This window comes from Pyrgilauda ruficollis, unplaced genomic scaffold (assembly GCF_017590135.1).
Source record: "Pyrgilauda ruficollis isolate IOZ18807 unplaced genomic scaffold, ASM1759013v1 scaffold4, whole genome shotgun sequence".
NCBI classification, from domain to species: domain Eukaryota; kingdom Metazoa; phylum Chordata; class Aves; order Passeriformes; family Passeridae; genus Pyrgilauda; species Pyrgilauda ruficollis.
The window spans coordinates 14,595,855-14,664,962 of NW_024525489.1; the positions used below are offsets into that span (position 1 = coordinate 14,595,855).

Here is a 69,108-nt window from a genome sequence, read left to right on the forward strand (position 1 = left end):
GAGGAGCAATCAGTTTGCTCAAAGCTTTTTGGCAATTTGCCCCACTTCTAACAGGTTTTGGGGAGGAGCTGGAACCAATCGACCTTGGACAAGAGGTTGCAGCTGTGAGTGTAATGGCTATGACTTTTTTTGGTTCCACCTAGAATGGGAATTTGTCCCAGTTCCACCAATGAATGACTCATTTCCTGGACATGTAAGTCAACATAAATCTCTGGTGTCCGTAAGGAAAATGCAGTTGTTAGTAATTATAACTTCCAGTGGACTTAAGGTAAGTTCAGCTTTTGTTTTTTTTACTATGCTTTAGATTTGGATGCAGATCCAAGGTATTGCTGCTTGGCCAGGAGTTTGGTGGAATCTTGGACAAATTTCCAAAGTGCCTCCAGCAGGTTTTTTTTAAGGTGGCAGGATCCGCAGAGCAACATTCCTGGAGCTGCTCCATGATTAAAGCTGAAGTCTGTAGTAACATGTTCACTATTAATGTTTCTGCTGTTCTCCCTTCTAAGTATGGATGTAGAAACAGTCCATGGAGACTTTTGTGCCCTCCATACCAACCAAAGTCCTTTGGCCTTCTGTTCCCAGCTGCCACAGGGAATTATGTGGCTGAGGGAGAGATGCAGCTGCATGTAATAGTGACGCTAGCTCAGCCTGGGAGAAAGCAAAAGGGCCCTGGGGAATGGGAGGGAATAAAATGGAAAACATTAAAGCCACAGTTTTTAGATTTGGATGAGACAGAAACTCCTCATGGGCCTTATTTGTAAGGTTTGTTTCGGGGTATCCTCTATGCGGTCTAGAATCCTTACCTGATGCTAGGTGATTACACAATACGTTAGCTGAGATTTCAGACATTTTATGCAATCAGTTGTTTCTAGGAGACTGATCATCAGAGGCAAAGGCTTCCTCTGTGTGTTGTGTTTTCAGCTCTTTTTGTGTTGTATCCCAGGTCCAATAGTGTTTTTGTAGTCTCAGCTAATTAGTGTGTATTCTTACTAGAATCTGAATTTTTTCATTTAAAACTTTTGTCCCTTGTGGCTATATTTTATTTTAACAAATATATTAAGAAGATTGAAGCCTTAGAAACTATAATTTAAATATAAAAATCTTTAATTTCACTAGACTGTATTCAAATATTTCAGGGTCAATATTTATTGTCCATCATAGTGTACACAGATACAACTTGTTTACATCCATAGACCAGTGTTAAATCAATCTCTTATCCAGCAAACCAGACGGTGCAAAAATTAAGAGGTTATTAAGATGTTTTGCAAAATACTCTAACCCCAAAGTCCTTGAAAGATCCTCCACCTGGAGGATGTGAGGAAGAGAGATGCCATGCACAAAGAAGGACTTCTTAGTTGTTTACACACAAGAAACAGTTCTTCCAATTTTTGAAAGACATCTGTGCAGAATCAAAATGAGTTCTTGGTAGCATGTGGTCTCATCAAACTGAGGAGATGTCCTCTCCCTTCTTGGCTGTCAGTGAAATGCAGGTAAGTGTGAGGTCATGTGGTCTGCACATCCGGCACTTTCAGATGCACCAGAGATAACGCAAAGAGGACATAAATTGGAAGAGAACACAAGTGGAGGATGGAGACAGAAGGAGTGAGCTCTGGGCACCACCTTGATGGCTTCCAAAAACTGGAAGGACAGAGGGAAATCTAGAGACAATCTTGTTCAAGTAAGAGGCCAGATACAACAGTGCCCCTCGCTGTGTTTACTCTAGCTGTGTGTACATCCCCAGTCTTGCTTTTGGCAGAAATTACTATTTTCACATTCATCCCTTCACTCTTCTCCACAGTTCCTGCAAGAGAGAGAAAACAAGGAGTGTGTGGCCCGATGATCTGAGAGAAAAGATAATTGAGAATTCCCACAAAAAGAAAATTAGTCACGGCCTCTGGGACTGCTGATAAGCAGAAACCTCAAACCCAAACAAGCATCCAGAATTTTATTTCAAAACAAATGTTGACCTCTGTGCAGCAAGCCCTGTGCAGTCTGCTGCTTCAAAAATAGAACCTTTTACACACTTAGCCCTTCTTTGGGTTTTTCCCGTCCCTCCGTGCCCGCATCAGACGGAGCCTCCCCTCTCCGCGGTCCTGGCGCTGCGGACGGGAGCGGAGCGGGGCGGTGCCACCTGCTGGTCCCGCCGGGATCCTCTCGGCTCCTGCCTCGCACCGGCTCAGCGCGGAACCGTGGAATATCCCGAACTGGAAGGCACCCAAAAGGGTCATCGAGTCCAGCTCCTGGCCCTGCACAGGGCACCTCAAGAGTCACACCATGTGCCCAGAGCACTGTCCAAGCACTTCTGGAGCTCTGTCAGGCTGCTGCTGTGACCACTGCCCTGGGGAGCTGCTCCAGTGCCCAACCACCCTCTGGGTGAAGAAGCTTGTCCTTATATCCACCCTAAACCTCCCCTGTCACAACTCCAGGTCATTCCCTCAGGTCCTGTCACTGGGCACCAGAGAGCAGAGATCAGCGCCTGCCCCTCCTGTTCCCCTGACAAGGAAGCTGCAGTGGGAGCTCCCCTCAGTCTCCTGCAGGTGAACACACCAAGGGACCTCAGCCACTCCTTTCATGGCTTCCCCTCTGGGCCCATCATCATCTTCACAGCCCTCCTTTAGATGCTCTCTAATAACTTTGCATCTTATAGACCAGCACCCAGAACAAAGTAATTTAGTCTCCATAGCCTGTAGTTATTTTTAAGCTAAAATGTCCTAGTTTCAGCATCACCCGATGCATCTTGTTATTTATTCCTCTAAGGAAGATTAGTAATTAAAATAAATAAATAAATAAATAAAATTCCAGGGCGTTGTGTAAAAACAAAATACAGAGTAAGCAGGACAGCTGGAGCTCTTAGGATTTATCACTGGTATTGAATCATTATAGGACATGAGAAAATGTTCATTAGAAATTACCTTTCTCCTGCAGAGGCAGGTATGGCTGTTAAGCACACAATGAAATATAAGAGCACTCTGTCTCCAGGCCCATTAATGAGCCTTTGCTGGTGCTACATCAGCACTTGCTTTGTTTTAGTGATGTGCTGTTTTTTAACAAGGCCTTGGCATGCTGCCATTAACTCAGTTTTATGTCTCTTTGGTGTTTTCATAGCCACAGGCCAGATGGTTTCAGCATTATATTCTTCCTCTAATATGAAAGCTGATCATGGTGCTCCAAATTACCTTCACTCCACGTGCTATATATTTTGTTGTGTATCACTGTGCATTCAGTCATTTCAGCTTAAACTAAACCTAGGAAATTTTGCAGTTAGGCAGCAGGTACAGCTGGTGACCAAGCACAGCTATCAATGGGGCTCTTACTCTCTTGGGAAGTCTCAGCTGCCACTGGATTTGTAGGACAGGGGAGAGCAATTGCTTTGAAAAATTCCATTTCAATGTTGAGTGTGTGATTAAATGGTGGACTAGCCTGGGAGGTGTGTGAAAACCGTGCAGCGGTTTCTACTACCACAGCATTTAGGTGTTTCCTCTTCTTCTGACATCTTTTGCAAAAACAAGCAAACAAAATTCCTGTTGGTGAGCCTGTGATGAGCCTGATGTGGTGGGCAGCGAAATGCCTGGTAATGCCAAATGCAAAGCTCCAGTTCTTCATCCTCTTCCTCACTTGGGCAAATTAACTTTACAGCTTTCACTCATCCTGGTGGGATAACACTTCTCATTCTGCTCTGATTAACTTCATAGCTGCTCTCTTGCCCACTCCTAAATGTGTACCTGGATTTGAGAACCCTGGAAATGAGCTCTCGGTGAGGCAGGGCAGTGTGAAGACAGGAACTATGAGGGAACTACTCTGCTGCACCCAGAAGAAGTAGGACTGTAAAAAGTGGTTAGTGGCACATATCTAGGAGACAAGAATTTTTCTGGTGAAACAGGAACCTTGAAAAAGGAACAATATGTATAACAGAAGCTAATTTATAGTTGTGGCTGAATGATGCAGTAAAATGCAGTCTCATGAGCATAGCAAAAATGATAAGAAGACAGAGAATATCAGCAGCTGGGAACAGTATTGCTGGTGCCCACAGTTTGCTGTAGCAGCCAGTAGTGCCTAGACAAGAGAGTATAACCAAGACAAGGGGTTCCATATTCCTCTGTAGCTTAAGCTCATTGCATACAAAAAGGTCCCTTCCATTCCTCATTCCAGAAGGAAATAATTAAACTGGCAGGCAGGAAAATGACATTAGGAAAAAAACCCAGCAAAACAACATCTGAAGCCGCATGCTCCACTGGATTTTTTTTTCTTTTTTTTTTTAATTACTGTAAAATTTGAACAAATTCAAATATTTTCCAAACTTTGCAAATAGGATGTTATTGTGGGAGGATGTCAAATCCTGGCAGGGATTTAATGAATTGCAAAATCTCCTCTTTAGGCTTACAGTGGCCATGTCTTAGATTTCATGCATGCCATGAAGAAAATTGAACAGTCTGAATTTTAAAAAAGTTAGTGATGCATCCATTTGCTTATTCCATAAGCTATCAAGTGAACTGATTTGTATCCCAGCCTTATTTCTGACAGCTGTTTTGCCTTCATTGTGCCAAAACCTTCTACCACACTCCATTCCACGTTTTAGAAAATATTTCTCTTACCTGCAGTAGGAATTTATACAACCCTGCTGATTTTGTTTTGCAAGTGGTTTGGAAACAGTTTTATTTCAATCTGTCTTTATCACCATTAAAACTGCATTTGGTCTTTTGAGCTTTTCTAGAAACAGCTGAAAAGAAGAACTTAGCTTTGTGAAGCAGAAGTGGTGTGAACTGTTACTGTACAGGTACAAAGATCCTTTGCCTGTTTATTTGTTTTGAAAGCATTTGTGTCTGAATTTAGCCTTTCAATCAATAGGTATACGGCAGCTATCCCTGAGGGTAGAAAACCAACACATCTCACTAGAGGGAGCCCAGACACAAGTTCTGGGCTTAGCAAGGAGCTATTACACCTCACCCTGTTACTTGCCTGTGTTTTGTTGGTAAATCTCCCCAGCTGATTAATTCACAGTCCCTGTGTGGGCACCTACATAACCTGCATTATGAAAAGCATGCTGAGATTTCAAGTGCAGATAATCTGCAAATCAATACTGAAATGGGCAGGGAAATCTCAAATTTTGTTTGTTAGCACTGGTAATTATTACCAGAATACCTTAATCATAAAAATGGGACAGAAAAGCTTTGTTTCACTTCCTGCCTGCCTATTCCCTGCTAGTGCTTTCCTTCCCCTCCACTAGAACCTGAGATCTGAGTACTGACACCGCACACGCTCCTGCAAGCCAGTGTACGTGCCTCAGACACCCTCCTGGCAGAGCAACACACCTGAGCCAGAGCCCAACCTTTGGCCTCTGCCCCCGACCTAACCCACTCACCTACCCACAGCACGTTAGGTTTCACCAATGTGCTTTATCTCGTGCTTTGCCCTTATCTTTCCTTGCCCCAGCACTGTGAGCTGCAAGCGCAGGTTTGGGCTCCGCTTGTGCTGCTGCTGGATGTGTTCCGAGAGGAGCAGTCGACTGCGCTCTGTACAGCAGCAAGGCTCTGTCGTCTCACTGCAACTGCTGTTGGGAAAGTGTTTACCTGCTGTGCCAGAAGTGATTAAGGTGTAAGGACCTTTAGCAATGTGGTCAGGTATTATCTGCCATCAGGCAATCCTCCCCATGTCATGCAGTTGCTGCTCACGTGGAGGCTTCTTGCCCAGGCAAGAGTCGGCACATGGCAGACTTGGGATCTGCTGCTGTGCCACTGTATCTGGATTTTTATTTAAAAAACATCTGTAAAACAGTTTGTCTGGCACACCTTGGGAGCCTTTTTTGCTGGAGAAGACTAAAATACTGATATGAGTTGGAAAAATCATCCAAAACACTTAGGACGGTCTTAGGCACTCTGCTAGAGGGGAGGTGCAACAGGAGGAGGTCGGAGAAGATCAGACAGTGGACTTTTATCACCCCACACATAGTTGAGGTTGTAGTGAAAATGGTTAATAAGGTCAATTCCTTATTTCATATGAGTTGAGCCAGCTTCAGTAGATGACAAATAAGAAGTTATTATTCAAGTAAAGCGGTAAATAACTGGTTCTCACCTTGGTTAAGCACCTTGATGATAACCCAGAAATTCACATAAGTGGGAGGGAATTTTCTCTGTGTTGGTAAGCAAGACTCTGTCCTGGCACAAACCAGTGTAGGGCTCTACACAGGCCTTGCAGAGTTACCTGGTGTATTGCAGGTCTCTCAAGATCCTGGTAAAATTGCTGCACTGCAGATATTCCTCACATTGTAGGACCATTTAGTTCTTTGGGATTTCTCAAATTTCAGTTACAGGCCCTTCATGCTGCTGAGCAGCCAGTTTTACTAAACAAGGGGAATTTGCTGTCTCTGCATTACATTCTGTGGTTTTGTTCTTTCCATCCTCACAGTAAATGCCCCATGCACTGTCTGCTCGGTTTAGAACTAAACTCAGTAGTGAGGCAAGGCAGTGGTCTGAAAGTTAAACTTCTGCTTTCTACAGAATGAACAAAATTTAATAGTTGGTTAATCTTATGGCAATTCTCAGAGAACCTCCTTGATGAGATGTATTTGGGAGCAGAAAATTTTGAAAAATGTGCCCCATTCCAACATTACAGACAACAGGGATCTGTTAGGATCTTCGCTGAGCAGAGATGGAAGACACCTTGCCTTTGTCCATGCTACAGACATGGACTAAATCTAAATTCAATTGCATCTGTGCTGTGCCAAGGTCACTTAGGGGCTGTTGAATAGTGACTCCATGGGAGACACAGAAAGATCAGCTTGGAAGTGTTGCTCATCCCCCTTATTTATTTCAGCACAGGAATACCTCGTCAGGGTACAGTGGCTGAGAGCACCATTTGAAACTGCTCTCACCCCCAAAATTCTGCAGAAATTCTGCTGCACAAAATATCCACACAGAACAAAGACAGCTGCACAAAACTGAATGGTGTGCTCTTTTCTCCCACTTTCTTTCACAGGAACAGGAGGGAGGAAAAAAAAGCTCCACCACTGCACCATTTCCTCTCACCTTATCAGGAACTCTCTGCCCTTCAATCTCTGATAATTCCTGAGGATGTAGCATTGTTGTGATGCAAGATCTGGCCCCTTACCCCCCTCTGGCTTCTTCATGATCTCAGGGACACTCCTTAGGCCTCAGCCTTGATTATTGGCATGTGGGCAGTCAGCTCCCCCTGAGCTTATCAGAAAAACTGCCTGCTCCCAGGAACTTCTGCTGCTAATGAGCTAACGAGCTCCTGTTTTCTAACAAATAGCCTTGAAAACTTATTTTTGTCTCAGTAACAGCCTAAGTACAATAATATTATTATTAGACTTCTCAAGGAAAATTCCAGTAACTACTGGCCTGGGCTGTGGCCACAGTGGAAATTTACTGGTGACCAGAGTCAATCATCTTGCAACCCTGTAAAGAGCGGCACTGAGACCCACTGGAATCCCCTGGGCTGCAGCTCATCTCCCTCTGAGCGGGACGTCTCTGGAGCTCAGCAGCTCAGAGGACCATTGATGACAGAGCCGGGGCTGATACCTCCCCTCTCCTCAAGGCTCAGCTGTTGAGGGATGCAGAGGCATCTGATGTGAGTATTTCACTGGACTCCTGGGGAATTTTTCACAGGTATACCTTTGTACATGCTTCTTTGTGTCTGTGTGTGCGCATGTGTGAATCGATTGGCATGCGGTACACAAACATACTACGAGTGCTCCCGTCCCACATTCATAGTTAGATTAGATTTGTAATTAAGTTATTGCTGTGCTTAAAGCAAATCCTATTGGATCGTTTAGTAAATGTTAAATTAGTCAATGATTAGGTTGTGCTACATTCCTTGGATACAAACCATTGATCAAGTCTGACACTAAGTTTGGCAAGGGGGTCTGCTCTGAACCTCTTGCAACAACAAAAGGCACATTTGTCCTTTGGCAGCCTTGCCCTTCTCCAGCTTTACACTTTTGGATCCCCATCTACAAATAAATCATTCTAGATTGGTTCTAATATGATTTTCCTTTGTGTGCTTTATCTGAGTAAGGGTGGTAGAGTGAACCTTGCCATCAAACTTCATTGTGCTTTTGCAAATTTATGATACATACACAGTTATAAGAGATATTTATCTTGCTTTTGCTGATATCTTTGCCAGTAATTCCATAAGCAGCTCAGACCACTCATTTGCAACAAACTTGAGAGAGAGAAGGTGGCTTCCAGGGAAGTTATGATGGCATAAAGGTTGTAAAACTTTTATAGGAACAAAATAAATAACTATGTGCTCTGTTTACAAAAAGAGAGAGGGAGATTTGCACTGAGATTCTGCAGTTTCTGGGATGAAGATCAGAGTTTTATGAAGGACCATCCTTCCTAACCCTTAACCAAATGGAAACAGGTGCTGTAGATAGCTGACCTCCCACCAGAGCAGTTCAAGATTGTACTGAGAAAAAAGAAGTCTTTGGAGGTCAAAAGATGGAATATATTACCACTGCAAAGATAGCTACATGGCTTCTGCAAACAGTTATACGTGTGTAGTTCAGCTATGATTTGTAAATGTAACCAAAAATAAGCAGGTGTGTTTTTGCCAATGTGTAAACTGGATAATCTGATAGTCTTTGTCTGTGAACAGACAGTATTTAAGCTGAGAGAAGAAAAGTCCTTGCGGGTACCCTGCATGAGCACTGACAGATCACCAAATGCACTGAACAGAAGCGCATGGGTGTGGGATCAGGCATTGAACTGGCCCCCAAGGAGTTCTGTAGGCAGCTGAAGTCGGAGTACAGAGAATAACATCAAGGAACTGAAGGCTTTTGCCTGTGAGCAGTTTAAGCTAATTAGAGCATACTGATATTTTCCCTTTATAATGACCTTGCTTAAGTAAAATGCAAGGAGTATTTAAAGTATTAGACTCTGGTTTTACATTCACAACATACTTGAGGGAAAGGTGGCTAGAGAATTTTACAATTCAGTCTAACACTGAAAACTGCAGACAGAAAAGAACAGAGGATCTATCCAGCCATCCACTTCCTCTTGTTGCAGCACAAGGCTTCCTCACAGTTAACGTTCTGGTGCTTTGTCACAAAATTACACAGTCAGTTTCAGATGTCCTGTCCATTGGCACCTGTCAAATCACAGGACTTGTTCTGCTATTGACACCTCTGTGAGGAATGGGTCGTGCTGGTCACTCTGTCAGCTCTGGTCACATTTGCTCAGGTGGCACCTCTTCTTGTGCTCCAAGTCCTTCACCTTCCATCCCTGAAAGTTACATCCTCAGACACTTCCAAAGTGTTATCATGCCTCTGGAGCTATTTTTAGCTTGATAATATATACCTTGAACTTGGGATTTTTTTTTTCCTGGGAGATGTCTCCATTCCTGTTCCTGGATAATTCATTATTTCCTGGGTGATTTTCATGCAACTGTCTTCAATTTGTAACAAAGTGGCTGAACTGGAATGCAGTGTTTTAAATGACAGTTTCAAATGGAGACAGGTTTTTATTTCTTACTATGCAATCTGATGCTCAACATTGCTAATTTCTCCCACATTTATCATCCTCTGGGCAAAACATTTATCCTTGTTTCTTCTAGCATAGCTGCATTCCAGGTTTTAACTTCTCTAGTAGAGATTAGCTTGCATTTTCTGGATATTTTCACTTTTAATTTCTTACCAGCCTTTAAATTATTTTTCTGCAGCTATCGAAGAAAGTTTCAAATCTTTAATTGTTGTCATCAAAATGAATACTGAGCTGTGAGATACTGCAAATACCTCAACAAGAGAACTCTGACATTTAACTCCTAAAGTCTTAGTTTACTGGGTGCCCACTTTTATTGTAGAGCATTCTAATGCATCACTGGTTATTACTTAGTATCACCAGAGAAAATGTGCTCTTCCTCTATGTTGCCTTGTTTGGTCTCCCTGAATTGACAAAACTACACATTTATCAGTCTTTTCATACCTGTGTTTCAAGTTCAGTGTGAGAAGTGGTAACTGCAGTAAATACAGAAGGAAGAGCCTGAACTCCAGTGGAAATCAAAAGCTTTGACCTCAGCTGTACTTCTGTGTGTCAATGGTGCCCTCATTTCCTTTCCTCAAGAGATTGTTTAGAGCTGTGTATGAATGGAAATGTGCACAGGGCTTATTAAAAAATAAAAGGATGGGATCTATAGGCTGCCATCTGTTGCTTTGTAATCTCCAATTTAGAAACAAGCAAAATAGGTAGAAGTAACTTTGTTAATGTATTATTATTACTTGTCTAAATATATATTTGGTTGACTATATATATTATACAATATATATATCACATATATACAATATACAGATGTATACAATATACACTTTACATTAATCTGTATGTAGATGGTCCCATACCTGGGTCACAACAACCCCATCCAGCGTACCAGGCTGCGGGGGGAGTGTCTGGAAAGCTGCCCTGTGGAAAAGGACTTGAACATGAGCCAAGGTGTGCCCAGATGACCAAGGAGGCCAATGGCACCCTGGCCTGGGATCAGCAATGGTGCAGCCAGCAGGACCAGACCGTGATTTTCCCACTGTACTCAGCACTGGTGAGGCCACACCTCGAGAGCTGTGTCCAGTTCTGGGCCCCTCACAGCAAGAAGGACATGAGGGGCTGGAGCCTGGCCAGGGAAGGGGCTGGGGAAGGGTCTGGAGCCCAAATCTGATGAGTAGCTGAGGGAGCTGGGGGTGTTTAGCCTGGAGAAAAGAAGGCCCAGGCTCTTGTCCCCCTCTACACCTCCCTGAAAGGAGGCTGTAGCCTGGTGGGGATTGACTTTTTCTTCCAGGGAGCAAGCAAGAGGATGAAAGGAAATGGCTTCAAGTTGCACAAGGGAAGGTTTACGCTGGATATTAGGAAAAATTATTCATGGAAATAGTGGGCAAGCTTTGGAACAGGCTACAGGGGGAAGTGGTGGAGTCACCATACCTGGAGATATTTTTAAAAGTGTAGATGTGGTGCTTAGGGACATGGCTTAGTGATGGACTTGCCAATGTTAGACTTGCATTTGGACTCAGTGAACTTAAAAGTCTTCTCCAACCTAAATGATTTTATGATTCAAGACTGGGATTTCTTTTTTAAGGTTAGATGACATTTTAATTTTAAAATAAAATTAAAATAAAATAAATTAAGCACTACTGAACTGCCACATGTGACAAGCCTGCTGGCTTGTCAGCAGTTTTCTGAACGCCTTTTTTTGTCCCAGTCTAATGGTTCCATTTATTGCAAATTTTTTAAGTTTTGTATGGGTTCGTATTTTGGAGCCAATTGCCTCTTGATTATAAAGTAATAATCTGCACAAATTAAGGACAAGATGGCACTAAAAATTTTGGGCTTTGTTCCAGAAGCTCTTGTTCTCACATTCTTAAATAGTGAGTAACTGTAGCAACTGTAGCAGGTACAGAGATGCCTGCCTTTTTACTTTTGCTTTTTCTAAATCCCTTTTATACTCACCCACATTACTCTTCATTCCCTGCAGTGATTTATCCATGTATTGTTAATCAACCTTATTTCCCAACACCTCTGCCTACTCCTATGTTCCATAGTAACTTTTGCAATTATGCAAGTCAACTATCTTATTTCATCCTTGGAGGTACATGACAATTGTGTTTTAAAAAATTGCCTTCATACAGCATTGTGTAAATGACATAATATTGTGCTCTTTTTGCTACCTTGGTATTATTTTAATTAAAAACAGTAGTAATATGTAGCCATGATATTATGAAAAATCCTTTGCTGGGATTTTTCCTCTCCTGAGAAGCTGAGGAGCCTCAGGAGAGAAAGGTAAACAATTACTATCTGCTGCTGTGGAATGCAACAGGTGCATCCGTGATTGGTCCATGTGGATTGTTTTCCATTGATGACCAATCACGGCCACCTGTGCCAAGGCTGTGAGCAGTCACAGGATTTTGTTATTCTATTCTGTTCTATTCTTGTTGAGCTTTCTGATCTGTCTGTTCTTTAGTATAGTCTTAATGTAGTATTTTAATATAATATTTAACATAATAAATCAGCCTTCTGAAATGGAGTCAAGCCTCGTGTCTCCACACATGGAGAGTTAGCCTCAACAGTAATAGAACATCAGCATTTCCACTTCAGTAAACAAAATTGCCCTAAAGTTATAAATTAATATCAAAAACTTTATCACAAATATTGGTGTTCAAGAAGTAAATGATTATTGATATAAAGGAGTTTATTAGAACAACTGCTGCATGAAATGAAGGGGCATATGGGTGTTTTTAAAAATGCTTGCACAGATTCCTCAGATCCTGTCAGATGCTCCAGATGGAACAGGATAAGCTAGCAAAGGGAGACAAGCCCATTTAATTCCAGGAATTTGAAAAGATATAGCAAAGCACACGCAGGAGTGTTGTGTGTTTCACTTGCCTGCTTTTCTATCCCCAAGAAACTAGCAGGGACCTATAGTAGATCAAGTTGTTTTAGACTGAATCTGTCTAGCTAAAGGAGGCTTAAAAGCACTGAAATCCTGAAGTATCTGTATGCAGATACACGTGGGAAAAAACTCTACCTTCAAATCTGAGAAAAAAAAAATTAAAAGAAACAGCAGTATCTTTTTATTTGGTGAGTTTCTGAAGCTGATTCAGGTTGGAACCTCCTTTGCAGAATGACACTTGGCAGCACATCTGGCATTTCTTGTCTTCCTATTGGACAAGAAAAAACTGTAAATCATCCCACTGCTTTCCCACAGAGTATTTTTTGCAATCCTGCATTGTTGATACTAACTACGGAGATGGGTTAACCTTTGCCTTTAGTCAAGTCTGCTGTAAGTCTCCCATTTAAAATCAGACATCACCTTGATGTTTGCTATTTTGAAACCTACCCACCTACTTGTTAGTTCAAAGGCTGGAATGGAAACTGGCTTAGAGACTTTGAATTCTGTTCTCTTTTTATTGAAAGAGCTAGAGTGAAACTGCATACAGAATTCTTCAACTTGTCAAATAGAGCTCTCCCAAGAAAAAACTACTTGAAGCTACCATAGTCATATTTAATGCAAACAAAAAGAGGAAAAAAAAACCCCTAGGTTTGCCATGTTTTGATAGCCCTCTGCTCATTTCTTGTCCTTCTGTAATTCTTAAACCCTTATTTCTGTCTTGTGCAAGCCACAATTTACAGGCGTCATCTTACTCCAGCAGTGCGTTTTAAAGAAACACAGCTGACATTGAAAGAGCAGGTGAAATCTTGAGAGCTGTGGATTGATAAACAGGGTAGGTCTGCCCAATTTGGTGTAATGTTTCAGTCATCAAGAGGAGACAGGGCACTCAGCACTGCATGCAAGCTTGTGCTTGCCAAGCCTCTGCCTAACTATGCAGTGAAGGTCTTATCAAATACATATGGTCCAAGGAGGCTTGTGCAGTCCCAGTTCTTAACAAATGGTTGAGTTAGAATCATAGGTTTCTAAATTGCCTTGTTTTCTGGGAGATAACATGGAGATGGAGAGTGGGCAAGAGAGAGAAATATCTGAAGCAGAGGGATAAAGAAAGCAGGCTGAGGATCCCAGCCAGCCCTGCAAGCTATGTCAGGATCCCTCTGCAAATCTGCAGACTTATTACAGCCTCCTGTCACTGAATAATTTTAGAAGTCTGGAGAAAAAAAAATTGTTTACTTCAAATTAGGGGGAAAATATCTAATGTTTATTGTCGTAATGTTTTTTCAAAACTTTTGCAAGAGAGAAAAGAGAATGGAAGACCAAAACCAGTGGCCTCAAAGAAGACTTTGCTCTGACAATTGGTGGCAGAAGAGAAAAATTGAGCATAAGGGCAAAGTAGCTCAGAGGAGTTCCACAGTATTGTGAGCACAGATGGAAATTAACCTGATGTGTAGGAAGGAGAAGAAGGTAGTAGAGACAGCTTGACTGATGATGTTCAGTGACCTCATACACAAGAAACTGGTTTTGCAGGGTTGCTCTGTAAATCAGATCAACAAAATTATCTGAATTAAAAAGGAGCACAAAAAAGTCTTTGTCTTTCCCTCCCCCACTCTTTGTTTTTTGTTAGACTGAGTTGTTTCACTGACACAGCTGATGGTGTAGGCCTACAAACAACTGCTTCAGCACTACTCAAGGAGTTGATACTGATGCTTGGAGGAGAGGATCTGCTGCCTTGGAGATGAGATGTTTAGCATATATTCAGAAAGGTCATTACTCTTCAGTACAAATCATAGATGGGAAAAGACTGGCTAGGCAGCAGTAATTTGAAAAAGCCTCTGAGGTGGAACAGATCATGACCTGTAGGTGCAGCAACAATGTGACACTTGCAAAAGAAAAAAAGAAGGCAAGTGTTTGTGTCATGTAGAAACAGATGCAAATTCCAGCATATCACATAACCTTCTCAATCAGTTTCACACTGACAGGGTGAATGTGGGGTCTAGTACTGGACATTACGTTACAAAAAAAATGTAAACCAGCTGAAGTTCAGAAGAGAGCAGGAGAAATGTATGTTCAAAGTGGCCTGTAAGGAAAAAAAATCAAAGTAATCTTTTTAATAAAGACTAAGAAGATGCACAGCAGCTTCCAGCTCTGCAGCATCTTTTTATATACTCCTCAGGGATTAAATCTTTTGCCAATGTCCTCAAGAAACAGGAGAAATAGTATGGGGCTAAAACTACAAGATCGGAAGATCTAGCTTCTTGTCTCCATCCATATTTATAACCAATGCAGGAGGAGACTGCCTGAGGAACAGTATGAAAGCATCTATCACCGGAGGATTTTAAACAGGTTAGACAGGCTTCTGTTGGGAACAATTAAGTATGGTAGGTGCTCCCTGGGAAAATGGGCCAGTGAGCAGGATTCACGAGGCTGCTTCCCTTTGCGTGACTTGCTGCAAGCCTCTGGAATTCAGGTGAGCAGCCTGGCCACGAAAAACACAGAAAACGTGGCCTCATCACTCCATGCAGTCATGGATGCTCCATAATGAAGTTTGTCTGCAGGACCACTGGCTCTCCCTGCTGCAACAGGAACCTGACATGTTGTGTGGTTCTGCTTCTGTTGTTCAGCATAACAAAAATATTTGCTGCAATTGTGGGGGAACAGTGTTTCATTTTACTTCCAGGTCATTAAATTTCTCTTTTTTATTAGTAACAGTCTTCTGACGACCTGTATTACCTGTGCTGAAATGCCTACAGAGCCATGCTCATCATGAGAGAGGATGTCTGCTTTGGGACCAAACAAAGGTGAGCCAGAGGAGGACCAACAAGTTGATCAGAGGGATGGAGCACCTTTCCTGTGAGGAAAGGCTGAGAGGATGGGGATTGTTCAACCTGGAAGAGTGAAAACTTCAGCATGACCTAATTGCAGCCTGGGGCAAGGCTATTTACAAGGCCATGTAGTGACAGGAAAAGAGAGAATGGGTGCAAATGGAAAGAGAGCAGGTTGGCATTAGATATTAGGGGAAAACCCTTTACTGTAAGAGAGATGAGGCCCTGGAACAGGTTGTTCAGAGGGGTTGTGGATGTCACGTCCCTGAAGGCGTTCAAGGCCAAGTTGAATGAGGCTTTGAGCAACCTGGTCGAGTAAAAAGTGTCCTTGCCCATGGCAGGGAGGTTGAAACGAGTTGATCTTTAAATCCCTTCCAACCCAAACCATTTTGCGACTCTGTAGGGCCTCTCCCTGTAAACGCCGCTTACGCCGCTGGGCTGCATCCCCCTCGCCGTACCCTGGCACACTTCTGCTCCTTCGCGCTCCGTTAAACGCCCCGGGAGGCAGCGGCTCCCCCTCGCCGCCGCAGGCCGAGCCAAGGCCCCGCACGGCCCGGGCGGGCACCGGCGCAGCCCGGGGGGGCGCGGGGCGGGCCGCAGGCCGGCGGGGCGGGGCGGGGCGGAGCGGGACCGTCGTACCAGCGCTGCCCGGCGCCGCCGCCAGTGCGACGGCTGCTCGCCCCAGGGCCGTCCGCAGTAGCACCATGACGGCCGGGCGGGTCTACGACATGGTGGTGTTCGGCGCCTCGGGCTTCACCGGCCAGTTCGTGGTGGAGGAGGTGGCGAGGGCGGCGGCGGCGACGGCCGCGGGCGAGGGGCAGCTGTGCAGCGGCCGCCTGCGCTGGGCCGTGGCCGGGCGGAGCCGCGAGAAGCTGCGGGCGGTGCTGGAGCGGGCGGCCGAGCGGCTGGGTACGGGCCGCGGCCGGGGCGGGAGGCGCAGCGCCGCTGCCCGGGAGGTCCGGCGGGTCGGGTGTGCGGGGAAGGGCTGAGGAGCGAAGCGGGGCTCGCCCCGGCGCTGCGGCGGGGACGAGGGGGCTCGCCCCGGGCGGAACGGTGTCGGTGACGGCGGTCTCCGGTGCGCAGGGAAGGCGGCGCCCGGGGAGGAGGTCGGCGTGCTGCTCTGCGATGTGAGCGACGCGGGCTCGCTGGCCGCCATGGCGAAGCAGACCCGGGTGGTGCTGAACTGCGTGGGCCCGGTGAGTGCGGGGATGCGGGCGGGGCGGTGCCCCCGCGGCGGAATCCTCCCCGGGGCCGCGCCTCGGCTGCGGGCGGCCGGGCCGCCCGCGCCTGAGCGGGCACGGAGAGCTGCCCGGCCCCGCGGGGACAGCGCAGCTCCTGGAACTCGACCCCGGAGTCCCAAGTACAGCTGTGCACTGCAGGGCCCGAAGGGTTTCCCACCGCTGTCGCAGGTGGTGCCGTTCACTGAAAATACACTGAAATACACTGAAATACAGCAGAGTTGGTTTTCAGTCTTTCACAGGCAGCCTAAGATATTGGTGGTAAAATTTGGCCGCAATTTTGAGTTGGGTCAAAACGTCAGTGGTGCTAGGGTTCAGCACGGAGCTGGAAAAGGGGCCCACAGGCTTGCTGCCAGGAGCACTTGGCCCTTTTAAAACTTAGAGTGGCAGTAATTCCAGTGCATTCAGAGAGCATCCAAGTGTGCGAGATGGAAGTTGGGTCATGACCGTGTCTTGGAAATTCAGTGTTTAAGTAGGGAGTATGCTGATAATAAGAGTGCAGAAGGTGTAAAGTGAAATTAGTGGCAGTATTCAATTGGTCTTGGTGATCTGAGCTGATTTCATGAGAGAAATCAGGTGCAATAGTCTGCAGCAAGGTCCATTGGCAACAGTGAAGTTTATGTTTTCTTCTCCCCATGCTCCCAAGAAATAGAAGTGCTCTTGCATTTTAGCCCCACTTAGAAAATCAATAGCCACCAGGTTCACTTTTATTGCAGGGATATACTTTAGGTAAAGCACACTGGGTGAGTTGTGGTGTGTGGTTTTCTTTTTTTACATCTGGTGTTCTTTCCTTCTATAGTATAGATTCTTTGGAGAACCTGTGGTAGAAGCTTGTGTTGAAAATGGTGCAAGCTGCATTGACATTAGTGGAGAACCCCAGGTATGTGATGGTAAAAAACCATTACTTTGTATCAAGGCTCTGAAAAAGGAGTGTTTATTTAGTTTGTTTCATGCTTCTGCTTATGTTTCTGAACATGAAGACATATTATGCCTCCTGATCTACAATTTGAAGATGCAGTAATTATTTTAAAGTACACTATACTTGGTTGTATCATTTTCTTGCTTTTAAGACAGGAGCTTCTTTGGGTCTCTGTGGAGGTCCCAAATTGCTGAATCTGCTTCAAGCCTCTGTTATGATACTACATAGGAATTTTGTACTGTTCACTGCTGTGAATCTTTCATACTACAAACCAGGAATGGTATATATTTGCCAAAGATACTTGCAAGTGGTTTGAAGCATGGAGGGTGCTATGATGTGACAGTGAAGCGCTGATGGCTAATATTGGCTATGGACAAGAATGAATTTCAGCTTAAAATACTTGTTCTGGCTGTGTTTCAGTTTCTGGAAGGAATGTACCTGAAATACAATGAGAAAGCTGCAGAAAAGGGAGTATACGTCATTGGAAGCTGTGGCTTTGACTCCATACCGGCGGATATGGGAGTACTGTACACCAGAGACAAGCTGAAAGGTGACTAGAATAAGTGTATTTTTATGGTGGAAAAAGAATGCAGATTGTGTTCTCATCCAGTATCCTAAAGCAGCAGTGGTCCTGTGGGAACTCCTTTTGTGTCTCTTTTTGCCTGCCTTTACCAGGTGACCAGTTTGAAGCACATGTTCCCATTGGATGGGTCAGGGGAGGAGTCATGGTGACGCTGCTCACTGAGAGGCCCTGTGATGAGCCCAGTTCAGAGCAGGGTGCTGACAACACTGAGGTGGTGGGTTCCATCCCCACGAGGGCCATTCACTCGATGATGCTCATGGGTCCCCTCTAACTCGGAATATTCCATGAATCTGAGAGGACAGAATGTTCAGCTGTGAGCAGCAGGCTGCTCAGCCAATGTGTGGATGTCCCTAGGCAGCCTCAGCACAATTGCCTCTTGTGCAGTGAGAATCTTGTAGGGAAGGGGTCCACAGACTGGGGGGTAATCAGGTTTCCCAAGTTTCCTTTTTCAACTGCAAGCTCTGAGAAGCTGCTTTGTGAGTGTAAGTAGCATTTTACTGTAATAGCAGCTAGAGGGTAACTGAAAGAGAAATATATTTAAGAAAATATGTGAGAGGATTTAATTCTATGTAAATAGTACTTGATCCTGATCCCAGATGAGGATACTCTGTTCATCAGGTCTGACTTTCAGTTGGGAGGGCCCATAAGAGTATCCAAATGTTTTGCGTTTATGGACTATTAAAAAGGCTGCTAAATGGGATCGGTTTACATTGGAGTCAGCATTCAGTTGAAGAAAATTCAGATCTGACTGGAGGAGAAACAGGGTATGGAAATAAGTATCTGGATGTTCATGAGGTTGTAATTTGGTGTTTGACACCTGTTTTGAATAGATGTCTTTTATCTCTTCTTATTTTGACTTTATGGCATTACCTCTGTCTATCCAGTTGCTTGCTATATTGAAATTTATCCATACAAATACAGTTTTCCAATCTCAGAAGGAACTAAGCAAAGCAAAACAAATCAGAATTTGGAGGCGTTGTGATGTTCTGCTGTTCATCCTACTAAGCATTCTTTGCAGAACACTATTTTAAGCTATGCTAAAATTAAATATTTTCTGGGTTTTTGGGGGCATTGTGGGTTTTCTTTTGGTGGTGGGTTTTTTATAGTTTGGGTGTACCAAAATTTTTAAGTTCGTATTTGCTTTCACAGCGTACATCTTCCTTTATTTTGAAACTTGGAGGAAAACTGAATGTGGCTCTCAATAATACTTTTGTCTTTTTTTTCAATTAATTTTTTACATTGTCTCATTAATTAAATAAGATAAATGAAATAATTTAATGAATAGAGGTAATACTAGTGACCTGTATGGAAGTAATTCACACAAGAAATATAACACTTGCTAACTCAAATAGCTGTGCATCTTAATGTTACATTATTTTGCTTTGAGATAAAGATGTAACTCTGCTTTTTCAGCTGCTAATGTCAGTGGCCTGCTGTTTCGAGTCTTCTCTGGCTTTCTCTGGGTTTGTAGACTAATGACTGCATGTGCCAAGTAACGTTTTCCCCTCCCTTACAGGTACCTTAACTGCTGTTGAGAGTTTCCTGTCAGTGAAATCTGGGCCTGAGGTTAGTTGGTTTCTTCCTTCCTGAAACTCAGGAGTATTTGTGATAACATCACCATAGCCTGTCACAATAGCTGTTGCTACATTAAGTCAGACCAAGGAGCAAGCTGGCAGGTCTTTGATGATAAGTCTAAGAACTTTATTCTTTAGTAGCTACTAAAAGTATCCTAAGCAAACACCCTTTTGTAAGGTCTATTTGCAGAGCTGTCTACCTACACTTTGCTCTGGTAAGCTGTTCCAAGAACTATTTTGCTTTTGCAGACGTGTGGGAAGGATTCTTACACAAGTGAAACTGTAACAGGTCCAGAGTGTATTGCTAGTAATCCTAGTGTTAGGCTGTTTGGGTTTTTTGTTTTGTTAGTGGGGGGAAGTTTGTTTCAATGTACTTTAATGCATGTAACGATAATACCTGTGGATAGTAATTGTAATAATGTACACATATATGTAATAATTCTAATGCTGTTGTTAAAAAAATGCAACAGTGATCCAAGTCAGTTTTGATGCCCAACAACCAAACACTACTGCTCCTGACATGAGCATCCATCTTGCCTTACAAACCATTTTAGTTCTGAAAAACATCTGGAGGAGTGGAGGAAGCCCATGGAATGGGAGGGTAGTATCTGTTAAGCAACAGGGGATAGTAGTTAATGGGAATGTATAAATCTATATGTTGGATATGTGAACATATATTTAAATATATAGCAAAAGTTCAAAGTGTTGGTAAGAAGGGATTTCAATAATGAGAATTAACTACACTGAGATGGTTAGAACAGCTACAGATATTTATTAAATTCTGTGGGTCCTGAGTGTGTTGCAGATCATGTGGAAAGAGGGGTGGAGATTGTGTCGGGTCTGGCCGATCTGGAGTTCATTTCCCACAGCAGCCCTCACAGTGCTGAGCTTTGTGTGGCAGCTACAGAGGAGTCAGTAACACAGCAGTGTTCTGGCTACTGCTGAGCAGTGCTGGCACAGCACTGAGGCTGTCTGTGCAGCATTCCCCCCTCACCTCATAGGCTGGCCTGGGCAGGATGCTGGGAGGGGACACAGCCCGCCCAGCTGCCCCAGACTGACCAAAGGGATGTTCCATACTCATTGCGTGAGCTCTGCTCAGCAATAAAGGCTAAGGGAAAGGAGGAGAAGGGTGGGGTAGGGGGGTGGGGAGGCATTTGTTACTACTACACCTTTGCTTCCATATGCAGCTTTTGCTTTAGTAACTCACCTTTATCTTTACACACAAGGGATTTTTCCATCTTATTTTCTCCTCTCCCTGTCTTAGCTAGGAGGAGAGTTATGGAGTGTCTTGGTAAGCACCTGGCATCCAGCCAAGGTCAACCCATACCATTTCAATACACTATCATCATAACATTTATATGTAATAATTGTAATACATGTAGTGATTCTAATACTATTAAAATATTCCATGAAACCCTTACATACTGAACTAATTATTGTTTCATGGTATGTCACAAGGGTCTTGGTGTACATGATGGGACCTGGAAATCAGCTGTCTATGGCCTTGCAGATGAAGCCAGCCTGAAGAAGCTTCGAAAACAGATAGGATATGCCCCTGTTCCAGTAGTTGGTACAAAGCTTAAAAAAAGGTATAAGCATAAGGTGTGGAATATACAGTCTCCTAATAGTTCCAGTATTTACGATACAGACTGCTACAGCATTAAATACTAAAAAGATACAATTAAGACTTCAGTATAGTATGAACATATAGATGCTCATCTAGTAGAACTGAAGTTCAGTTTTACTGGCTTGTTCATAGCTTACTGAAAAGAGAACATGTCCCAGCATTTACTGGGTCTCAAAATTAATGCATTCTAAAGGACTTCTGGTGACATGGGAAACTTTTGATTTCAGAAGTGATTAGTAGAATGGAGGGAAAAAAATGCAAAGACTATTATATTGATTATCAAATTCATCCTTGATATAGTGCGTATAGTGAATTATATGTAGTGAATTTTAAGTGAGCCAGGGATATATTTGGAATTGCTTGCTTTCAGTGAAAAGAGATAATGTCAGAAAAATTCTTGAGAGAAAACTGGTAATGGTAAGGCCATTATGGTCAGTTTCTTTCAGTTTGTCTGAAGATTGGAACTTTTTTTTTCTGACTTAATTTTTTTTCATTTGCAGAGGATTTATGTTTTACAGTCCAGAATTCAAGGAGTACTGCATTACATTCATGGGATCTGATGGTTCTGTTGTGAAAAGAACTCAGCGTTATTTGCACACCGAGTTGCAGCAAACACCTGTAAGTTACTGTTATTTGTGCACTGGCCTGTATCATGCTACTTGAGACTGTGGCTGATGAGCCTGCCTTTGGTAACACGATACTTATGAGATTGTCATGTCGGGTTCTCCTGCTGTCTGATTTCTGGGTATGTATTTGTAGGGAATGGAAACATTGAGTCACAGGAATATTTGAAACATAGCCTTCATGATAAATATATTAAATTCTGCTTCTGTGCAGAGACTTTTCTTGTTGTATCTTCTCCTGCTGTCTGATTTCTGGGTATGTATTTGTAGGGAATGGAAACATTGAGTCACAGGAATATTTGAAACATAGCCTTCATGATAAATATATTAAATTATATTAGCAGAGCTTCTAAAAGCATCATAATTGTAGTCAGTGGTAGCTATAGCCAGCTCAGTACAGTGTAGTAAATATTCTGATACAGAATTCATATGATGCTCAGTTATATCTTAAGATTTCTTTGATGCTTGAGTCTCCAGTGTGCAGAGTAAAGGCAGTGTGAAGTAATGGTGTGGAAAAGATGATTAATTTTTGTTTTCCGTGGTTTCCTGAGAGGACATGAGCACCAACAATCTCTGTAACTGCTGTGCAGAATCACAGACATCAGTTAAGCAATGAGGGTGAGACAGTGCTTTAAAAATGCACTTGGAAGCTACAAATGAGAAAGGCTTGCCATTGCTATTTCCATTCTTCTTTAAAAAAAGCATAAGGAGGAGAAAAGAAAGATCTAAGGAAAGAAGGCTGAAATTGGATGAAAAGCACATCTTCGTGTAAAGTTTTGTGTACCATGTGTGCTCCCTCTTCACTCTGTAGTTACACTGTCTTCCCAGAATGAATGATAAAGGGAAGCATTCTTCAAACAGTTCCTCAGAACTAAGACAATTGTTTAAGGCCCTGTTTAAACTGATGTATGTTGTACAAAATAACTGCATCTTACTTAGGGGGTAGATTGATTTATAAAAATCAGTTGATGGAAAAAATTAATGTAAATCCTATCACTGAAAATACATTCTTGCTTCAGGTCCAGTATGGCGCTTATGCGACTGTAGGTGGTCTTGGCTCTGTTATCAAGCTGATGTTTCTGGGCATGTTGTTTTTTCTTCTGGTGAAGTTTAACTTTGGAAGAAAACTTCTGACAAAAGTAAGTTTTCAAAGCACAAAATATATATAATTTAGTGTTTGGAGATACCTTTTTTCTCCCTCTTATTTACTGTTGGTCTTTTTTTGTCTTTTTCTGCTTTTTTTTTTCTCCTCTATTCATACAGTACCCAGAATTTTTCTCTGCTGGATGCTTCACAAAGAAAGGACCAACCCAGAAGCAGGTAATTGACTGTTTTCTACCACAGTTATAGAACACATTTGTTGTGGTAATGGTGGAATATTAATTTAGAGTCAACTGCTTAGCCTCAAAGAAATAATTTCTAAATGAATCACAGAATATTCTGAGTTAGAAGAGATCCACAAGGATCATCAAAGTCCAGCTCCTGGCTCTGCACAGGACACCCCAAGAGTCACACCATGTGCCTGAGAGCACTGTCCAAGCACTTCCTGAACTTCGTCAGGCTGGTGCTGTGACCACTGCCCTGGGGAGCTGTTCCAGTGCCCAAGCACCCTCTGGGTGAAGAAACTTTTCCTGATATCCAATCTAAACTTCCCTGACACAACTTCAGGCCATTCCCTTGGATCCTGTCACTGGATACCACAGAGATCAGTGCCTGCCCCTCCGCTTCCTCTCACAAGGAAGGTGTAACTGCAGTGAGGTCTCCCCTCAGTCTCCTCTTCTCCAGGCTGGTCAGACCAAGAAACCTCAGCCTCCATTCATACAGCTTCCCTCCTACGTCCAAATGCATGTTGTGTGTGGCTGTTTAGATAGTTACTGGATATTTAAATAACTATGCCTTCTGCTTTTAGACATCAAAGTGTATGTAACTCCTATGAGGAATAAATGGATAATGTTGCTGGGCCTGATGTATTCCCATGGATGGCTCAGAGCACTCTATCAAAGGTGATGACCGAGGGAGACTGATTAGCAGAAAACCCAGGACTGAGAGAACAGACTTTAGTACAAGGCCAGTGCAACAAAGTGGAAGCAATTAAAAACTCAGATTATACCTTTTAAGCAGTAATTCAAAATAATTCTTCTCATTTGTAAATGGATTATAGTATTTGGCAGGATTCTATATATAGAATTTGGATACTTTTATTTACTAATTGTGCTTTCCTGGTAGCAGTCAGTTTCTCTTTTGGTGACCATGCTTGTCTTGTCCACTACAGATGGATGGAACCTCTTTTACAATGACTTTTTTTGGTGAGGGTTATAGTGAGGGACAAGATCCCCAGAATGCCAAACCAAATGTGAAGATCTGCACTGAAGTGAAAGGACCAGGTATGTATTTTGCCTAGCATTCCCTGCTCTGAAATACTTTCCTGATTGCACTGCTGTCCCTTTCACCCTTGAGAAGCACTTGCAACAGGAACAAAGCCAACAGCCTTTACAGTGTATTAACATGAATAGTAGAATTCATTGTGACCTGGTTTTTGAAGTAGCCAGTTCACTTGCATTCTTGTAAATCTCCTTCCTCTGACTTTCCCTGGTCTGATTTTCATTTTTGCAGAGCAGACCTTTTGAAGGAAGAGGGCTTTAAGAGTAGTTTTTAGTTGTTACAGCCTGGACTTAGTACTTTGTTTATTTCCAGTTCCCAGAGAGTGAACTTAAACAGGTCCAGTGCGGTATAATTTCTGACTATTACATACTTTTGTTCAGGTCATTCCTTGAGGGGAGATGACACCTGTAGTTTGGCGAGAGCAAGAATGTACATTCAGAAATTAGTTACTGTAGCATAGCTTCTTTAAATAGCTAGAGATGTGGCAGAATGCAAGTGTTGCGTGGTTAAATTCTGAATTGAAGTACAGGATGGGGAAAGCTCTTGCTGTGTCAGAAAGCTCTCTGTCACTATGATGTGGTCACTCACAGTTGTGTGGTTAGAGGCCATTATGTGAAGCAGTATTTGTTTGGATTACATCTTAAGGATTTCACCAGCTACTTGGTCTGATTACTAGGTAAAAAAAGCTGTTCTTAAATGGGAAAGGCTGTTTCATTGCCAAAGACATTACTCTCCAGAATGCTGTAGGGAAGAGCAAGATTACACTCTACATTTCAATGCACCGTATTTCATGGGGGGGTTTTGGTTTGTTTTTTTGTCAGAGCCTGGATATGTTGCTACACCAATTGCAATGGTTCAAGCAGCTCTATCTCTTCTGGAAGATGCATCTTCTCTGCCTAAACGGTAAGTACCTTCCCATGCTGAGCAGTTTGCTCTCCTTTAAAACTACTGTGTGCAAATGTTTCTCTTTGAGAATACACTTAATCAGCTCTGTGGATTTGTGTTACCTCACCCAACTGGCTGTGCAAGGGAAATGCTTCACTGCAAGCTGATTTAAAGCCATTTGCTCTTCACCAGCCAATCAGTTTGAAAGGATGTAGTCACAGGCTTTTAGTCAGGCCTTTGCATCAGTGTCTATGTGTGCAGTTAATGGAGTGGTTTCTATAGAGCTTGCTGGATGCAGAAATGAACCGATGATGATAACCACCCTGCCAAATTCCTCACCCACTCCCTTCTCGGACTAAGTGGCTTTTTCTTTCTTAGTCAGGGAAGCACATCTCTAGCTTCACAAAAAGGTGTCCCTCAATCACTGTGTCCCTAATGTTTCTCCTTTTTGATTTTCACTAACAGGGGTGGTGTATATTCTCCAGGAGCTGCCTTCTCGAAAACAAAACTGATTGATCGCCTCAACAAGCGTGGTGTTGAGTTCTCTGTTATTAGCAAGCCTGAAGTCTGAAGTCAGAACACAACTGTATGAACTAACACCTTTACTGGGTCTAACTCTAATAAAACCCATTTGGCTGCAAAAGCCTAATCATAAAACAGTTTGACTATGCTATTGTTTGCAGCAGAAACAGAAGAAAATTCGAGTTAAAAGCTATAATAGTATTTGCTGTAGTGAGCAAACCCCTAAAGGGTGGGTATTGAGTGTTAATTCACAGACATATTGAATTGGTAACTTCTCGGGTACTAATTTGGGAATCTTAATCTCATTACCTAAGTTCAACTTCCTACTTCGTGGATCCACTATAGCATCTGCTTCACAAGTAAGCATAGCTGCCTTGCTTTGCCCCATTCTGCAACTATATAAAGCAGGCAGCCTGGAAACAGAAGTGCCTTAGCAAATAAGCTACTAGTTATTCCTAATGTGTGTTTGGTATATGTCTTTATTAACATCTTCAATTAATCTTTATTTAATAATCATTCTGAGTGCAGATCTATGTGTAGTTTGTAGTTAGGTAAGTAGTCATGAACTGTATTGTGCTTTTGCTTCTGTAAAGAAGGAGGCTTGTTCTGTTGATTGTTTTTGGAATCTGACCTGGTATGATCCAGGTTCAGGGCACGCTGGCCTGTTTCACACTACTTGATACTGTGGTTGATGAGCCTGCTTTTTGCTGTTAGCCTAAGAATTATAAGAGTGTCTTATCCTGCTGTCTGATTTCTGGATTTATATTTGTGGGCAATGGAAGCCTTGAGTCACGGGAATATTTGAAAGGTAGCCTTCATGATTTTCAGGAGTGTGAATGCATTAAATTCTATTTCTGTGTAGAGGCTTTTTTGTTGTATCAGTAGAACTTGTAAAAACTATGAAAATTACTCTGAGATATATAAAGGTCATAAAAGTCTCTATCTCCTACAGCTGCATCACATTGACCTTTATTATTCTGAGGCAAATCACGTACAAATTGATGCTTTATAGTATCATAGCTGTATTGAAGATTGCTTTATGAATGTAGTTCACTATATGGTGGGTTTTTAGGCTGCTTCTTAAGTTTATGCTGTCACTGCACTGTCTTCAATAACCTAAAGTTAAAAAATGTCTGTTAATGCTTTTATTCAGTAGCAAACAGTAATTTCACACTGAGCTAGAAGAAATTAAAGACACTGAAAAGCTGTTTTTCCCTTCCACTCACCCCTGAATGTGAAACATATGTACACATTCTGTACTACCTTACAGCTGCAAGTTTATGTACTTGAGGCACAGGGACCAGAGCAGTCCCTGTGTGCAGTTCACATGCTCTGTTTCTGATATTTCTGTTCAGAATTGACCATTTGTCACTGCCATGACCAGGAGCAGTTTTCCAGCACAAGGTGTGTACACAGCCAGCAGTGCCCATAACATTGCAGTATCCTCGGCACTGCTCCACAGCCAGAGTGCCCCACTGCCTCTGACAGGGTGAAGTACAATTGGTCCCCAGTGCTTAAATGGGAATGCTTAAAGCTTCAGTTGTGACAAAAGAAAGGTTACTTTTCAAATTTCCCGAAGAAACAAGAATATAGCATCTTGTTGTCTACAATGTTCTCTCCTATCCCAGTAATTTTTGCAATTTCTACACTGCTCTTTTAAAAGGCACAAACCATTATTCTACAAGGCAGCATTTTCAATTACTGTATTCCAGAGACCAGTCAACAGGGCAACAGCCACAGCTTATTTCTGCACTAATTAATCAGTCTGCACACAAGATGAGGGGATCGTGCTGTAAACATACCTACATAGCTTCATGTAGCAGTGTTCAGGTCTTCCTGGCTCAGAAATGTTTTGCAGTATTGAAAGAGTTAAAAAGGAGAAGGATGAAGCTAGTTCAGTAGTACAGATGATATTTCATAACAAGAAAAAGGTTATAATTTAGGGAGATGGCAGTGATTTCATTCAGGTAGGCAAAGGCAAAAAGATCAGCAGCAAGGGGCCATGTCAGGTGTTACTGCCTTATGGTAACAGTTTGATGGCAGTGACTGGAAATACAGCTTAACACAAACAACTGATAAGCAAAACTGCAGCAGAGAGTCATCACTGAATCTTGACAGAGACTGACATTGCTCAGTTGTCATTCATGTGACTGGATTAAGAGTTTGAAGCACTGTTCTTGATTGTAGAAATGCACATAAAACTGCACAAAACTACTTGGCACTTAAATAATGACACGGTTAAGCCACAAATTGCATCTTTAGGCAGGTTGAAAAGTCCAGGTTGAACTTTGTTCCATGCAATAAAAACAAGAGTATTTCTCAAAGCTGTGGGACAAGGTAACCACTCCAATTAAGTGAAAACTAAACTTTCCCTCTGTTCCCATTTTACTGCTTCGAAAAGGACTGTGTATACAATAACTACATGCATGCTAAAAATACCTCACAATTTGAACCCAGGGGTTTCCTTTTAAACAAAGCCCACAAGCTTCTGGTTTGGTTGGTTGCTACTGACTTCTTAAAATACAAACCTTGACCACAGGAGCAGTTTCCAGTACATTCTGCTCTGATGCTCTTGGCAGACTGTTTTGGGAGCTGGAGCAATGTGTGTTTGATCCCAGGGGGCTGGATGTAGAAGCTCTGCACGGGGACTGCCAGCTCTCATCCTGTGCCACAGAGCGGGAAGGAACAGGACGAACCACCAAATCCAGCAACCTGTTAAAATACTCATTTTAAACTAGGAACATGAATAAATAAATGAAAAAAAAACATGCTGTGATGCTGACAACACGAACACTCAGTGAACAAGAAATACGAGTGAATCCTCACTGCTGGGGTGATACATTAGGCCCACGTGGAAGTGACAGGCACTTCTTTTTGTTCGTCTGTCAAAGTCCGTACACCAAGAGCTTGGTGGTAGTCAAAGCTTTAGTTTCAGCTGTCAAACTTTGTAAGCACATTTCTCATAATGTAAATATATGTATTTGCCAAAATAAGATTAAAAAAGCCTAAAAAGCAGAAAAATATAGCAGAAAAATATGTTTCTCCAAATGTTATTTATGACTGTGTCTCAAACGTTGTATATTTTATGTGCAAAAAAGCAAAACATAACTGTGTTCATATGTACCTTCCCATCAAGAAACTAACATAAAGAGATTTCTCTCCTCCTTTTTCTGTCTCCCCTCAAACACATAGAACAAGGCTAAACTTTGTAAAAAGGCTGCTTACTTATTATACTCTGAGAAATTGGTTGTCTTGTTTCCTAGCCATGCTTCTTTAAATCTGGATAGTACTTTAGTGATTAAACTTGTTCTCGTATGCACATTTCCTGCATTAGCCTGCCTTGTTGCTGTCGATAATGGCTTTGGCCTTGGGACTGTAAAGCACAAGATGGAAAAGTATCAGCCTTGTGTAATCCAAGTGGTGGCCGGCTGCACATCCTATTTCCCTTCTCTAAAATTACCTTCTCTTAGGACCGATGAAGGCAAACGGTACGGCTTGGCTCTCTCTACTGCCAGCTTCCTCTGAACTGTGGGAAGGATCTTGCCATATTGGTCTAACAGAGAATTTCTGGCAACTGCTCTCTCTCTCAAGCGAGGATCACGATCGTTCTGACAAAGGACGTGTAAAGCAAGAAGTTAACAATTCACCAGAAGTTCATTGCACAGAACTGTCTCTGCTCTTTCCAACTAAGGCCTAAATTTGCTCTACAGACAAAGGAGAACAAATCCACTGCACAGAACCACAGCAAGTTCCACCCAGGAGCACGCACCAAATTCACCTGGTAGTTCTGGATAAGTGCAAGGAAGACTGGAATAAAAGCAGAACATAAAACTCCTACTTAAAAGGACTCTGGCGCTTTGCAGAGCCTTATTCTTGCATACTTCATAACACCTGCAATTTTCAAATGGCTTGTGGAAGAACAGGCTTTCCCCTGGTTGTCATGAAATAAAGATATCTAAGATTACTGAATACACAGGGCAACTGCAAATTATGTTGGACAAAATGATGGGAAAATTAAAACAAGTTAAGAAAACCTACCTACACACACCTGTCTGGAACAGTTTTCACATACAGTTTTCATGTACAGTTTTCACATACAGTTTTCACACACTTAAACCTTCCAAGACTACCTTTTAAGTTTGATTTACTGGAAAAATACACTTTCAAAAGACAACACATGCATCACAGATCCCTAATAGAAGTTCATATCATGCAAAATTTCATCTGGATATTTTGAGAAACATAGGTTAGAATTTATGTCATAAAATTGCCAGCATTAAACTACTGGAATCACAGAGCCTGCGCTATAATTTGACAAAATAACCCAAAACTACAACTAAACCCCACTACACGTATTTGACCTGTTGAGCATCCAGACTGCTCTGAGGTAAAAGCAAGATACGAGATGGGACATACAACACACTCTTTATTTCACAGAAAAAACTGACACAAATACCTTCCCTAGCTAAACCATATATAACAGCAGGATCTCAGGATCTGAATGAAAAGATGGGATGGTAGAAAAGATACCTATTTTTTCATGAGATACAAACAAACTTTCAGTGGAGGCAACCACTGAACATTTAATTTTAAACTTCACATGGCAGTTTGCAGTAGTAAAATTATTTCAGCCACCTTTTAGGTTCAGTTGTAACTCGACATGTAGGAACTTATTCCTAGTCTTTCAAAGAATGGTATAAAAGACAAAGCAAGATTTTTCTTTAGGACTGTCAAAAGTGATCAGTCACCATGACAGACACTTGAATACTCAGCAGGACTGCTACCCTTACCATCAGATTGGCCTTCATGGACTGATTCAGCTGGAGTGCTGGGATGTAGTTGGCACGCTGCAGATGGTGGACTAGGAGGAATTCATGATTCTGAACACCAGATTTGGTCTGTAAAAACTTCTCCAAACACTCCTGTGAGAATAACACGTTTCAAACATTGGTGATGATTCTGCCTCTTCTCTTGCCAAAGAGACAATTAAGATTTTTTTGTTTCTTCTCCAAACTCACTTTTTCTGTGTCTGTGAAGGGCAGCTTCAGCAAATCCTCCATCAGCCCCATCTCCTGACAGATTTCATACATGTGCTTGAGCAGCTCTTCTATGTTTAACTTCGTGGTGTGCTGCTGCAACAGACCCCAAGCCTCCACCATGCACCTGCAGTTAAGGTTTAGGAAATGGAAAGGAATGGGAACGCCAAAGCCAAAAAGATGCCCCACAGTGACGGTATTAATTCAAAACTCAAAGGAAATGGAGGGGAGCCCCATTTGTGTCATCAGTTCTCCACATTTCCCAATATGTGAATGCCAAAACAGTGGGAGATTTCCTTACCTATTGGACAACAACACGGTGAGGAAGAGCCGCACTTCACTGCTGCTGGACATCGATGGCTTCATCATCTGCAGGTACCTGAGGGCTCGCCTGTGCTCTCCCTGGCACATGAGGGACTGAATTATCCTCATGTGTTGCCATGACACAGTCTTGATTGTAGCTGGATGGAAGAGCAGGGCCAGGGAATTCTGCACAAGTTGAGAGCAGCTTCATTACCATGGATACACACACAACCCCCATGCAACAAAAAGTCAAAACTTTCTGCAGCAAGGCTGGACATGGGCTAGACAAACTTAGATATCTAAATAATTAAATACTTGATCCAGGACACATCAGTAAAAATTCTTCAGTATTTGCAGGGAAAAAAAATCAACCATACAAATGTGATGTGTTAAGAGGAGCAATTCAGATCGTTCTAAGTTCACAAAACTCTATGTACAAACATCCCTTTTAATAAATACATTACTAAATAATAAGTTACTAGACAATCAAATTGATTCTATTTGTATAGTGACAGGTAAAGAACAACCTAAAGCATTAGGAAGAACAGGTTGAAAAGTCACTCCTGAAGTCTTTTGTCTCAAATGTTCCTGCTACCATAACAGTTTCCATGCTTCAAGTACCCAAAATATTCTTTTAGAAATAGTGCCCAACCAGTCTGCTAAAAACCTCCTGAAACAGAGATTGCTTTGAAAATTCAAACATTAAGCATTATGTTGATTATGTCATTGTTTTAATAAATTTCTGTCAAAGTAGTTAAAGCAAAATTTCAAATCATAACTTGTTGCTGAAGATGTCAGACCAGTGTTACAAAAAAGTTTCTTATGTTCCAACAGCACTTAAGTAACAATTTTTAAAAATATTTTTAGTGGTTATAGCTTCTGCAGTGCAATATGTGTTTAACTCAACTGTTTCATACTTACTTCATAATCATTGTGATCTAGGAGCCAAAACCCTTGAATCAGCTTAACAAGACCCCAAGGGATAGCAAAGGCAGTTAGAAAGGAAACAAGTAAAGTTTCTGTTTTATCTGGAAAAGAATGGATGATATCCAGCAGCAAGTAAATTGTCTGAGAATATCTAATTAAGGTGAATAAATCACTAAGAGTAAAAAGTTGTATCACATTACATTTAGCAAAACAATGAAATAAGAACATGAAAATAGTAGAAAGCAGAACATCCCAAGTTACTGATCTTGCCATTTTAAACTATTACAACCCATTATATCAATAGTCAGGTCCTAATCACAGAACTGTATCCTGAATATACTTCCAGAAAGAAACACTTGTGGATTTCTGGAAGGCAATCACTGCTAGCTGGGCTGCGAAACAAATTATTTTGGCAAAAATTAGCAACTGGAAAACCAAAGTTACAAACCCTTTTGCTGTGAAACAATACATTTTAGGGCACCACTCTAATAAGCACTCTATTGCTATATATCAGAGTGTCTTAAAAAATTAGTAACTGTGTTAAAATTTGAGTACAACTAAACAAGGTTTTTATCTTGAATACAACTTAGAGAACATGTTTTCTCAAATTGGAAGAGACTTTGGAACAAAACAATTAAAAATTAAATCAGAAAAATTCCAATCTAGAAAGAAATTAAGCAATGCTTCTGTCTAGGACTTAATTCTATTCTAAACGTGTTCACTCACACTGTGTTTATGGCATAAATTTAAAATTGTTGTTAAGCACACACAGGTGACAAACATGTAAAAACTTTTATGTGCACAGACTGAAGAAGAGATAACAGATTCTGGAAAGGATACAATTGCATGTTTGTCGCTTTCATCAATGCTTTCTAGCAAATAGAGATCCAGCAGTGCCTGAAATGAAAGATTAAAAGGTTTTCTAATGCTCCTGTCTTTCGCAATCAATGGCTTTAGGGGACTGCTGCTGCTGGGGTTTGCAGTGAACAGAACACTCACATGTAAACTAACAGGTGGGTATTTCCCAGTGCCGCCTTCATCCCTCTGCCACAACTTCTCCACTTCCTCTCCCAACTGGGAAACCATTCCATCAATCATCAAGCAATCAGAATCCCATTTGCCTCTGCAACAAAAGGGAACAAGGGCTTGCACAGTGTAAAACACTCATTCCAGCCTCTCAGTGTCACAGATTTCGGAGTCAGAGGAATGATGGTCCTTAGCTCACAATGAACTTCTTAATTAAGGAGTCCAAAGCACAAACCCAAGAGAAGAGCTGCATTTTGGGTTCCAGGCTTGCTTTCTTGCTCTGTTATGTGTAATGCCAAGGAAGGCAGACAAAGGGTTTTAACTGCAAAAATAACCACTCTCACACAGTCTAACAGTGGCAGCTTTCTAGAGAATTCCTCTGAGTCTTACCTTGATAAGCGCTCGAGTTTCTCTCGGTGACCCGTATAGTAGCTCTGAATCAAAGGGTAATTGTAGAAAAGTCTGGACAAATGCATGTGATCATCTACAGGTGATAAAGTAAAAGCAAGTTAACTTAAGACCATGTTTTTCAACTAAAACTTTGGTCTAGACACACAGAAACCACACAACCTCAAGAAGCCTCCAACTCTCAAAGAATCCAATCCTGTTTCTGCCTTTGCTAAAGGAGAACTAAGACAAAACCACTACTGCTGCAAACTGCAAAACAACAACCACTTCTTGTCTCAAGATCAGCTTCATGTTTTTCGTTGATGCAGCATTCAGAGCATGCAGGGTAAGCTCAAGACTACTCCTAAATAAACAACTCTCAAAGGGAATGATTTTCACATTTACAGATGCTCACATCATGAACATGTGAGCATCTGTAAAATGACTAAAGCTGAAAATGGAATGCATATGGTGTCTCAATTAAGAGCATTTCCAACTTGTACTTTCACCTTGAGCAATAAATCAAAGGTTCAAAACATGCAGGTACTGCTTTTACTATCAAAACAAGTGTACTGGTACTACAGGTTCCGCTTACCTAAACCCTCGGGAAGGAGACTGGATCGACAGAACCAGATCACCACTTGTGCATACAAAAAAATGAGGTTGGTTACCATCTGCTTATTTGCCAAGTCTGAAAAACCTGAAAAAAAGGCAAAACATTATTTGAGTATTGAAATTCCTTTCATTTTACAGAACTCCCTTTGCAGAGCAAATAGAAAGTATGAACAAACACAGTAGAAACCTGTCTTTGTAGTTATCCCTCTGGATCACTTATGAATTTGAAGGAAAAAACCACCATTCACCCCGCCAAAAAAAATCCCCAATCACTAAAAGAAACAGAATCACTAAAGATGAAAATTGAAAAATAAAGCCTTATCTATTAGATATACTCAGGAAGACAATGTTTGTTTTCCATGATCGTCTCTAAAAATCAAATCGTTTTCTGATTATAGTCCTCTTTTTCCCTCAATATGCCAACAACAATTTATAAAATCAGAAGCCAAAAGAACTCAAGGAACTTCCCTTACACGTTACACATTTCAGCTTCCATTGTATTTCCCAGCAATCTGCACACAACTATCAATTGCTAGCTAACACTTAGGAACACTTCTCAGCATTACCACACTCAGGTGCTGTAAATGCCGCCCAGGTTCTTACTCAGCTCAGTGCTGAACCAGCGCAGCCTCCCCTACCCAGCCTCATGAACTCCACAACAATCTGCTCCCCTGTACTCAAAGCAGCTTAAATCAAAGTCCCAGCTTCTCAGATTTAAGCCTCTCCTCCCAGCTCAACCCAAATCTCCCCAGCCATCCAAAACAACAACTGCTCCTGTTACAACCCAAGCACCCTTCCAAATCTTAACAATCAGACCAAAGGCCTAGCAGTGCTCTCACCAACCTTTCTCAGTCAGCTCTCGGGCTTCTGTCAGGAAACAGTTCAGGACTGTGCTGAGGTTGCTCAGCAGCAGCTGGCAGTGCTGAAGGGACTGTAATGTCTGCGGGTCAATGAAGTTGCAGGAGCCGTCAAACAGCGGAACACCTGGTCAAGGAGAAATATTAAATCATCACTCAGCAGAGCAACTGCACACTTCCACACTTAAACACTTCAACAACCACAAGAGACATAAAGAACCACTTAAAGAACCAGCAGCATACACTGGCAGATTAGTGAAGAAGATCCTTTACAAAGAATGCAGGTGGTGGTGTCAAAAACCACCACACCACTACTCACATATTTGGTCCAGTTCATCTTTTGTACAGATCACTTTGTTCCACGTCCACTCAAGAACAAACCGTAAATTTACAGCAGAACTTGGCTGCTCTTTAAAAACAGAAAACAAAAAGGACATGAAGCCACAACTTCTAACCAAAACAGACACAACACAAAAACAATGGAAGCAGCATTACCTTCACAAGTCCAGTGTTTAATGCATCCCGTCAGAAGTTCTAAAGAACCCGTCTGCACAGCAGCTGACAACACTGCTTCTAACTGCTCCTCCTGAACAGAACAGACAAAAGCAAATCACAACCTCAGACTTTCCCTCTAAGTCTCACCTTGACAAACACTGGAGTTTCTCTCGGTGACCTGTGGAATAGCTCTGAATCAGACACTACCTGAGCCTCTGACAGAAGTTTGCTTCGAACTCGATACCCATTCAGACAGCAGCTGCAAATGCAACTAATTCCATATTCTTGACTCTTTCTTAATTCTAGTCACTGGCTGGACTGCTTGCTGGTTTGAGGAACACAGGAACATTTTCCTCTGACATTTCAACTTCACTCAGGCTAGTTTCCATCTCTATTTCTGTGCCTCGGCCTTTCAGTCTTCATTTACTGAATCCCAATTAACTATTTTCAGGAACATCCTCTGCTAATACCCATTATGCACTTTGGGCACACCCCTTTGCCATCAGAAACACGTGGAGGGGACAGAGCAAACACCAAACCACCACTGTGTTTGCATGGAAACAGTGAAGCTGCTGAGGCCAAGCAGCTCCTGGGACAAGCAAGACAGGAAGCAGCTTTGACAGCCAAAACATTAAGTTACAATTTGTTAAAGTACCATAGAGAAGTGAAACATTTCAGTTCTAATACGCTGAATTTCAGCCTGTTCGATTACTGTATTCTAATGCCATGGCAGTCCTTGAGAAGGATAATGCACAGGCATGCACAGACATGGAAAAGAATGTAGCAGCTTATTCAAGCCCAGACATTTCTTTCAGATTATTCAAGCTCAGACATTTCTTTCAGGTGAAATGATCCTGCATATAATTTGACATTTTTCTTTTTTTTCCTTGGCTCTCTTTTTTCTAAAACATATTCAAAAATATGTTTGCTTTCTAAGTTAAATTATTACGTTCAAAGACATTTCTACACATTCTGTCATTTGAAAGCATCTGTTTCTGAAATCTGGTTTCGTATAAAGAAACATGCTAAATATGCTTAGGGTGCCAAAAAAATTCAAAACCAAGCTTCTTGACCTAATTCTGAAATTTCTTTCTAGCATCCAAAAGCAATCCCTGCTCAAATGCATAAAAAGTCTCTGAACAATATAGTCACAATTCAGGAAATGTCATAAAATTTCTTGCTTTCCCAAGTTACTTCCCAACCAGACTGACATCAGAACATCTAATCAGAATGTAAGAGCCAACATCAGGCTTGTAAAATAAGTATTCTGTGGGCTGGGGCAGCTTGCCAAGAGGGTTCTTCCTGGTGAAAATCAGAGTTTGGATCTAAGAATATTATCATTTCTCCTAAATAATATCAACACCTGCTTCTCAGAGCAGCTTGCAAGAAAAACTCAGATGGTCATGTCTTGTAGCCTCTACAGCCTTCAGAGAAGATGGATGTATTTCCCCCTGGATTCCCCAGTGTACACTCACCTGACTCAGACTGGATGGCTGGACATCAACCAGTCTTGGAGACAGCAAGCCAGCTACAAGACACCGAGTGTAGCTGTCACGAATGGCTTCACTTATTAAAGGACCAGATTTCTTCAAAAACTTCAGGGTCTGAAACATCAATCAAAACACACAGGTTAAGACAGCATTCAATCACTAAGATCACTTAGACTGCCAGAAAGCTGCATTAGTAGCAGCGGGCATTAGGTTAGCAATTTTGGCAAGCATTGCTATGTAGAGTCATAAAGACAGCAGCACACTAACAGTCTGATTTTCTAAAAAAACCATCCTATAGAAGAAAAAATCCGTGCAATGCCAATGCTGAAGGCAAGAAAGTATTTTCCAGCCTCTCTGTCAATACACCGGCCTTGCTTTTCCCTGAACATTGACACAAAATACATTCCATAGAATTTAAAACTAGATAAAACTAGAAATCACTCTTTGAAAGACTCTAGGCTCATTCGTGAGGAAGATTATTTATAAGGGAATATTTAGTGAGCAGGAATTTAATTTGAAAGGGCTTGTCCTAAACTGTGCAGTGGCTCAGAAATTACAATTTGGTCAAGGCTGAGAGAAAAAAAACATGCATTTCTTCCTCAACAGTTAAATCACTTTTCCCTTTCTCCATGCTGTCCTCCTGTCTCAAGTTCATCAGGGATTAAAACCCTAACTCCACACTATACAAAGAAGTAAACACTTTACTTCCACCAACTCATCCTTCCTACTACAGCAGTGCTGCAATTCCTTTCTAGCCATTCAATCCCTGCTCATGCCTCCCCAGAGCAGTGCCATGTGCATGAAACTGGCAGGCTATGACTGCAGCTATGCATGTGGGTGGGCAGTGTGAGCATCAGGAGGTCTCTGACACTCAAAGCACTGCAAGGGAAAAGTTAGAAAAGGTTCATCTCTTGACACCCTCTCAATACAGTAAAAAAAGTCACCTCCTTCTGGAAGCCGGTGCAAGTCATGTGAACAACTCCCGAGTTGAGCAAGCATGTCACATCTGCAGAAACAAGGAACATTTGACAGACCTTGTTACCTCATCACCACTCTATGCTTTTTAAATAGTGCTCTCTGCAAAGACAAACCTCCAGCACCTCCCCTTTCCTTCATCACATCGCTTACACACGTCCCATAAAAAGGAGTTACTCTCTCTCTCTGGAAACTTAAGCTTGAGTGCTACCCAGCTGCTGTGCTTTGGGTCTCAGCTCAAAGGCATTTCATTCTGTGACCATCACCCCATCCCAGGCTATGTTACACAGAAGCCCCAAAACCCAAAACTCAGCTGCCTGTCAGATATGTCTCACAAGACTAAGTACCTTGTCAGCTACCTAGGTACCCAGGCTGGAGAAGGTTTGTGGGGCTTTGGTTGGTTTGGTTTTTGTGTGACAAACAATGAACAAGAACCACTGGCATTCGACCTCCACCAAAGCTTGCCTCTATTCAGATGAAAAGCAGTGAAATACCTACCAAAATTATAGGTGCTTGGATTAAAAAACTGTTCAGGTGGTGGATAAGAAGGAGGAACCCCCCGACTTAGACTACGCTCGTGTACCAGAATATCCAAAATGAGGTTTGGAGAAGTCATGCTTATTACAGGATCCAGCGACCACAGTGCAAAATAGGGGCAATCATGAAGCAATTCTTCTGGCCTTAAAGAGAGCAAGTGCATAAGCTCAACAGCAATTTTCAAATGAACCCTTTGTAGGGATATTGAAAACCACTTGATTAAAACCTACCTCAGTGAGTCTGGCATTTGAGCGTGATACCAGCGATTGATGTCAAACACTCCCAAATAAGTAGATGGTTTTCCCTGACCATAGGTATTTACTTGCCAACTGAAGATTGATACACTGGTGTCAGGAGAGATTACTGTCAAAGACAAGACATTGTTTCTTGTTGTAGAAAATGAGATATTTGCTGTTTTCAAAACATCACTTTCTATTTTGGCTTAATTCTGTTATTTCACTCATGAAACACAACACTTTATTAAGAATGATAAAAACAATATACAGAGTAGCAAACATCCATCTGATAGGTTTTAATCATACTGTCTCTTTTTCTTGTTCAAATTGTATTGGTTCCAAAACAAACCAAATACACAATTATTAGCTCACCAAGGTGTTCATCCAGATAATCAAAAAAAGGTATCAAATAGAACTGGCTACAGTCCTGAGCCCTGGGAACACCATTAGTGACCAGGTGCTAAATGGATGCAGCCAGAGGTTTGATCAGGAAAAAACAATTCAGGTAACATTCCTAAGCAACAGACAGAATGATCTTACCGTGCAATGCAGACAACTGGCAGAACAAACTGACTGACCAGCCTTATACTGATGACCCCATACACTCCTCTAGCATCCCAGCAAACATAAAATAAAAACTATTTTTTCCCTTAAAGAATGATGTTCAGTGGGATAGGAAGCCTCACATAACTTAAGTACACAGGTTTTTTTAGTAAGCCCAACAAGGTCAGTTAGACAAATATTTAAGACTTTAAGATTGTGGGTACAGAACAGCATTCATTGCTTAGATTTCCAAGCCATGTAGTTCAGAATAACCAAGCAGGGACATCAGAACAAACCTTCATTAACGCTGTCCTCTCTGTCAGCATGGTTGCGAAATTTTTCTATGGTCTGACAGCTGAGTAATTTAGTATTGCTGGTCTGCCCTCTCAAGGGAAAGATTCCACCACTGAGATCTAAACTGTACCTTTCATCACAGTATTCCAAACCCTAGGCGGGGGAAGAAAAAAAAAAAAAAAAGGGTAATTAGATTCACTAAGAAAGAATGCATATAGCGAATGTAACATGCATATTGTATTGTTTATTTCTAATGAACTTATTTCTGATAGCAAATAAAAACTACATCTGACATTCAAGAGAATGAAGTGTCAAATTTTAACAGATACTGGCTGAAAAGGCTTTGCACATTTTCAAATATTAGCATCTCCTTAGCAAAACTTTGCTCTGAAGTATGCACAGTTCATGCCATTTTATTAAGGAATTTTGGAAGTAACAGATATATGCAGGACAGATAAGAAAAATCAAAACCTTATCTTTGAAAAACTAACATGAAGCCTAAGCAAAGAACCTCATCTTCATTGTAGGACAACTAATAACTAAAACCAGTTTTAACAGAGATGATGTCCTGAACAAGAACTTCACCATTCCAAAAGACAGTTCCACAAGATAAAGCACTAAAATTCCACAAACCTGTCCAGCATTTATTTTTATTACTAGAAATTTCAGCTTTCATTCCTATATGAAGAGCCACTCCCACATAAATTCAGTGCAGAAGGGAAGGAGAAAGTAATACCAAATAGGTCCTGCCAAAGATAACTTCCTAACCCAAGCTGCATATTTTAAGTTTTCCATACTGGGGCAAGCAAATCTAAGTTTAGGAACTCTAGCACATAGAAGATATTAAGAAATGACGTTCCAGACCAGTTAAACAGGACAGTGTTCAAAGGAGTTGCACTGGTCAGACTCTGCCATGAACACAGAGATTGTACTCAAGCCTTGTGCAGAACAAAGGTAAGGAATGCTCCAGGAGGATGAACTGATCTGCAAGATACAGCAGCTGCTGAGATCATCTCATCTAAAAGAGGTCTTTGGAAGTCTAATTGAAGCGTATCTTTCAGTTTTCTTACTTGAGCAGATGTAAACCAGCCTTGAAGGCAACAGAGACTCAAGTCTGACACGTTTATAAAAACACAGTGCCACATGTTGCAAAAGTTCCATTTGTGACTTTTACCAAAATATCAAGTCAAAGATGCATTGTTTCATAGCCTCAAGTCTGATTACTGGGATGTACAGCACTGATGTAAGCAGACTAGTGTTTTAAGCTCCTGTGACTACTACTCAGTGAACAAGGAGCAGCAGTAGACTAATTTCTCCTTTTCTACTCAAGCTTGGCCTGGAAAATGGGAACAATTCTTAAATTTTATGTCATTGAAGACCGACAAGAAGCTTGATTCAGTCGTGCAGGCAGAGAGCCATCATGTCATACTGACCAATCTGTGACCACTAGAAGTAATACAACACTTCAGTGTCCACTGGTGAGCACAGATCCTATCGTGATGCATCCTTTGCGAAGGGATTAAGAAGTGTTTTGTGGGGATTTTTGGAAGTAGATGCTATCAGGTCTCAGCATGAAAGAAGTGGTTTATCTGTAAGCCAACTGAAGAACCTGTCTTTCCTCCTCAGAGGGTGCAGATGTTCAGCTCTCTTCAACAGCCTTCTAAGACTGGTTCTTGTCATAATCTTTCAACGTGCCTGTGAATGTACTACTGGTTATATAGTCTGTAGGGTCCAAGTCTTACTTTAACTACACCACAGGTTTTTCAGGTCACAAACACAGTAACATTTTTTATCACTTTGTGTGCTTTTTTTTTTTTAAGAGTGTCAACTGGAATTTCTAGTAAATCCATTTTTAAAGACTGATTAAACATTTCAACTCTCTGAGGTATAAACTGATATTTGTCATATCTTCAGAAAAGACAACCGAGACAAATAACTGCCAAATAGTTAAAGGTATCACATTTTAACATTAAATTGTTCAAATGGAAAAAAGTAGTAGCCATGAGGGAAATAGAGCCAACTGTTTTTTCCCAATGCAGCACACAGTAAAAGGTATTGTCCTTGTCACTGCTAAGACATAGCTAAAAATTTATTTTAAGAGGATAAAACAAAAGAGGATATTTAAGAGGATAAAACAAAACTGAAATTCAAAAGCAAATCTTGAGAAGATTAAAGAAACTTTCTCCTATCAACCTGTAAAAGTGCTTAGAGCAATACAAGATGCAGAGTGAACTGCAGTGAAAATCCTTAAAAAAACCCAAAACCAAACACCAAAAAACCACAAGCAAACGAGGTGTTCTGCTCCTCTAGAGCACTGTATGTTTTTGTCACTTAAAAACTGCACAGGAAGATATGACATGCATATTCAGACATGTTGAACCACTTGAAGGTATTTCTACTTCATCACCATGACAGATGATGTATTTTAAAGAAACACCACCTCCTCCCAACACCTAACCTTTATCTGTTCAAAAGCAATACTTCCAAAGCAGGAAGGCCCTTTCCTACAGACAAAAGGAAAAAAGCATAAAATTCAAACTCATTCAAAAAATTCAGAACTCAAAGTCCCTATAAAAAAATCTTTGAACCACAATCCAAGGATTACCTCAATTTCGTTTTGTACTACTGAGAATATACAAGGGCAAGTGTCAAATAGGAGGAGACTTGCTGTGAATTAAGATTACTTTCCCATCAAAAAGATCTTGGTAGAGTTTCATGCATACTGCTGAATAGAATTAAACATTACAGAGGTGCCTCTTGTCTCTGTTAGATTATCTGAGACCTAATAATACCTCCTCTATATTTTATCTGTTCTACACCACAGCATCTCTGGAACCAGTTCTAAAAATTTATGGAGACCTTTCTGACCAAATCATACCACTATACATTGTATGTACATCTTTTGCTGGCTTGAAGAGTAGATTTCAGAGACAACCCATCCAAAACTTAAAATAAGAATCATCTTTACAGCTACTGAGTTTCAGAATCAATGCTGAAGAGACATTGTAGGTATTTTTGTAGGTGTATCTGAAGTCAGGCTGACAGAGTTTAAGAGAAAAACAAGATTATAAAACAGAGATCAGAAATGTATAAAGAAAAATATATGACCATATTGTAAGAAAGGGAGACAGACAGAAGCTTCCTCAAATCTACAGTTTGGTAACACAAAGCTACTCAAAGCCCTGTCTTCTCCTCCTACATGCCATTCATGTGACATTTAAAGAAGTAATTTCATTTCTAACAGCCATTTCCTCTTCAGGAATCAGATGTGTAAGGACTCCTTGCAGATGAATCTAGGTGGAACTCATTACACTGAAGTATAAAATTGTATGGCTTCAGCATGGACAGAGTGTGTCTGACCAATCTGGTCATCTTCTACAATGGAGTGACTGAAACACTTGACGAGGGAAAACTGACCAATGTCATTTACCTAGACTTCTACAAGGTCTTTGACACAATCCCTCACGATATCACTATCTCTAAATTGAAGACAGGCAGGTTTGAGGGGTGGACTACTCAGTGGATAAGGAATTGGTTGGAAGGACCAAGCCAGAGAGTTGTGGGAAACAGTCTACCTCCAGGCATAGACTGATGTTGAGTGTGTCCCTCAGAAACCTGTGTGGGGACTGGTGCTCTTCAATATCTTCATCAGTGACACAAACAGTGAGATCAAGTGCACCTTAAGCAAGTTAGCAGATGACACAAGGCTGAAAGGTGTAGCTGACAATACAAAAGGCCGGGATGTCATCCAGAAGGATCTGGAAAAGGCTGAAAGGGGGGCCAATGGGAATCTCATGACATGAAGGTCAGCAAGTCCAAGTGCAAGGTGCTGCACCTGGAATGGGGCAATCCCAGACATGACTACAGACTGGGAAAAGTGACTTGAGAGCAGCCGTGCCAAGAAGGACGTGGGGGTTCTGGTGAACAGGAAGCAATATGCACACACAGCCCAGAAGTCCAAATCCATCCTGGTAGACCTCAGTGCAGCCTTTCAGCACATAAAGGGAGCTTAAAAAGAGGGAGACTGACATTTTACAAGGGCAGATAGTGATAGGACAAAGGAGAAGGGGGTTTTCAACTAAAACAGGAGAGATTTAGATTAGATGTTAGGAAGAAATTTTTTACTGTGAGAGTGGTGAGGATGTGGAGGTCAGGCAGCCCAGAGATGCTACAGATGTCCCATTCCTGGAAGTGTTCAAGGCTGGGGTAGGTGGGGCCCTGAGCAAACTGATCTAGTGGGTGGCATCCATCCTCATGGCAGGGGATTGGAATAGATGATATTTAAGGTCTTCCAACCAAAACCATTGCAGGATTCTATGACTTGTTTTGAAAAGTATGGACAAAAGAATCCCTAGAAAGACTCATCAAAAGACTTTTTTCTTAAGTCTCACTGATCTTTCATGGTAAATATGAATCTGGTCAACTTAACTGATCCTTACGTAGACAAAATTACTATTTTTTCATCTTCTCACATACAAGCCTGTCTTACCTCATACATGACTTGTCCTGATGTCAGGCGTTTCCTGTCACCAAATGCTAACTGCAACAGATGTAAACTCACAACATCACCTTCACTGAAAAAGGTATAAATGAGAAAATTGGATTACAAAGCTGCTTTACAATCCTCATTATCATTTTATTAGATCTAGGCTGAAACTAACTTAAGAGCATGCTCTTGCTGAAAAGATAAACACTGCTTCCCAAAACATGGTAATTGGTCACATTAGCCATTAAAACAGAAAGGAGGAAATTTTGACATTAACGGCTTCAGGGGCAAATGCTAACTATGTCTTTGTTTAGAAAGCTCTAATATGCAACATGGAGGAAAAAATTCCTGAATTGCTGGAAATAGCTTTTCACAGTAAAGCATTCTCCATGAAAACTGCTTTTAAGTTGAACTTAAGAAGACTGCCAGTCTAAGAACAGCTGTGCTGATTAAGTAGCTTACTGATGATGTTTACTGTTCTGCATCTGCAGCCTAAACCACTTTAAAAGGTATTGAATATCATAGTGGGAATACCAAACAAATCTTGAAGCAGTCATCAAGAAACAAGGGAAATCATTTGAGACTGCAAGCACAAAAACATAGCCACTGTTTCCTTTGCCTTCTTGCACAAGGTAGGAAAGAGTCAACCTCTCTTTGCAAATGTAAAATCCTGAAAAAATTGCACTGTAAGCTTAACACTTTTAATTTCCTGCAGAGTTAAAGAAACAAAATGAATACACAGATATCAACCGAATGTGAACAAATATTTAAGAAACAGCGACTTATGGCAGGATTTTATTCACCTTTGTTGTGTAGACTGAACAGCCCACAAGTAGCAACAATTGCGGGGATCATTCTCAGGCTCTTGAAAAGTAACTGCATAGACAGGAATTCTTCCTCCTTCAAGCTGGGAGTGGTGCCTACAGGTTTAAAAGAAAAACACAGAAAAAAGGAGAGCCTGCTGGCTCTGGCTGTTTGTAGAAGGGTAGAAGCATCTTCCGGGAAAAAAGCAGCTTGCATGCCTATCCTCAAAGTACAGATGGTCATACTTCCATTTAAAACAACTGATGACTGACAAACCACTACTTCTTAAGGATTTGTCTTGCCAACTTCTGAATTTCAATTGCACCTTCACAGTCTTTTCTTTGCATCTAATTGTGTGTCCACTGTCTATTTATGCATCCACAACACATACATAGTTTCTGGTGAGGAACTGTAGATTTCCTTAAGTAACACCTATCTGAATGAGGTCACATATTTCAAGTGGCAGATTTCAAATCACCTATAAATTTCACTATTGCTTATAAATGTATGAAACTCTTATTCTGATCTCCAAATCTTTCAAACAAACTTTCATTCACATATGCATCCTGGTCTGGGACCACCAATTTCCATCAAGGCTGAAAAATAGGAAAGAATCGGTTTTCAGGCACAGTTCAACTGTTGAATTATCACATCTCACTAGATCCATCATGGACACTTTAAAGAATATTATCACCAAAATCACATTATTCACACAGTGAAGCCTTTCAGTGGACGCCCTAATTGCAGTAACTGGTTCTGAATAATTTTAAAATCTTTCACGAAAACACACACATTACCTGGGTTCACAAAACACGACTGGACAGAACAGACTTATAAAAATCAGCTCTATCACATCCCTACTGCATGACTTCCTGAAGCAAAAAATTGAGACCCCTGCAATTCCAAGTGCAACCAAGTGGAAAGGACTACTTACTCCCTCTTCAAACTCTTCATATTCCATTACCCCCAGAAGTGGGGGAAAACATCCAAACTCATAGGCCCTCTGAGGTTTTCTTCTCTCCTGTATCAAGCACTTGCTTATGACTGCACTGCCTGGCCACCTGCTTCACAATTCACCTTGAACACAAGAAATCCAATCTTAGAAGTATCTTTAGTTATTTAGGAAACTTGGTTTTCTTTCAGATTTCTTATGATTCAAATTAAATTTTTAATCCTCTCTACTGCTCTGAGGACTAATGAAAGTATTTTGATTACTCAGGTTCTTGCGTTCCAAGTGCTGGTGACCGAGGAGGAAATACAGAACACATCTTGCTGCGCAACTAGCCAAGGTAGAAGTGTTGCTTGTGAGTTCTTTTCAAGTTATTTTTTTCATTGTACAACTGGCTCCAAATGAATCTTTACTTGTTTTGCATATGCTTCCAAAAATGTTCCCTGGTTACTTCAATTTTCCACGTAGAAGCTCCTGAAATGACATATTTTTCCACTATGCTATGCGCTGCTTTTTCCTATTCTCCTAGTGCTTTGCCAACTCATTCTGGGAAAGAACAAAGAAAACTTTTCTCAGCTCACTGAATCTGAATGCCGCCCTTCTGCCTCATACAAACCAGGAAAATTTGGGAAAATACCACGCAACAGTTCTAAAACATGCAACTGTTATAAACCAATTCAATGTACTTCATGTTTTTAATTCAGAATCCAATTCAAATTATACTCATCAACATTTTCAGTCTCCTGCTGCATTTCATACACCTATCAAGAGGGCATCAAGAGACACTCACAGACACATGCAAAGACATTATGCCAAAATTCTTTCTAAGCTCCTGAGGTTGGGTTCTTTAACTGATTTCTTTATTCTCTGAACGACTCAACATCCACTCTCACACTAAAAAGCATTCACACAGTCACAATAAATACCCTATATTAATACACTAACAACCTGACACCTTGGAGCAGAGCTGCTCTAAGTTAAACTGTACAACTTAGCTGTCCACAGAATTTATACCTGTTGAGAAAATAGTCCTGAAAACACAGTGCTCATTAAAGGTTTAAAAGAGTAATGACCAAACTGCAGAAAGTGATGTTAAGAAAAGACTGACATTTTACCTTTAAAAATAATCAATCTGAAAATCAGAGAAACATTCATGCAAATCAATCCCCCACTAACTATACATTACATAATATGCAAATATATGTTTCTGAAAGAATTCAAAACATATTGTCAGCAGTCAAGTGCAGGTTTTATCCACTAGTTTTTGCTTACCCTTACTCCCACTCGCAGCCTGAAAGCTAAGACTCCAATTAGCAATACCTGTGTCCTCACTATGCTGACTGAATGCAATACGAAAGACATAGGAAATACAGCACAAGAACAGACCAAACATACTTGTATTCATGAGCTTTCAGGGCATAAGAGCAAAACTTCCAGAGCAACTTTGGCTTTATTTCAAAGTTCCTACCCTTCATCATCCAACAACCCTTTCCTGCAGGGCTTCATCTCTGTCCTGAATCAGTTTTTGTGGTATATAACAACTGTAATATGACTGATTGTTGGAACTAGCTACTATTTCAAAACACTTCCACAGCTACTGATTCAACATGCAACATAATCCTTAGTTCTTAACCTTTGCTTTTCCTAGCTTACTTAGATAGAAGAAATAAAACCTAACCACCAACATCACTTACCAAAACATAATGTACTTATTTTAAGTTCATGTTAGCACACAGCCTGCCTTTCCATCTACAACTCAAGCAGATAGCAAAACAACACACTGGAACACTGATATGACTTGTATCTTTAGAAATTAACACAAATGCTTACTACTACTATCAAGACTTTGACCTGTACTCTAGCAAGTCAAACCAAATAAAGTTAGGTAAAACTCAGTAGTAAATAAGTATTCACTTGTTGCAGATTCTAAGATGATAAAAACACAGTGAATCTTGATGTTCTGATAACTTAATCTGATTCTTGCTTCCGTTGTGTTAATAAGACAAAGGGACACAACATCATTTGAATTCAAGGGTTACAGAAAGCAGAAAAAATTATCAACATTACACCAGTGTATCCCATCTACACGAGCACTATATTCAACAAGCAGAGACTCAAGGACTGCAGACTGAAAGTAAATCTGCCAACTATCTGACAGACAATTCACTAAAATCTTTTTCCAATCGTAAGTTAACAGAAAAATCTGTTCTGTTCCCACATCACCTGCTTCCTAGTCTGAGATTGATGGGCATGTGTCAAAGTCATTAATAGCAAAATGATGGGAGTCAGAGATACTTTAAGGACAGTATTTCTGACAGAAATTAGCCATTTAGAAAAGGTATATTACAGACAATTTAAGTGGGGTTTTCATTTTTGCTCTGACAAAAAAGAAAGGTTTTCAATGCCTTTTTTTTTAAGTGGAGAATTTCATCAGTATGTGCTTTACAATGTTTTTTTTTACTATCAGTAAACTCAAAAGATAATGCAACTGCTAAGTCCAAGATTCTACACCAAGGCTCTCTTGACTGGATAATCTGAAGTGACAGTATGTTAATGCAATATAAAAAGGTTAAGTCATACAAAGAGATTCACAAGAGCTTTTCCTGAAACAAGACTATGCAGCACCAAACAACACAAAACCTTCATTTCCCCAAAAAGATACGTACCCTTCCTGGAAGAACAACTGCTTTAACCACTCTTGAGATCCCAAGGTCGTACAGACAGAGAACGCTTCCCTCTGTTTCCTCCAACCCAACCAGGAGTCCAGTCCTCTTCTGCCAAGAGAACTCCTTCACCACGCGGACGGTGGGAGGCTGCTCGTTCACTCCGCTGAAGCGATACGCAGAGAGCCGCTCTCCGCTCACCGAGTTCACCACCTCCAGCTGGGGCCCGCACGCCAGCCACGCCAGGCCGCTTCTGCCTGCAAGGCAACACGAACAGCACTCAACAAACACCCAGCACAAGAACTGAAACAACAGCACTGGCACTGGGCCTTCCCATCTCATGCACCAAAGGAAGGAAGGCCACAATTCTCTTAAATTGCCCATTCCAATCCTCAATCAGAACTTCTTAAAATTAGTAACACAGTTCTTTTGCATTTGTACTTGTCATTCCTGCACTCAAGAACACTGACTCTTTGGGATAAAGATTACAGTAGACTAAGCTCTACTCTGTACACCATACTCAGCCTGGTTTTGCTAATAAAACACCTAAATATGTACAGGAATACAAGTCTCAAAGCATACTTCAAATACAGCCCATCTAAACCAATTCAGTTCCAGTTTAAGAATTTTGCTTGACACACGCCTCCTCTGGGAAGGGATTTGGGCAGGGAATCATCTTAACATGGGCACTGCATGTGTAATTCCAACTTTTATATGTGCTGATCCCAGAAAGAATTTAACAAGTGGTGTTTCACTCAAGAGTTTAACACTTGCTCCTTTACTGAGGAACTTCAAGCTCAAAGGAAGGATGAGCTCCATTACTACAACTACAGTCAGGCAGGTAAGATTCTACCTGGTCTTAACAGCAGCCCAGACATCCAGACAGGCATCCAGCTCTACCTTCAGATCACCTAGAAAGTCAACTGCCTAATCTGTTGTCAGCAGCTCTCACTGGGTCCTCAATTGCATCCTATTAAATACCTTGGAAATACATGGGCAGCACTTAACAGACCTGCCCCTCTTTCCATTTTTTATTTAGACTAGAGAAGAAAAAGGAGCATATTGTGTCTCTGTAACTATTTCATAGGCATGCGATGTTATGATGGACATAGAGCTTGAGCTGGTAAAAAGAATACATCCCAAAACAACACTTTCTTCCTTGAAAATTGCCTTCTATTTCATTCAGAACTGAGGAGGGCATGGTCAGCTGTATTATTTAAATAGCACAGGACTGGAGCAGGCTGTGGCACTTTCAATGCTTCTAATTGCTAAAATATCCTCTTAGCACTATCAGAACCTGATGCATTTGACTTAACAGAACAACCTGATGCCATGATCCTGTGCTTCAGGCAATAACAACTTCATATCAAATCCAAGTTTAAAGGAAAATGCTCACCTCCAGAAAACTTCCCACACAGTGCAGAGTCTAGGGTGATCTCATCTTCCCCAAGTGCCTCAACAGTCACCTCTGGAAACTGCAGCAGACTGCTCGTTACCTGAGCCGTTAGGTCTCGCATTCTTCACTGGATATAAAGAAAAAAAGGCAAAGAGACTCATGTCAGCCATAAATATCTTTGAGACCCAAGCTTCATCAGTATGCATTGACCAATCTCTCCCATAATAAAGAAAAAAAGGCAAAGAGACTCATGTCAGCCATAAATATCTTTGAGACTGACCCAAGCTTCATCAGTATGCAGTGACAAATCTCCCATGCATCATTTGTAGCTCTTTTTTGCTCAAAAGAAATGGCACTTGGGACAGTTTTTCATCTCACAGCAGAGCAAAAGGAGAATCTTGAGCTTTTCTGATGCCTATGAGATCAACAAAAAGTGACACAGAGGGATACACAACATAAATAACAGGGAAGAGAACAACACAGCAAGTTCAAGCTTACTCATACAGGTTAGCAAGATATGATCTCAGAAAAAACGTATTTTAAAAAGCTTCTAGTTGTACCTCTTACAACTCTCTGCCCTTTCCCTTGATTTAATACATTATTATTTTTTGTCAATTTTCTTCTAGTAGATGTCACAGATCAGTCATGTCTTCTTTACTTTCTGCATGCTTATTTTTGACATTCAAGAATACAACGTTCTTGACCAAATGCATCCTCAAATTCTTCCAAAAAACATACTGGTAATACTTTCAAGCAATACTGACTTTCACAGCTCATCAATTAGAAGTATTTTTACATACACTTAAGAGGTGAACATAACACAACAGTTCAAAATATTGTTCTTTTTCTCTGCTGAAATCCTTATATTTCTTATTCCAGTCCCTTCCTTCCTATTGGCTTTCCTTATTGCATCTCTGCAGTATTAGAGAAAAAATTTCTACGCCTCTCAGACAGTTTCATGCTCATACAGGTGCTCCACAAGAGTTCACATTTCAGTATGTCAAGACAATTTTTTTTTTTCTAGAGAAACTGAAGAGCTGAACTAATTTACTGGATTAAACAGGTGGCTAAATATGAGATTATCCATATGCATGGAAATACAAATTACTTTAGGTATCTATGTCTTGCAAGTCATCTGGCTTACAGAAAAGGCCTCTGACAGACAAGACAAATTCAACTGTCTTGTTCAAACAGTACTGCTTTCGTCATGACATCTCAAGATGTTATACACAGGTCACTAGTGCTGGGTTGTGCTCCCGTACCTGCTGCCAGCAGGACTCAATGAGCACGTGAAGCACAGGAAGGGTAAGTCAGGGTCCTGCACTAAGCACAAGTCAACATTTTGACAAAAATGTTGCTGATGGCAAAGCCAGTACTGCAGCCAGCCAGCCAGCCTGACCACTCTGCCAGCATTCACTACTAGCACAGATCAGGTTCCAAGTGGGACAACTCACTTGCAGTAGTTTTGCTGAGTTTCTCTTTTGGTACATGCCATCAGTTTCAAGCGACAACTTCTGCACTGTATCCAGGGACTCCAGAGAGTAAAAGGCCCCACAATTTGACCAGCATTCTTGCTTACTTTAGTTGCAATTTAGTGGGCATATTTTAGGAGTAACTTACTAATTCAGACACATCTGGTTGATGAACAGCATCTCTGAAATGTTTCAGCGTGTGCTTGTGTTCCTGTCACTGGGCACCACTGGAATGTTCCTGGCTCCATCTGCTTTACACCCTCCATTCAGGTATTTACGTGCACTGATGAGAACCCCTGAGCCTTCTCTTCTCCAGGCTGTACAGTCCCAGTCTCCCAGCCTTTTCTCAGAGAAGAGTTTCTCCAGTGTCCTCTAACCATCACTGTGGCCCTTCGCTGCACTCTCTCCAGTACCTTCATCCCCCATCTTGAGAGTCTGGTGAGCCTAGACCTGACACAGCATTCCAGCTGAGGCCTCAGCAGTGCAGTACTAGAGAAAAGATCACCTCCCTTCACCTGCTGGCAAAGGTTCTTCCCCATGAGCCCAGGCAAGATACCATCAGCCTTCTTTGCTGCAGGGGCACAGTGACAGCTCATGGCCAACTGGGTGTCCCAGGGCCTTTTCTGTCAAGCTGCTTTCCAGCTGGGCAGGCCCCCGCACACACTGGTGCCTGGGGTGGTTCCTCCCCAGTGCAGGACTTGGCACTTTCCCTTGTTAAACTACATAAGGTTCCTGTCAGCCCATCTCTCCAGCCTGACAGAGCACTGACTCTGACAACATTTACTAAGGAATTTTAGAAAAGAGCACAAAATTCCAGAATTATTGGAGCAAATAATTTTTTTTTCCTTTTTTTGTAAATAAGAATGGAGATGTCTGTGTGGCAAGTATATGATTATTAATACCATATACCACAATAATAACAAGACAGTTTTAAGAAAAGAGTGAACAAATATCTTGCAGTAGGGCAGGTAAGAGCATGCAAGGAAACTTCTCAGCTGTGTGCACTCCATGAGTCACCCTGAGTGGTCCTGCCTGAGACACTGCCCACCTGCTGTGCCAAGAGCACAGAACCTCGCGTGGCTAAACTGGAAATCAAATTCAAACATCCTCTACTGGGGAGATCTGAGTTTAAAAAACAAGCTCCTCACTATCCCAAAAAGAATTCTTCCCTGATAGAAAGCTCGTATGTTAACACAGCTTACTCCTGCACACAACATTAAAAAAATCCATCCACAAACACCAGTAAGAACCATCAAATAAGTAGAACTCCAAGACCTAAACCATTTTTGTAGAAAATGAAAATACTAGAGCATCAGGCATGCTCAGTTTAGCTCCAGTAAGGCAATGACCATTTTAAACACCTCTTCTTGTTTTCAGAAATCAGCCATGGAACAAGGTTGATAAATTCTATAATCAATTATGAACAATATATACTGCTCTCTCTATAAGGATGCTATCCTTGCATCATTTCGCTCAGTTAAACCAAGAACTGCTAGGAAATCAAAACAGAGGGGAAACACTTAGACATAGATTAAAGGCAAGAAGTCTTTCACCTTTAAGAGATATATCCAACAGCAACTGCATTTCAGCTCTCTGAAACAATAACTACAATCACATTCTTACTTCTGTTAGAAATCAGATTAGGGTAAAATGTCACATGCTTACTCAATTTTCAGGAATAAGCCAGAATTCAACCTCCCAGCTGTATCCTATAGCAATGCAGTCTGTGTGCCAAAATGACCATTCTTTTTCACCCTAGGAACTTCTGACTTCCAAGCACCATGAACTATTTCCAAAGACAAAAATGTCATAAATTTTTGGATTAAAAAGTTTAGGAGTGGGGAGGAGGGAGGAAGGGAAAAGAAAGAGAAAGAGAAATTGTGTGTTCAAGCAGAATTACACATAGCTAAGTCAGAGTTCTGAGATGTGAGTTTTGACTGATTGCATTCCACAAAAATCAGTTTAAAAGGCCAACAATGTTATGGGCTCACTGAAGAAAAAGCTAAAAATATGGTCAGTCACAGCTGAAGACAAGATTTGACAGGACATGTTGACTTCACTGACATCAAAAGAGAGACCTTGCTGCCATCTCTCATCTCTGTATTTGCTCCTTTGTTCTACTACTGTATTTTGGAAGACATTTCCAGCATACCACACTGGTATGCCATCCCACTGCTGGCCCTTCCCAGCACAAATTCCAGAATCACATCAAAGAGGAAGATCTGCCAGAATCACACACAGTCACCTCTTCTAAACACACTGCTGGAGCCACCACCTAGAGCAAGCTGCCCAAGGCTGTATCCAGATGGATTTGGAACATTTAATTCTCCAACAGGTTTTTACAACCAGCCACCTGACAAGACCAACTACAGAAACACCTGCAACCCATGCAACAGGGTGACTCTCTCTTGCCAATTTAAGGATTCTATTCTCTCCACCAAACCAGCGTCACACCACGAAAGGCCTGTCACCACTGCTCCTCCAAAACTATGTCCAACACCTTATTAAGAAGATGTAAAATTCATAGAAGCTTGATCACGCTTGAAAAAGATAATCCCAGGCAAATCCATGCAGGAAGGAGAGCTGAGGCAGCACGTGAATGAGGAGCTGTCCTCCCCAAGATACAGAGCTGAGTGCCCAAGCGCATGGGACAGCTGCCAGCCAAGGCTGACACAACCAGCCAGACCCATGGGCCCTGCAAAGGCACCTGCACGGCCACGCTCAGCCCTATACCCCAAACGGGGTGCAGCCATCCCGACACAAACCGGTCCCTCAGTTTCCTCCAGTTTCCCCAGACACGATCAGGAAGCAATCATTAGACCCAAAGACTGACACCAAGCATTCTATTGGCAGAAGCTCCAGACGTGGACTCACAGTTTATTAAGAAAGGCACCGAGCACTTTTGTTTAAGCCAGCAGCAACTCTGCTTCGTGATGCTTTGCTTCGTGCAAAGACCCAGAGACCCCCACAAATCGCACTGGATCCTTCTAAAGCTGTGGCCTCCCCACTGCACCCATCCCACGTCCCGCAATCGCCGCTCTACGCACGGAGCGCATTTCCCGCCTCCTCATGGAATACAACCCCGAAGCCCGGCGGGGGAGGGGAAGGAGGAATTAGAAAAAAGTAAAGAAAAACCCTCCAGAAACACGACGGAAGGGGCGAAAACAGAGGGCGTGCGCGGGTGGCCGGGCAGGAGGGAAAGCTCCTGGCGGCAGCCGCCGCATCTCCCACGCCCCCCAGCCTGACGGAGCCTCCCGGCTGCGGAGCCTCCCATGTGCGCTGCCCAGGCCGCGCCGCCCGGGCCTCCCCCGCCGCCGGGGGCCGGGCACGTGTGGCGGACACGGCGCCGCAGCCCGGGGGTCACTTACATAAGGGACGGGCGGCCGGGCCCGCCCGAGGCCCCCGCGGGCCCGCGCTGCGCCAGCGCCGGTGCCGGCCTATGCGGCTCGGGAGCGCCCGGTACCCGCTGGTACGGGGGGGGGAAAGAAAGAAAGGGAGGAACGAAGGCAGACGGGCGGGCGGGGGTCGCCGTTGCCGCCACCTCCGCCACCTCCTCCTGTCCGCGCCGCTGCCCCCAGCCCAGCCGAGCCCGCAGTCCCGGTACGTGCCGGTGCCGGTGCCGGTGGCATCTCCCTCCCGCAGCGGCGACAACGGCACGGCCTGGCCCGGCCCGCGCGCCCGCGCACCCACCTCGCTCGCTCACCCGCCGCGCGGGGGGCGGGACGGGATGGGGGGGGACGGGCCGACTTCTCGCGAGATCCGCAGCGAGCCTCCGCGGGAATTTTCAAATGCGCGGGACACGGCCCCGGGCGCTGGCGGTGATGGCCTCCGGACTGCGGATCCCGGCGTGCCGCGCGGCGGCCGCTTCCGCTCCCGCCCCTGTGGCCGCTGTCTGTCGCGGGGCACGCCGGGAGCTGTAGTTCCTGGGCCGGCCGGACCGGCGCCCCGCAGAGCGCAGCTCGTGGGGACGGCTGTGCTCTGCTGCCCCGCCGTGGGGAACCGCCGGCTGGGGGAGAGCTGGCCCGGCCTACCGGTGTCCGTCCCACCGCAGGAGCCACTCCTCCCCCTTCCCCCCGCGGTCTGTCTGGATTTCATGGAATCACTGAATGGTTTGTGTTGGAAGGGACTTCAAAGATCATCGAGTTACAGCCCCCCTGCCACGCGTGGGGACACCTCCCACTTGGACCAGGTTGCTCAAAGCCCTTTTCAGCCTGGCCTTGAACATTCCAGGAATGGAGCATCCACAGCTTCTCTGGGCAGCCTGTTTCAGGGCCTCATCACCCTCACAGTAACAAACTTCCTCCTACCATCTAATCTAAACCTACACTCTTAGTCTGGATCCATTCCCCCTTCCCCTGTCATGCTCTCATAAAAAGTCCCTGTCCATCTTTCTTGTAGGTTCCCTTCAGGTACTGGAAGGCCAGTCATTAGGTCACCCATTTAAAAGGATTTAAAGGGGTAGGCTATTTAGCTGCAGTTTTCCTGTTAATTTTAATAAGAAATTGTATGTAAAAACCCAACAAATTAATATATAATTGATGTTACACTGTTAGTCACTGAAAGGAGAGAAAGTAAGTATGAAGTCAAAAGTGCAAGTCTAATGCTACTCCTTTCAGTGTATATATTTTAATGTGGTCAAAATATTCTTTGACTTTAAAAAAATATTTTCAGGTATTACTAAACAAATAGTATAGTGGAAGGCATCCCTGCCCATGGCAGGGGTGTTGGAACAAGATGACCTTTAAAGTCCCTTCCAACCCAAGCCATTCTATGATTCTATGAAATTTGCAATGCTTCTAAGAAGTGGCAGCATCATCAAAGGGATGGCAAAGGCATTTAATTTCTCCCAGCATACATTATCCCTAAATTACAGCTATGCCTCTTAATGCGGAGTCACCATTCTTGATACTATTATGCAAATCTTTTTTGTGACTTGGTGGCTGCTGTTGCCACTTGAGATCTATTAATTTGTATCGTACAAGAGCACAGGTCATGGAGAAGGAAGCCACCATGCCAGGGGTGTCAGTGAGACAGTATTTGCCTGCAGAGAAGGAAGCCTGGCCCTGGTGGAGACCAGCTGATGGGTGATGGCAGAGCTGAGTGTTACACACAAGAGGCTGTGCGTGAGAGAGACAGATCTGGGGTGGGCTATGGAAGGGCTCAAAAACGAGGACAAGCGGCTCTCATCTGATGTGACAGGGAGTAGGGAGCTAAGGGAGACATGCAAAGATAGGCATGGCAGCACGGGAGGACCAGCCAGACCCATATCCTTTGCAAGACATGTAGAGTGATTGTGTGCAGGACAGGGCTGCATTTGTTGAGGGAAGGACAAGTGCTTTGGCAGTAAGCACAATTCAAAGTGGCAATTCAGCGTGGATGACAACCTTAGCTCCACACATGAAGACAGAAGGGCTTTGTGTCAGCAATTATTTGTGGAACACAGCTTTCAAGGTTTGGGTATGATCTGAATAAGGACAGGAGGAGAAGTCTGGACCAAGGCTGTCCCCCCTGTCATGGGCATAAGTGAACATTGGCCTAAACAGCAGCTGAGGGCCCATGGGATGAAGTGGGCTGGCTTAGCCAAGCTTGAGCTTCAACTGACAGCAAGGCTTATCTGAGCAGGCATCAGGGAGCTGAGCAAGAATGTGCTTGGAAAAAAGGGTCTATGACTCATCTTGCCCAGTTTTAAGTGTCTACGGTACAGTCATCAATCCATTCAGCTGGACTCCCTTCTTAGATGGGGAAAGGAAACAGCTTTTTCCTGAGTGCCTGTCCTGGCTGGCTCTATTTACCTCCTATAGGATTAGCTGTAATGGGAGCCTAGATGGAGCCATTGCAGGTAGAGACATCTATGCTGTACCCTTTTACTTTTGGTTGGGTTGATCTCTCTTTTAGAGATTAATCTGAAGAGAGCACTGGGTTTTTAAGCTGCTTGGCAGGTGAATTTATGTTTGTGGTAGGGATTACATGGAGATAAGGCATAGAAGAGAAAGAGGACAAGAACTCCATTCTAGAGTCTGGAGAGCAAGATAAAGAGGAGTCTCCAAAAGGCATGGTGGTCAAGCGAGGGAAGGGAAAGGGGAGGGCAGAGCTTTGAATGACAGAGGGAATGACCTCTCAGGGAGAGCTGACTTGTGGCAAATGCCTGACAGGTGGTGGGAGATGGAGGGGAGAGCTGGAGCTGCCTAAGAGGAGGTCATTTTGAGGCTTCCACAAAAACAGTGCTGACTGAATGTGGGGGCAGGGGCCCGACGAGGGAGGAGGAGTTTCATGAGGAAGAATTCAGCCTTTCACTGAGCTCACAAAGCAAAGAGAATAGAGGTGCATATTTGTACTGGGTTTGTGTGGCCAGGTTTTGGTAGTGGAGGAGCCTCAAGGGTGCCTTCTGTGAGAAGCTGCCAGAAGCTTCCCCTGTGTCCGACAGAGCTAATGCCTGGAAGCTCCAAGACAGACTTGCCGCCTGCTAAGTCCAGGCTCATAGCAATGGTGGTAGCTCCTATGGGGTAACAGATTTAAGAAAGTAAGAAAAAGCGCAATTGCAGCCAGAGACAGGAGTGAGAATATGTGAGGGGAACACCAAGGTCAGGGCAGAAGGAGGAGGATGAGATGCTTCTGTCACAGGAGAAGAGATTCCCCTGCAGCCCGTGGTGAAGACCATGATGAGGCAGCTGTCCCCCTGCAGTCCCCTGTGGTTCATGCCAGAGCAGGTGGATGCCGAAAAGCAGTCTGTGACCCTGTGGGAAACCCACACTCGAATAGGCTCCTGGCAGGACCTGTGGACCCCATGGAGAGAAGAGCCCACACTGGAGCAGGTTTGCTGGCAGGACTTGTGATCCCACAGGGAACCCATGCTGGAGCAGCCTGAAGGTCTGCACCCCTTGGAAAGGGATCCACACTGGAGCAGTTCATGAAGCACTGCAACCCATGGGAAGGATTCCCATTGGAGAAGCTTGTGGAGGACTGTCTCTGGAAAGGAATCCACACTGGAGCAGGGGATCAGTGAAGTGTCCTTCCCTTGAGGAGGAAGGAGCAGCAGAGACCATGCGTGCTTAATTGGCTGCAACCCCCCTTCCCCATTCCTCTGTGCTGCAGAAAGGGGAGAAGGTAGAGAAAATCAGGAGTGAAGCTGAACCCAGGAAGATGGGAGGGGTGTTTTAATATTTAGCTTTTATTTCTCATTGTCTCACTCTGATATAATTTTTAATAAATTAAATTGCTTTTCACTGAATCGAGTCTCTTTTGCCCATGACAGTGCCTGGTGAGTGATCTCTCCCGTCTTGAGCTTTCATGAGCTTTCATTATATTTTCTCTCCCCTGTCCAGCTGAGGAGGGGAATGATGGAGGAGTTGGTGGCTTGTAAACAATAGGAGTATTAATAGTTGCATTTATTGAAATGAGAAAGAGCCAGAGAAGAGTGGGCAATTAATAAGGTAAAATGAGCATGAGGCAATTAAGGAGATGAGAGAAAGTGGAACCAAGAGCAAGAAAAGGAGTAGGATGGCAAAACCAAAGAAGAGAGCTCTGTGCCTGTGGTACCAGCAAAGACTGGGAGTGAGATAAGTGGAAGTGGATTTGAGATGTGGGGATTGCAAAGTCCAAACACAGGAAGAAAGCAGTGAGATGTTGTGCAAACAGAGAAGGAAGCAGGAAGGAAGATGCAGCAAAGAGGGAAGATGTTGCAGCTGAAAATTAATGCAAAGTGTATGCAAATGGCAAATGTTCAGCTGAGCTGGAAAAATTAGGCTGCTTGGTGTACCAGATATCATCAGATTTCATGCAGTTAAGATTGCTGAAAACCTGGTGGACAAGCTCTATTAGAAATGATGTTCTTACTCAGCTAAGTTAATGACTGCCAAGTCCAATTGTTAAGGCTGGGTTGGGAACCAGTGCAGTCACAGCTGCAGCAGCACAGCAGCTCTGGAGCTCCCCAGACTCAGGCACCAATTCTGCTGCTGTACAGCTGAGGGTGTCTGGACACCGGGTCCTGATGCACCCACGGGGATACCTGGCCCTGGCAATACCCCTTCCCAGAGAATTGCGAAGCCTGGAACACAGTGCTGGGTGCAAGGAAGGGCTCCGGCACTGTTGCCTTCCCCGCTGAGTCAGACTGTCTGCTTTGGGAAAGCTGGGAGAAGACCCCAAAAGCAGTTTTTGAATTACCGGGAGCTGGAGGTGGGGTTTGGGCTCCCCGGTGATGTCCTGGGCAGCACAACTTTTCTTCCAGGTCGATAAGTCAATATCTGTTTATGGGTGAGATGCAGGAGCACTCTGCTGCTTTGTGCTGCCCCAGCACTGGGGTGTGCCTGTTGCTTTAGTGTATCCAGTTGTCATCCACTTTTACCTTTGTGTTGCATTCTAGTATCTGTGATTCTGCCTCACAAAGTTAAAATGGAAGGTGCTGCATGCTTGATAATATTTTTTTCAAATCATTATGAAGAGCGTGCAGTGGCATCCTCTACAAACACTTCTTGGTCCTTGTGGTGTGGCATTTTCAGTAAGCTATACCAAAATAAGCAAATACTGAGATGAAGAAAGCCCTGTGTTAAAATGAAGGTTGTAGTGTTGGCATGTATCAGGGGTGGAAAGGTGAAATAAAGAAGATGATCCTGCAGTGGTGTAATGATTATTTTCAAGCACAGGATTGTTTATACAGACAGGATGCTTAGCAATGTGGTTACACTTATCCAAATTACAAGGGTACAAGTTTAAAAACAAGGAATTAAATACTGCCTTTCAGTAATTACACAGAAGGAATCTATTTTGAGAGTGTATGTGGTGTTTTTAAAGCCAATTATTAAAAAGACTCAGACACAAAGGACAGGTGTTTGGGCTTTTTGAGAGGTTTCACTGTGAATTGTTTCAGCTGATATAATTGTTTCGGCTGAGATTTTTGTAAGGTTTAAGAGTCTAATCATAATTTAATTTTCTGGATTCAGAATGCCTGGTTATGATATACTAGCAATTAGTTCTATACATCTCTTACTCTTAAGTAATCTTATCGTACTTTAATTCTACTATCTATTTCATTGGGAATAAATATTTATTGTTTTTTCCTTTTAAATTGTATTAAATCACTTGTAGGGCTTTAACAATATTACACATTAAAAGAATTAATTAGAGCTTTTCAATATCAAAATCAAAGTAATTAGAAACTTAATGGACCGAACATAATACAATGGGATCTCTTCTATTCTCCACTAGAGCAGCAATAATTTAATATGAAGAGACACACTCCAGAATTTCCCAGAGAAAGAAAAAATTAAGTGGTGGTCGAGTTGAAAATGCAGTTACAGAAGTGTCATGAAGTCAGAAAAATAAGGAGGGAGACAAGTGTCTGCATTTCAGTTTCAACAGAAAATGAGGGACCTTAGGAGACCTTGAAAACTGCATTCCTGAGCAGCATATTGAGTATTACCACATCTCCATCTTTCCTGTAGAAAATGTTACAGCTTGGTTGTCAGAGCCATTCCCAGCTCCATTTTATGCATTGCAGCATTACATATTACTAAGTTTGGGAATTGGGGTTTTTTTATGTTTTGTTGTTGTTGTTGGGTTTCTTTCCATTGTAATCTGAAGCCTAGACATGTTCCTCTTGCAGTCTGAAAACGTGGCTTTTCTTCCCTTAAATCAGACTGGAACAGGAAAGAGTTTTCTTGTTCTGGTCCTCTGTCATCCTGCTGCTGTGTGTAGCAATTGGGGAAGTTCTGTGGCTAGTGGGTTTGGTGTGAGCTGTGACACTGGGAAGACCTGTCCTTGCTCGAACACTTAGTTTGCATACATGTGTTCCTAAACGAGCAGCAGAGAGAAGACAAACACTGCAAAGTCTGCCTTCAGGCAGGTGGGAACCTCTGAGTAATATTATTAGCTTGGCTAATGCCATTCAGGCTTTTCATTTCATAATTTATGGACATAATTTTGTTTATTAAAATCTACACGAAGCAGTCAAAAGTGAGGCAATGAGGGATTTCAAATATTTTACATTGCCCACATAAGCCTTCCTTCCCCCCCACTAAAGTCAATTAATTTCTTCACGATACAATAACCTTCATGTTAACCCAAAATTAATATGGTTCTGTCAATAGCAAGGCAGAGAAGGAATGCCTTCAATTCAAGGGAGATTATTTCTTCTAGAAACAAACTGGTTATTATGTTAGGAGTTAGCTCATCTGACTTTGGTTGTATGAGAGGTGAGTATTGACTTTGTGTGCCCATAGACTGTTTTTCTTTAACTGTGCTGACTGATCTCTAAGTCAGATTTCCCTTGCTTACAGCCCTGCAGTGCCCTATACCTTACCCTCTCCCACCTACAGCACCACTGCCAATAAATTAAAGTCTTCTTGGCTCCCTTTTCTCCTTTTTTTGGAGGAAAGAGTACGCACTTCAGCAGACCTTGTATGTCCTTTGTGTGAGGGGTACCTGGTTCTCCCTCTAACATTAGGGAGAACCTAGACAAGTGGCGAGGAAAGGTTGCTTCACTTTTAGGTAGCTACCTGTGTCTGGCAGGAATCACTCTGTTCTCCAGGAGTTAGGAAGTGGCTCTGGTTACAAACCTTGTTTAGTGCACAGCCAATTAAATCCCCATAAAGCAAGCTTTTCCTATATGTTGTGCTTGTTAGACTGCTCTAAAACCTTCCAATTGTCCACGCTGATAATGAAATAAAAGGCAAAATAACTCCTCAGACACAGGAGTCTATACTGCAGTTCTTTATAAGGAAGTCCATGGCCTGCATTTGCTTATCCCTCCTTTTATGTTTAGTTTCAGGTTTGTGCAGGTAAAGGTAGATGGTTGCTTCAATGTATTTAAAATAACCAACATATCAAAGCAAACCAAGTGTAAGCAGAGCTGATGTGGACATGCCTTACACCAGTCAATTCAGACCAGGAAGTTTGTTTCTTCTCAGTTCTTTTGTTAGCTGACCACACAAGAAATTCCCAAGTTCACCAGCAGTATTTCCCTTGCCTAGGCTTTTTGATAACTGACATTCCTCCTCGTGCAGCATGAAGGGCACACAATGAGAGTACACACCAGCCATCAGAGAAGGACCTTCATGTTCTAGAGCACCTGGGCTGCATTGCATGTCTTGAGAAGCATGGAGTTTATGCCTGTCTTGGTTTGAAAAGACAGGTGTCTGCTAAGGAAGGCAGGAGCCTCCCCTGAAATGGAAAATGTGAACCTCCTCCCTCCGAATTATTATAATTTTGAAATTAAGGGGCTCTCAGGAAAAGATGTGGAATACGAATAACTGTTCTTTCCTAGGGAAATTAAGAATACAAATGCAATAGTACAAAAAAGAAAACAAACAACAGAGTCAGAATACGACCTGACACCTTGTGGGTCAGTGTGTTGCTAGCAGTCCTATTATATGGTGGCTGCAGTCCTCCTGCAGTGACAGGTGTGGTTCTGTTGGAACAGTGATCCTGTAGAAGGGATTTCTTATGAAGGTCTGGTGGTGGTGTAGATGGGCCTGGTCTTCCTCTGGGTAACCAGTGGAAAAGGCAGCTGCTCCTCTGGGAATCCAGTGGGAAAAGGCTCCCTGGGGTGTTCCAAAACTCAGATTATATCCAGGTAGGAATGTTTGGTTCCTCCCCCCGGGCAGAGCCTCTCACAATGGGATGATGTAATTTTATCAGTCACACAGTGAGTCTCAATGGCCCATTAACAGAAGATGTCTCCCTGGAGGGAGGATTGGTTTTGGAAGAGATAAAGAGAACTGCCCAATTAGCAGAAGATAACTGCCCCACCTCTAACAGGTAGGAATAGAATACACACCTCCATTTCCAGCCTAAAGCATATGCCCGATGGCATAAACAAACAACACTTCTTTACACAGCAAAAGGGTAGAATTTCCTGCATAGCACATGTGTAGTCTGGCTAAATTAATTGTACTATTAGAGCACAATGGTTTTTATGCCTATGGTTTTATAGATAAATCCCAATGATCAGTAATCCAAAATCAAGCTTCTCCCACAAAATAAAAAAAGATCATTTATTCATTGCTTTTCTGGCCTTTCTTCCAGCTTTGACAAATCCCCATTACCCTTCATATTGAAATAAAGGAATAATGCACTTGCACATTTGAAAAATAACAAATTAATCCTAAAGAATAACGTCTTAAAATCTAACTTGGAAATACAGTTTCCCTGTGATTTCTGGTGCAGGGGGATTTTGAGCTCAGTTGATGCAGTGCAATAGCAACAGTGCACTGAACTGAAGAAATGGGTTGCTATGCTGAGGTGCTGCAAACTAGCCTGCACATGCTTTCTGAGGTCTAAAATAAAAACACTCCAGTTCCACTCACACCAAAACCACTCTGCTGACTACAGTTCATTATCACTGTGCAAATACTGCATGTGTAAGGTGCTTTATCTCATGTTCAAATTTGGAATGCCCTAATTCAACACAAGCTGAGCTGGGGACCATGATGATATTATTGGTATTAGACATTTTCTTTGGTGATTTACCTTTCCATGTGTGACCTCAGGTCAAAGTATCAATAGGTGTTAACTAGAAAAGTTGGAGGCAATCAAATCCAAACTTAGGTAGCAAAACCCCAAACGATGGAAAATGCAACCTGAAAAAAAATCAGACTGGCTTTTCTTCATAAGAAATGTGGTTGTATATGTTGAAATGACCATCAAGGACAGATTTTGCAAAGCACACCGTACCCAGCCGTTCCTTTATAAGCAGAGAAAGCAAATTATAGAAATGGCCTTGTGATGAGAGCTCAGGATATCTGTGTTTCCTCAAACCATCTGCAACAGACTGGCTCTTGAAAATGTTTGAGAGGAAGAGTCATTTCCCAGTGCAGGTAAGATTTAATGTCAATGTGCCCAGCTGTGCAAGAAGCACTGCTGAGTGTGGGTGGCTAATACATTTGCCAGCACAGCAACTTCAATGTGTAATTTATTGTTGTGTAGGCTGTCTGGATAGCTCAGCCCCGCAGCCTTTTGTTTGGCCAGATGCTGATCACCTCCTGAGAAGTGCTAAGACACGTTATTTGTCAGTGTGTGCTTGGTGCCTTGCAGAAAGTGATCAGAGCCTTGTTGGGTTTGTGACCCCCCAGTACTGAAAAATTGAGGTGATCCATCCTCTGCAAACAGAGACAGCTAACATAAAGCCAGTGCCCTTGAAAGAGCCACTGTGACCTCTGGTTTGAGCAATTTAGAGGAGACATCACTCAGTCTGCTGAATCTGCTCATTAACTGCTGGAACAAAGAATTACTGTGAATAAATAGTCCTTTTAGCTTCCCCTTCTCCACCACTTGAAAGCTAAAAAATATTTTTCTGGAAGTGGCATAGTGGAAATTAACTGAGTGGCAGCAGCCTGAGGTTCTCCCCAGCAGCCTCAGGCAGGAGGCAATGCCCAGCCAGGCTTCAAGGGAGCCTGTGGAGGGTAGTCCCCATGATTTCCCCTCCTGCCTAACAGCCCCTGCCTGCAATGCCTGGGATGGTTTGTGTTGGACTCCTGTTCCTGGCATGGCTGGGACAGCTCCCAGAATTGGTTCTACCTGACCTGTATGAAACTTGGCTTCTTTGCTTGGAGTCCCAAGGGGCTTTCTGGGCAGAGCTCTTTTTCCTTCCAGAGAGACCCAGCTCCTGTGTAACACCAAGTCTGTTTAAATACATCACCCTAGGCAAGGATCAGCTGGATTTTTTTCCCCACCTCCAGTAGAAACTACACCAGCATCTTGTACCGTGTTAATTACACAAGACACTGCAGCTTGCAGGAAATAAATGGATGGTGATGCTCTACAATGAGCATTTAAGATGAGTATGTTTGCCGGCTTGTGTTGCTTGATGATTGTAGGAAAACACTTCATTTTAATGAAGGAGGTACTTTTACTGTTTTCTCCCTTCTGCTAGCAAACATTCCTGCTGCAGGTGTATGGAGTCCAATATCAGCCCATGGGAAAAACATGGAGTTCTCTAAAAAATGCTGACAAAGAAACAATATATTTTCTTGATGCTGAGCCTCAAACTGTGGATGGATGTAGAAATTATTTCAACAGGTGAATAAGGACATAGGGCAAGGTGTCTCCTCCCTGCCACCAGTGCCTCCCACAGAGCCACTGGGTCTCCTCCTCCTGGGTGCCAGCACTGCATGCTGCAGCACCATGGCTGGCACACTGGTACCAGGAAGCTGCATGATGTCTAGCTTCTTCCCATGAAGGATTATTTTCATCTAGAATTTCATAGGATTTGGAAAAGATTTGGGCATTTAAAAGCTGCCTGGGGTTTCCGGAGGAAAGAAGCCAGTGCACGTGGTCTGTCAGACGCCTCACCAGCTGTGTGATCCAAAACTGGTTGTGAGCAAGCGGAATTCACTTCATATCATTGATATTACAATGCCTGTCAGTGACAGGACTCTGGCTGGGGATCTCACTGAGAGCAACTTTTGCCTGGTTTTGCTTTGTGACTTGTCCTGTAAGAGCAGAGTTCAGATTTCCTTGCAGTCTCACTGTGGCCCCTGGGTCTGCTGCTGCCGCCAACAGGCTCCCGAGTTTTTTGTTTTTGGTTTTTTTTTCAGAGGTACCTAAACAAAAAAAATCTAAATTCAACAACTTTGGTCTAAGGGCACTGGCTGAGATCAAAGTCCCATCTCATTAGGCTTTATATAAAGACAAGACTACATTTATTCCTGCCACAAAAAATGCTTGCGCCTTGACAAACTGTAAGGGAAGCAGCTACAGTGAGAAATGCCTTGCCAAAATTCATGCAACAGATCAAAAGTTGAGCCAGAAATGTTAACCAGCCATCCCAGTTCCTGGCATCTGAGTAGACCTGCTTCAAACTGGCTAGCAGGTGGATCTGTGATTTATTCATACCAGTGGCTACTGCCTCTTAAGAAATATGCTCAAAAGCTTACACTGCAAAATTAAATATACTTTGGAGGAGCTGCTGGCCCCAGGCTGACCAGCACTGCAGCCAAGGAACAGCTCCAGCAGCAGCTGCTCATGCTGGATGATGAACATGACATTCCCTGAATTTTGTAAAGTTAACAGCAGACAAGAACCTACTGAAGGGCCAAATGGCACCATTGACTTCTAGTCCACATATGCCCTTGATCACATCAGATAACTTTACCCCAGAATAATTGCTATGACTTGGCCCTGGCTTTGGAGAATCAAAATGCACAGATTTTTCAAGCTTTAAGAAGCAGATTCGATATTCTAATCTCTTTTCTGCATAAGAACAAATCACTGGATTTTACCTAGTCATTTCCACATCCAAATCATGACTTCTGGTCGAATGACAAATTATGCTGCTACAGTTTCATGCTAGCTGAGCACCTCTCACTTCAGCTGAAATTAAATCACAGCAGTGAGTATCCTCCTCTCCAGCCCACTCCCTTCTGAATGAATGAGGTTTGTCCCAAAGTATCACAAATTATTTTATCTCCTTGCATATGTTAGAGATTTTAGCTGCTCTTCACTTTTTGATTTATTAATCAAAAGTCTGTGAAGGAGTATTAGATCTAGAATTTGCTTTTGACCATGTTGCCCATAAGGTCTGCCAGAAAAAAAACAGTACTGCTGTAACTGAAGAAACATTACCCTGGATATTGATACACTGGATTCCTGATCATGCTCTTAGTGTTATGTATGTCCTTTCGTGGTTAAACTGCTGGATTTTAAAGAGGGGGTTCCAAGTTCTCTGTACTAGTGCAGCTCTTTTAAGGGTATTTTGCAGTGAGTTGACCCATGTTATTTCACCTCAGCCTAAAACTTTTTTGGACAGTACCAGAATACAGTACTGGTGAGACAGATAGAGGGACAAAGGTGAGGTCTCAGAATGAAAGGGAGAGAAACAAGGAGTTGTGCAGGCTATGTGCAGTGTTAAAACCTCACAGCTGATGGAGGGAAATTGGAGGTGATGCTGATGACAGTAAGTGAGCAGCTTGGCTGACAAAAAAAATAGAGAAAATTCAGAACCCAGGGGTTGCCTGTACTAAGAATGTGATTATTTTTTTTTCTTTCTGTGTTATATATTAATAGGAACTGGGTTTGCCCAGCAAAAGTTTAGCTGTGCTGCAGAGCTAGCACTATATGGGTTGCTGGTTGCTGTAGTACCTAGGCTGCCTTGGCGGACTCCCCTGTGAAAACTGGTGGCCATGACAGTACACTATTATAAGAACAAGCAGTGTTCACCCCCAAAATGATGTGTTTCTATCTACTTCATCAGCTCAGGTAGGGAGACATTATGCTGCTGGAGCAGACACAGCTTGCAAGTGTCTACAGGCAGCAGAGAGCAGAGGGGAGCAGCCTTGCCTGGGGGAGCGCGGCTGTGCCGCTTCATCGTCACAAGGCTGGCACTTTCTCCTGGCCCAGTGTGGAACAAGAAAACAAAGTTTCTCTCAAGAAAGAGACCTGCTGCCCAGAGAGACAAGGATTGCAGTTGCTGATATAGCAACAGAAAAGGGCTTGTGGGAAAATCTGAGGCAGTGCCCCACCAGGAGACCAGGGTGGTAATTTCTGCTGCTACTGCCCTTCCCCATAAAGGACAGGTCTGGGCATCAGGTCATTGCATCTTCATGTGGCCAGTTTGGTTTTTGGGTTTTTTTCCTATATGAGTGTCAACCACAGGAAACAAATTTGATTCATTGCACAACTATTACTATTTTGGAGAGTTATTTTCCTTTGGTCTGTTATAAAACTCTGTATGGGATGAACATCAACAGGGCAAATGTTACACTTGCTAGAGGCAACAGCTGTTATACTTGTGCTCGAAGAGGAAGAAAGAAAATCTTTTTGTGATTACTGCCAGCAACTTCTTCATGCTGTTTGGATAACAGAGTGACAACAGCTGGTACAGACACATGTTCCTCTCCCTCCCCATCTTGCATTACTAGCAACTGTTAGTGCAAGTCTAAATAATAGTAATTTGCTGGCAATAAGTAATTTTATCTGAAAACAGTTAATTTTCTTCATGTGTGAACACATTCTCAAATGAAAAGGTACAAATTACCGATGGTAACTTTATTGAAATAAATGGGGTTTTAGGCTGTTTGGACTGAAACTTGCACAGCATCTGATGTTTATGGCTATAGCAAGAAAATTATTGTGGCATTTTCATCAAATCATTTGAATGAGAAGTTAAAAACTTGAAATGCTCTGTCTGATAAACTAGTAATGTGACAACACTCTGCATTAAGCAATTGCAGAGTTGCAGTTGGTAGGAAGTGAGATTGTCAACATGTCCTCAGACCAAGAGACAAAAATATCACTAAAACACACTTTTCTGTGTTTGAGAAATCCTTCCAGTGAGGAGAAATAATACACCGAAGGGTTTTGAGCCTGATATCAGGAGCAGGTGAGATGCAGTGCCCAGCCCAGCTCAGGCAGTGTTATGGGTGAGCTTCTCCTCCAGCCACCTGCCTTATTCACAAGCAGGCCTGAAGCACCTTTCTTTTCACCATTTCCACGTGAGATCATGAATCATTGCTTCTGTTACCTTTGCCAACTCAAGGAAGTGGGGCAATAAATCCATGTCCCATCTTAGGCGTGTACCTTTCTTTTTCTGGGGAAGGAGTCTGCTTTACTCTTCAAGCTCTTTTGCATGCCTTTCTTAGCCTTTTCTGCCATTTCCCTGGAGGCAGCTGGGCAATGTGTTTTCATACTGAAGGACTTTCTCAGACAGCAGGATGGGGAGAGCATGGCCTCCACCTCACGAGAGTGAGCATGCATCTGCCTCTCTTAAGAGATTCCCTGCAACAGATTTGGCTGGGCAGTGCTAACAAGCTAACAGTGCTAAAACTTCTTGTTCAGCAAGAGCTGAGCAGCTCTCCAAGCTGGATGAAGCCTCCCTAGGAGGTCCTTCCAAGTCACACAGAGATCCTTTGAGGAGGTGTCATGGCTGGGCTCTGTGGTGCATTAATCAACACCAGGACTATGATGAGTCCCCAGTGTGATAGAGTTGTAAATCAAGATAAATGCTGTTGTCAGATACATCAGGCCATGCATTTGCAGTAGGCTTTATTGCTATCATGTAAAGGCAGAGACTGAGGCCTCGCCTGCCATCCTGGGACTGAGCCTGGTCACTTGTGTTGGGAGAAGATTGAGT

General features: G+C 42.6%; 2 protein-coding genes across 2 annotated transcripts; one reads left to right on the forward strand and one right to left on the reverse strand.

The window, feature by feature from the left end:
* The first annotated feature begins 1,427 nt into the window (after window positions 1–1,427).
* SCCPDH (saccharopine dehydrogenase (putative)) lies at window positions 1,428–25,691 on the forward strand. The gene is made up of 15 exons (XM_041477104.1): window positions 1,428–1,487; window positions 2,026–2,220; window positions 5,428–5,547; window positions 15,821–16,112; window positions 16,287–16,399; window positions 17,241–17,321; window positions 17,781–17,910; window positions 19,460–19,509; window positions 20,976–21,106; window positions 21,645–21,762; window positions 22,787–22,906; window positions 23,031–23,087; window positions 24,040–24,151; window positions 24,971–25,052; window positions 25,500–25,691. The coding sequence occupies exons 1-15, from the start codon at window positions 1,428–1,430 to the stop codon at window positions 25,603–25,605; spliced, it is 1,767 nt and encodes a 588-aa protein (XP_041333038.1). The 3' UTR covers window positions 25,606–25,691.
* Window positions 25,692–26,690: 999 nt separating this feature from the next.
* Window positions 26,691–54,622, reverse strand: AHCTF1 (AT-hook containing transcription factor 1). Its single transcript, XM_041477105.1, has 25 exons — window positions 53,922–54,622; window positions 49,576–49,702; window positions 48,183–48,436; window positions 45,502–45,521; window positions 44,567–44,683; window positions 43,767–43,851; window positions 39,280–39,430; window positions 38,435–38,567; window positions 38,166–38,347; window positions 37,637–37,698; window positions 36,678–36,806; window positions 35,203–35,293; window positions 35,027–35,116; window positions 34,694–34,834; window positions 33,831–33,935; window positions 33,239–33,332; window positions 32,822–32,945; window positions 32,663–32,719; window positions 31,817–31,963; window positions 30,894–31,081; window positions 30,575–30,719; window positions 30,347–30,478; window positions 29,017–29,164; window positions 28,782–28,929; window positions 26,691–28,268 (listed from the first exon to the last, which is right to left on the reverse strand). The coding sequence occupies exons 2-25, from the start codon at window positions 49,694–49,696 to the stop codon at window positions 28,061–28,063; spliced, it is 3,072 nt and encodes a 1,023-aa protein (XP_041333039.1). The 5' UTR covers window positions 49,697–49,702; window positions 53,922–54,622; the 3' UTR covers window positions 26,691–28,060.
* Window positions 54,623–69,108: the final 14,486 nt, after the last annotated feature.

Excerpts from the sequence above, each read along its gene's own strand:
- SCCPDH (XM_041477104.1), top strand. The coding sequence starts at position 1,428 with ATGTGGTCTCATCAAACTGAGGAGATGTCCTCTCCCTTCTTGGCTGTC. Across the intron at positions 16,400-17,240 it reads TGCTGAACTGCGTGGGCCCG|TATAGATTCTTTGGAGAACC; the intron begins GTGAGTGCGGGG and ends TTCCTTCTATAG. Across the intron at positions 24,152-24,970 it reads CACTGAAGTGAAAGGACCAG|AGCCTGGATATGTTGCTACA; the intron begins GTATGTATTTTG and ends TTTTTTTGTCAG.
- AHCTF1 (XM_041477105.1), bottom strand. The coding sequence starts at position 49,696 with ATGCGAGACCTAACGGCTCAGGTAACGAGCAGTCTGCTGCAGTTTCCA. Across the intron at positions 35,294-36,677 it reads AGCCATCCAGTCTGAGTCAG|GAGGAGCAGTTAGAAGCAGT; the intron begins GTGAGTGTACAC and ends TGTTCTGTTCAG. Across the intron at positions 33,333-33,830 it reads TCTCCTTCCCGAGGGTTTAG|ATGATCACATGCATTTGTCC; the intron begins GTAAGCGGAACC and ends TATCACCTGTAG.